Raw genomic sequence first — 72,089 nt, 5'->3', positions numbered from 1 at the left:
CAAGGCTGAAGTCCTTCCGATACTGGAATATATCTCTGGGTTGCTTGAGCTGTAGAGAGAGACTAGAAGTAGTGAGTAGACAGGGTATACTGGATTCAGGATGGTACGCTCACAATAGTAGATGTCTGCAGTGGTCTCTATGCCACAGAGCGTCGTCAGTATATTCAGGAACAGGAGCCATAGGCGAGCACTGATTCTAATAAACAGTCTGTAATAAGAACTCACAATAGTTGTAAATGAAATGGCTTCTAGTGTAGAAGAGAGTCTGTAAAAGATTCTAGGAACATGGGCCCTCATGGTAGCGGTTCCTATCTGCAATCTTGCCAAATGTAACTCTTGAACTCTGTATCTGCGATAATGTCTTGGATGGAAGGGAGTCTTCAGAGTTATAGGAATGTAGGCCCTCGTGGAGTGAGTACCGATTCCTAAGTATGATAGAACTCACTGTGTTCATGTCCGCGATCACTTCCAGGAAATGAGGAGTCTTCCGAGTAGTCAGGGACGTAGGCCTTCGAGGAGCGAGTACCGGATCCCATCTTGGCAATCTGAAATCAAGAAGAGAGAGCAGAGCTCCCGTGGAGCGGGTACTCCTGGTAAGTTTGAAAATGCCGAGAGTGGAGAAGGATTCCCCTTACTAACTTGGATCGTTGTTGCAAGCATCGTGGACTGCCGAAGCAAGTCTTGTTGGAGTTCTGATTGCAAGTAGCGTGGACTGCCGAAGCAAGTCCAAGGAGAGTTCCTTGCTAACTCGTTAAAGGTTAGCAAACAAAGTCCTTTTAAAGTGCAAATGGATGATGTCACTAAGGGGGACGCCCCCGAGGTTTGCGCCCTTGCTGGTACAAAGTCTGGAGCATGCGCGCGCCCTTACGTCAGCGGGGACATGGCGGATCCGTAGCATCAAGCCAGCCTGGGGAAACCGGAACCAAGAGGCAGGGAAAAGCCTTGGCTGCATCTGTCCATCAGAGCCAAACGGAGTCGCTTCCAAGGTAAAGAGGGTGGAGTGAGGGGCGAGAAGAGGCACGAACACAACAATAGAGCAGATGGAACAAAGTCAGCATGGCTTTACCCAAGGCAAGTCTTGCCTCACAAATCTGCTTCACTTTTTTGAAGGTATTAATAAAAATATAGATAAAGTTGAACTAGTAGATGTAGTATATTTGGATTTTCAGAAGGCATTTGACAAAGTTCCTCACGAGAGGCTTCTAGGAAAAGTAAAAAGGCATGGGATAGGTGGCGATGTCCTTTCATGGATTACAAACTGGCTAAAAGACAGAGAGTAGGATTAAATGGACAATTTTCTCAGTGGAAGGGAGTGGGCAGTGAGTGCCTCAGGGATCTGTATTGGGACCCGTACTTTTCAATATATTTATAAATGATCTGGAAAGAAATACGACAAGTGAGGTAATCAAATTTGCAGACGATACAAAATTGTTCAGAATAGTTAAATCACAAGCAGATTGGGATAAATTGCAGGAAGACCTTCTGAGACTGGAAAATTGGGCATCAGAATGGCAGATGAAATTTAATGTGAATAAGTGCAAGGTGATGCATATAGGGAAAAATCACCCATGCTATAGTTACACAATGTCAGGTTCCATATAAGGCGCTACCACCTAAGAAAGAGATCTAGGCATCATAGTGGATAACACATTGAAATCATAGGTTCAGTGTGCTACGGCAGTGAAAAAAGCAAACAGAATGTTGGGAATTATTAGAAAGGGAATGGTGAATAAAATGGAAAATGTCATAATGCCTCTGTATTGCTCCATGATGAGACCGCACCTTGAATACTGTGTACAATTCTGGTCACCACATCTCAAAAAAGATATAGTTGCGATGGATAAGGTATAGAGAAGGGTGACCAAAATGATAAAGGGAATGGAACAGCTCCCCTATGAGGAAAGACTAAAGAGTTTAGGACTTTTCACCTTAGAGAAGAGACAGCTGAGGGGGGATATGATAGAGATGTTTAAAATCATGAGAGGTCTAGAACGGGTTAATGTGAATTAGTTATTTACTCTTTTGGATAATAGAAAGACTAGGGGGCACTCCATGAAGTTAGCAGGTGGCACATTTAAAACTAATCAGAGAACGTTCTTTTTCATTCAACGCACAATTAAACTCTGGAAGTTGTTTCCAGAGTATGTGGTTAGTGCAATTAGTGTAGTTGTGTTTAAAAAAGGATTGGATAAGTTCTTGGTGGAGAAGTCCATTACCTGCTATTAATCAAGATGGCTTAGAAAATAGCCACTGCTATTACTAGCAACAGTAGCATGGAATAGACTTAGGGGTAGATTTTAAAAAACGGCGCGTTCGTGTACTTTTGTTGGCACTCCAGGCGCAAACAAAAGTACGCGGGATTTTAGTAGATACGCGCGTAGCTGTGCGTATCCGCTAAAATCCTGGATCGGCGCGCGCAAGGCTGCCTATTCCTTGTAGCCGGTGCGCGCCGAGCCGCGCAGCCTGCTGCCGTTCCCTCCAAGGCAGCTCCGAAATCGGAGCTGCCTCGGAGGGAATTCGCTAACGCCCTCCCCTCAACTTCCCCTCCCTTCCTCTACCTAACCCACCCCCCCGGCCCTGTCTAACCCCCCCCTACCTTTGTCTATGTCCGCCGCCATTTTGCGTCGCCATTTTGCAAAATGGCGGCGCAGAATGGCGCCGGCTGAAGACAACACGATTCAATTGCAGGAGACCGTTCCGGACCGCCGCTGGACCCCCAGGTAATTTAAGGCATTTGGGGGGGGGTTCGGGAGGGTGGGGGATTTAATTTAAAGGGTCGGGGTGGGTTTTAGGGTGTTTTAGTGTGCCGGTTTTCCTGCCCTCCCCCTTCCCCCGATTTAGCTACGGACCGCCGCTGGACCCCCAGGTAATTTAAGGCATTTGGGGGGGGGGGGGTTCGGGAGGGTGGGGGATTTAATTTAAAGGGTCGGGGTGGGTTTTAGGGTGTTTTAGTGTGCCGGTTTTCCTGCCCTCCCCCTTCCCCCGATTTAGCTACGGACCGCCGCTGGACCCCCAGGTAATTTAAGGCATTTGGGGGGGGGGGTTTGGGAGGGTGGGGGATTTAATTTAAAGGGTCGGGGGTGGGTTTTAGGGGGTTTTAGTGTGCCGGTTCACGATTTTAACGATTTTCACGATACTCTAAACACCCAAACGGCGACGATACGATTCCCTCCCCCTCCCAGCCGAAATCGATCGTTAAGACGATCAAGGACATGATTCACATCTCTATAGGACAGTATTTTACTGCTTGTAGATGTCATCTGCATTGGGAATTGGGTTCATGGGAGAGGAAGTGGAGGCTCCTCATGGAGAACAAAGGCCCCCAGCAGTAAAGGCTCTACCTGTGGCTCAGGGGAGAGTGCTGGTGACAGGAGGCTGCTGGCAGCGTTGAATTGCAGTGTCACATCTGCTATGGGAGCAAGAAAGCTCTCAGCAACACTGGAGAGTCAGTGCTTTGAACAGTATAATGCTGCTGGTCCTGCTGAGTTTCTGGGCCATAGCGGTGAAAGAGGGAGTCGTGTGCCATCACAGTTTTGTTGATGGAGGCTATGTGAGACATCAGAGACACTGGGGAAGCCCCCAGCATAATGTTGAAATGACGGCTGCGGTCCTGCTGATGCCATTGGCAATGTCAGCAGGAAGCCATGGGTCTGGTATGAAGACATTTTAAAATTAATAATAAAAATGAAAACAAGCAAAATTAAATAAAATAAGCATAGGGAGTCAGGCGAGCAGTGCTTAGAGGTACTGAAAAGACTTGCCATGATGTCAAAGTCAATTTTAAAAATGAAAATAGCTCCAATTTTTTCTCCAGCATTTTTGAGTGTAAAAACATATAAAACACACAAAAGAAACAAAGCTTGAGGACACCAGAGGAGGCACTGAGTATTCCTAATGAATTTTTATTTTAGTTACAAATATCATGGACTTTAAAATTTGGGCATCAGTGTCCACAGGTAGTTCTATGGGATTTGTGGGTGTTTATTTTATCACAAAGTGGTGTTTGATGTCACTGGATAGTTTTTTGTCATTTAAGATACATACCAGGAATCTTTTTTGAAAACTAAAATTCAAATTTATTGTCAAATTAATTCCAGTCTAGTCAATTTCAAATGATCTCATTTGGATTTTCCCTAGACAAATTAGTGCTATTTACCACAGCACAGGCAGCATTCTGAAGTCATCACCTTGGAAATGTAGATACAGTTTAGGAAACAACTTGTAAACAGGCTGGCATAATTTTACTAACTGTGGTCAAAGCACAGCTTTTCACAAAATATTAAGAACATTATAAGAAATTTTTAATGCTACCAAAATTTTTCCAACATGCTAAACATCTGTAGCAAAATATAGGAAAGCCATAAGTTCTCTAAAAGGTTATTTTAGAGAACTTATCCAGTGAAAGAACTATTTTGGTGAGTGACATCATCAGAGTAGGGATTTTATAATACAGAAAACAATGGCAGTTTAGAATCTCTAGAGAGCAGCGCTGGATTTTAGACTGAGAGGAAGTGCTGTATCAATACTCCTCTCAGTGGCTGAGAAAAGGTAACAAAAGCACATATTAACTGGCTTGAACAGTAGCAAATCAAATTGGTGTGAGAGTGTGAATATACCTTTTTTTTAATTAATCCTCGCTACGACCGCTTCAGGTGTTGCAGAATGCTGCGGCTAGGGTATTAACGAACCACAACAAACAGGATCATATCACTCCAATATTGATTAGCCTCCATTGGCTCCCAATTGCTCAAAGAATTCTATATAAAACTTGTTGCATCATTCATAAGACCATCTATGGACATAAAACTGACTGGCTAAATTTTTCTATTCACATGCACACTCCTCATAGAGCATTAAGATCTGCCAATAAAGGGCTTCTTTATGCCCCTTCAATAAATACCGCACATTTGGCCTTAGTCTAAGACAGAGTAATATCTATCGTAGGCCCAAGCAACTGGAACACCTTGCCAGCTGAGTTGCGACTTGAACCTGAGCTAAAGAAATTCAAGAAAGGGTTGAAAGTGTGGCTCTTTGAGCAAGCCTTTATAGATAAGCCACAAGCATAGCTTTAAATTAAGAAGTAATTACCTCTGATTACTGTATATTTTAAGTTTTTTAATTGTGTTATATTTTGTACTGTATTTGATTATTGTTCCTTGACTGAAGTATTTTAATGTTTCTTAAGGGCTTTGTACACCATTGTGATGTGATTATGAATGATGGTATATAAATTCTTTTAAATATATAAAATAAACAAATAAATAAATAAATCAGCAAGGTATAGTTAGAGTTAATTGTAAAAAGCAGGTGACCTGTGGGCAATATTGTCAGCTTTTATAGGTTAGAGAGAATTTGAATGAACTCAAAGTGTGAAGAAAAGACAAAGAGTACAGTAAATGAGCTTTAAAACTGTTTGCCTTACTTTCCATGCTCTTCATACTGGACTTCCTGAGGATCTTTCAAAGCCCCTGATCCTTGCACACCTTCCCGAACCCTACGGTCTTCCCAGTAGGATCTTCCCCTCCTTCCTTCTCTTTGAGCTATCAGATTGGCTGTCACTAAAGACTGTTCTTACTCCTATCAAGCTCCATGCCTTTAGAATGCCTTAAGTTGTGAAATCCATGCAGAATTTAATTTCATGAAATTTTGTAAAGCAGCGAAAACCTGGTTGTTCTCTCAGGCTTACGATTGTTAATATCTTTCAGCAGAAGTCCTTGCTAGAGTCCTACTTTATGTGTTGCAATAGTGCTCCTATTGCTCTATAGCATTTGGCTGTTAGTATTTTTATTGTGTAGTGTGCTTGTTTTGTATATTTAAATGATTTAATGTAAATTTTATTGTGAATCCCTTGAATAAATTGCCTTATGAGCGGCATATTAAGGTCAATAAATCAAAAATAGAGGCAGTTGACAACCCTACTATTGATTGCTCCGGTCTCTCCCCCACCTATGGCTGGCTTAGCTAAAACAGTGCTACAAAAACAACAGAGATCTGAAAACTAAAAATGAAACTGCTCTGGAACAAAATGACATAATAGCATGTCATTAATGTTTGTGTCATTTTAGATGGACAATGTCACAAAATGAAAACATAGCATATGACAGCTCATCCCTAATGTATGATTCTGAAATGCTACAAACATATTGTAATCCTGTTCGTGGGTATATATGTATATATTTATATCTATGTCTATAACTCTATATCTACATCTATCTATGTAGTTATAATTAGGGCTTCTGATTTTAGATTTTGTCTGATAAACCCAGATAAAACACTCCGAATGTACAAAAATAAAAAAGGGGGATTTATTAGATAAACACCAGAAAAACACCATTTCTCTTAGTAATCTCTCACCCTTCCTTTGTCTACCCCAAATCATCTGCTTTATTTTTCTGCCTTTTCTATGCTAACAACTCCTCAGCTGCACCAATGTATCTATTTGATTCAACCGGCATAGGTACCCAGCAATAGTACCTGCACTGCAAAAACCACGATAAAACACTGATTTTTGGTTCCTCTAATTGGCTGGAAAATTAAAAACCTAAATTTACAATTTATAAACACCTAAAATTAGAAACTTTAATTCTAATCTTTTGAAGTTTGTGAGAGATAATTTTAATGTTAAGGTATCAACTTTGTGATATTTCTTTCACTTGTCCCTTAGTAGCTTGCAATCTACAGAATCCAGAGAAAGAAAACTGAAGGACAATATTAAAACAATAAATAAAATCTGTAAAGCAAATCCATCTCTCCATGAGGGAGACGGGATGGCTGTAGTTTGTCCAGCACAACTCAGTGCTTTACCATCTATCTTTATTACTGTTGAGCAATTCTCTACATTTCGTGATCAGATCATGCAGAATGAATGCTGATTAAAAACAGAAGGGGTGAGGCGTGAAACGGTCAACACATTTTAAGCTAGAATCATTTGATTATATAACAAACAGAATAATAGAAAACTATTCTAACACATATTCACAGAGGTTCAACCAGAGCATATGATCAAAACGTAGAAGAAAGCCAATGTAACTGATTATTCTAAAAATTTAGGGACGACCATCTTTTAAATAATAACAATATTTAGAAACCTACAGCCTTAAAAATTCAAGAACAATATCTTACATTTGTATCTGATAAACCTGAGTTGTCTCTTCCTTCAAAATATTGAATACAATGCTTACCATTCTTGGGGTGTGCTCACAAAGCTGCAGTGCTGGGCCAAAGGAGAGCTCAAGGTCAGTTGGCACCATTTTGGAATGGCAGTTTGGGCTGATTATGGCTACTGCATAGAATGTGGGCCCCCAGACACACTGGCAACCTTGGTTCACAAGCTTGTGACTCAAGATTCCCTACTGTGGGCAAATGCTATGTTGCATTTGTATAATCCTCCACCAGCTTTGCGCTCCTATCAAAGAGGTCTCCTTATTTTATCTATGTGCCTGATTGACACGATAAAGAACACGATAAAGACACGATAAAGAACATTTTGGGTAGTAGCTCCTATTTGATGGAATTCCCTGCAAATTGATTTGTGCCTTACAACCTGTGCAAAATCTTTTATGACCATGTTAAAAACTTTTCTCTATTGGCAGGTGATTTGGGAATGACACTGTTTTAAGATTATTTAAATCTGTATAAGGATATGCTATCTTTAATGTGTTTTTATTGTCTTTTATAACTGTTTTGTTATTTTATTTTTGATTTATGTATTTATTATGAATGTTTGCATTGTAAGCTACCAAGAGTTTGTCACCACATGGCTAATAAATAAATAAATAAATAAATAAACTGGTGCATGCCAGCGCTGCCTGCCCATTCTTGGTTTTTTTTGTAAATTTTCTAGTGGAGCCATTTCCTGCTGTGGAGTGCACAGTTTGTGATTCCTTGAGCTTTTGAAGCCATGCACTCCCTGCTTGTTGGTTGTTTGGCTTGCAGGCATGGGGATCAAGGGAGGAGAAGGTCCCAAGAGAGAACAAAAAAAAAATATTCAGCTCCAGTGGCAGTTTTGCTACATCTAAGCTTCACCCACACTCTCCAGTAAATATTTCTAATACATTTTGTACACTCAGCTTGTTAGTTATGTGGTTGCTTTGTTGTAGCATGGCATCCAAGTACCTGAGCTTGTTGATATGTGTCAAACTTTTAGAGCTGTATAAGCAGAGTTTATATTAGTAAGGTGACTGGATGCATCTACACTGGTTATGGGCTTTTTACTGGCTGTGGCAAGAAAGAGCCTTGTTCCTATAGTGGCTTTTAGGTGACCTGGAGGGAGGTTTCTTCCTAGAAATGTGACAGATATTCTCCCGGGTCAAACTACTTGTGTGTGTGTGTGTTGTTTGGTGGTGTCAGTTGGGGGGGGGGGGGGGGGGTGTGGCTAGGAAGTTTGTATAACATTGTTTCAGGTACAGTTTGATAATAAATCTTTGGCCATTGACCTCCATTAACGTGTCTGTTGTTTTTTCTGAGATGTGAGTGTACAGGGAGAGGCTGCTGCAGCTGGATCCAGGTGGTCAATCTTGTGAAAGATAGTGCCAGCAGAGCAAGAGCAAGTGGGAATCACAATTGACCACGGTAAACGCCCCAGGCTTAAGAGGTAAGCTAGGGAGAGGGTCTGAGTGTGTGTGTGTGTGCGCTTCTCTTTGCAAAAATGGCGGAGTTCAAAGACTAGAACTGGACTTAAGCCCTGAAATACTTTTTTAAATTTATGTGCTGGTAGGGGTGTGGGGGGGGGGGGGGCAAGGGGAGGGAAGCTGAGCACTAGATATTGCTCCCACAGTTCACTAAGAAGTTTGGCATAGGGTGAAGGGGATTTATAGACTCTTGTAGCCCCTTTAAGATGGTTCCCAAAGAGCATCACCAGGCATCTTAGTCTGGCAATGATCCATTGGAAGGAGGGAGTTAGCTTCAATTCTTGATTATAGCTAATTTTTTTTTTTAATAATGCAACACAGATTTTTTTTTTCTGAGCTGAGCTACTTTGCATGCATTTACCTGTGACATGGCTCAAGCTCATTAGCAAGCCCCTGCCTGATTTTTGGCATGGCAAATGCATGTGAATGTTAATGATAAATGCAATTATTGCATGTTATTAGCAACCTTCAATAACGTATTTTACTATTTGTAAACAGTATTTACCATGCACAAATACATTTTTGCAGATTAGTAAATATAGGACCCATAGTAAGAAAATTATATACTACAGATTTATATATATATATATATATAATATATATATAATGATATACTATAGATTTATATATTTGAAAATAGTCATACATTTCTGTATATAGTTTATTTTGACAGAAGAAATAAACACAAATATTTTGAATTAGAAGATCTAATAATTATTTTTGCTTCAAGGATCCTACTAAATTGCATTTTGAAGTTAAAATTATTGGTCCTATACTCAGTTTCGCAAATGATGATTGCTATTACATTTTAAAAATTTTTATCAGAATATATTTAGTGCTTTAAAGAGAAAAGCAACCTCTCTTGACTTTGTAGAATACTTTGGCATTTCCAAAGGCATTCAGTATCTTAAAAATACAAATTATTCTCTTTTATTCCTCATGAATAGAGAAATTATGTTCTTCCAATTAACATTCTACAAGAATGACCTGTCTCCAAATGTGTCTTTACCTATCTTTCATTCACTTCCCAATCAATGCATCTAATCAATCACCGTCTTATCTCTGTGTTTCTTTGCAAGGAGGACAAAGAAAATCACTGATGAGATGTCTAAACATGCATATATTTTCCAGTGTAGATAACATGGTTATCAAAGCTGCCATTTTAAAAAATTGTTTCTGAAAGACCAACATTTGCAACATATATATAGCCCTCTATGTCTTTTGGTCACTAAAATCCCCTTTTATACATTTTTTAATAAACAGTTCACCATAAAATAAGTAATAAACATGAAAATCAACATACATTTCTTGTTTAAAAAAAGCCTGATTTTCACAGTTTAATATTGTTGCCCACAAGTTGTTTGCAGTTTTAAGGAGTTAAAATAAACTGAAGGCAAACAGTGTGGGAATTGATCCATTTTACTGTAGTTGTGTGCTCAGTCCTCCTGCTTTGTCGACATGTGATACATCAGGAGTAGTTTATCATATTTGGTGTCCTTGTTTGCTGATGTATGTGGCCAAGACTAAATGTAAGGTGCGAACTCGTATTAGAACATTTGAGCTTTATACGATGTAATTGCCTTGAAGTTCAGCTTGTATCCCATTGAAAAGCAAAACAACATGAACTGTTGAGCTTAAGGTTTGCTATTTTGGATGTGCCTACTGCCAATATTTCTAGTAGCACCATGATTTGAAATGGCTAAGAGCAGCAATAGTTCTATCATTTGAGGATTGTAATTCCAGCAGGTTTGAATAAAGATATAGAATGACAATTGCTTTCTTGATAGTCTTTCTTCAAATGTATTGGACCAACTATGATCCAATGACATTTTTTTTCATGCCTATATGGGGCCTCTCCATTGGATGATATTTCTGTATGAGCCAATCAGTTTTGATGGGGGTCCAAGCTGTCACTAATATTGCCCTTATAATTTGAATATTCAGTATCTATAGGAGGGGGTTTTGTATTTTTGATTCCTCCCTATGTGATAACTCCACCTTTTTGGAGGTATGGCATCTGGGGTATATATGTCTAGGAGCATGCCCAGAAATCCAGAGGGAAGGAAGTACAGGAAGAGAGAGCAGATAGAAATTCCCCTAGGATTTCAGAGCAAAGGAGTTAGTATTTTGATATTCCCCCCATGATTTCAAATACTTTTTGGAGAGCTTTGGATCCTCTCAGGATCTAGAAGGAGAAAGACGTTTTGGGACTTCTCAGAAGGAAGAACACTGAGTTTTTGGATGGGCCTCTGCTTATCAAGGTTTTCAATTGAAAAGTAAAAGTCTTTGGATTAAAGGATTTTTTTGGAATTTGGCTTGATCAGTTTGAAGGGAAGACCATTTCCCTAGTACCCCTGAGAACTTGGTACAAGAGTGAGGATTTGACGCAAGAGTCTGATTGACGAAACACCTGAAGAAGCAGAGGTGAGAAGCTTTGATATTTTTTGATACAAGGACTCAAAACTCTAAACCTATTGGGACAGTGATACAGTTTTCTCCAGTTGACAAAAAGTTAAAACTTGGACCAATTGAAGTTAGATGTTTTTGTGTGTCGGGACAGTTGTCCTGCAGTTATTGTCCTTGGGGATTTTCTTCTATTTGCTGAGTGACTTTATGCTGGAAGACCTTTCCACTTTTTCCACATTGCAAGGGGGGGGGGTGTGTGTGCAGTTTTTTTCACCATGGACAATGGTGCAAGAGAAATGAGAAAGTAGGTTACACTTAAAATGGACAAATTAACAATCATCTTCATTGCAATTGTATTTTTTATGCTATTCTGTATTTTTGTCATTGTGGCTTGGATTATTTTATTTACGTTGCAGTAAAGACTATTTTATTTGAATACCATTTTTAGACTTCTGAGAGTATTTTTTTCTGAGTTTCCTACCCATACTGTTGTTATTGCCTTCATTCTCCTTCTCTGAACTGTTTGGCACCTGTTGGATGTCCCCCACCTTCAGTGTGAGCATTGAGAGTAGAGTGGATAAACATGCCAGGGGCCCCAGAAGATTCTTCTTCTTTCCATCTGGACTGAACCTGGATCTGTACCACCCCTAGTGTGTTACCAACAACAGCTGGCATCTTGTTTCCAGATTTGTATATGCGAATTGAACTTTAAGCTAGGTACACCTTATTATTTTTATGCTCAGAGATAAAAAGAACACAAATTTCTGGACACTGTTCAATTTTGGTAAATGATTTATTTATTACCCTTAAAATCACTTTTTGCTGAAAAGTGCAAAGGTTTTGCCATTCTTTAACTATAAAGTTGGGCAGAGTTTCTAATACCATTATTGTTTCATCACTAAGTTTTCCATTAGTACCTCCAGTCTTTTGGGGTTTTAATTACTATCCATCAGGCTTCTATCATCCCCACTATTTCTGAAGCAAAGTATGGCTCTGGTCCATCACCTGGGTAAACTGCACAGGCAACTTCTACCCTCATGATTTACCCACACTAGAACTGCTGCCTGACTCTGCCTCATCTAACTGCCAGAGGTAGGCGTGCATACTAGTATTCTGGATGGTTCAAATGTCAATGATGAAATTGATGCTCCTCTCTCCACATAGGTGTGTTTTGCCTGCATCTGACCAAAGGTAATGTATTGAGTGTACAGGGTGGGGACTCCCACCTACTAAATGCTGTCCTGTAGGTCATTTTGTAATTGGGGCTTAAGGACAGCAACTGCTTAAATCCCAAGTTCTAAACTACTTGTAGGGGCTGATCATTCAGGACAATAATTTATCCTATGCACTGTGTCACAAACTTCAGTGTTGCCTGCATCTTGCCCAGGACAATGAGGTGGAACACCACTCCATCTGCTCTATGGAGGCTTGCCACTGACATGGGATGGGGCTGCTCGTCTTCCACTTTACTGGGGAAACATGACTGGGAGGGGAAAAAGTTTGGGAAATGGACATCCCCTTTTGCTATGGTTCACTGCTGCTGCTGCTGCTGCTACTGCTTTGAGTGGAAGATGGGGTCCGAAGTCTCGTACTAGCCTCCCTTGAAACCAACTCTAATAGGTTTTGGTTTTGCAAATGGTCCTGCATGCCACTGTTTCTAATATGACTCAGTACCTTTCTTCTACTGATGGCTTCCCAACAGTAAATCATTCTGTAAAATGCTGATCGTCCATAACTGTAGAGCCTCCGCACCTTTAATGTCTTGCAAGATGCCCTCTCTGAGTGTTGCTGCTGAATGAAGTTGGTGTTCAGAGCGAACCAGGAAATAAAAGTCCTGGGGAATCTCTCATGTTGTCTGTTTCTGTCAACCTGGTCGAGTTATTATACTACTGTAACCATTTTTTTTTTTTTTTTTGGGATTGGTATGTGTTTCCAAGGGCACACAAAATAAATTTATATCTAGAAACCTCTCCCCTCTCACTTTTCCCCAAGGTGTGGGTTCTTTTTGTGAGGGTGAAGGTAAACCTTCCTGGCCCAGACACTTCCCTCACTGTGTATGTCTCACTGGCTTTCTCTTGATTTCTGTGATTTTGTATTGCAGGGACAGAGAAGTTGGACACAGATTAGGTATTCAAAATACATTTTTATTGATTCTTTGAAAGTTAAATTAATGTCCAGTAATCAATCCAAAAGGGTGAGATTACAGCTGTCATTCTTACAGGTGTTTCTCTTTCTCTGGGTAGGTGTCCCTTTTCTCAGACTCCTGGGATGAGGCTTTTCTGAGTATATAAACTGTCCCATTGGGTTAGGGAAATCCTATAGATGAGGGGATCCTCTTATTCCCGGAAGAATCCTATCTGAGTCGAAATGTCCAGTCTCTTTCACCCAGCCTGTGTCCTGGTCCCTTGGGGCAGAGATCCTGTTCAGGGTCCCCAGATCTTGCTCCTTCTTCCCGAACTTCTGATGGATGAAGGAAAAATCCGTTGTGAGCAGGAAATTGACTATCATAGCTCAGCTTCCTTGTGAGGAGGGGTGGATCACAAAACCTCCTTACAACCAAAAAAGGAGAAAAACTACTTAAGTCTAAAAATTCTCACTCTGTGGTGATGCTGTCACTGCTGTTCCTTCTCTGGGATAGAAGGATGGCTCATGGGTCTTCAGCTCCCTGACCTCTGGATCTGGGGGTCTGTCCTTCACCAAAAGAGATTCAGGGTTCACCCCAGTCAACCCACACTAAATTAGAAAAAAATCTCACAAAAGAGAGGCCTATCCTCAAAGGCACTGTTGGGAATCTCCTCTAACACAGAAAAAATACCAAGTCAAGGTGATAGGCCCTAACTCAGAAGAGTACTCAAAACAGCTCCTCTCTCCTCAAAATTTAACTCAAATTGACCACACTAGTCCTACTCCTAACACCCCCCCCCCCACACACACATACAAGTGGACTAAAGAGATACCATCTCCAGTCTGCCTGAAGGGGAGGTGCTACAAAGAAATGATCTATCCCACTAAGCTGGAGAATCGCTGCAGAATCTCTGGCAGGGATCTAGGGCCATCTAGTGGGTGACCAAAAGGTCCCGACACAGCATACATAAAACATAAAAATATACATGACTGAAAACAGATAACCATGCATAACGTGCTATTCCTGTGGGGTGCTCTTGGCCCTGACAATAACACTAACTACTTCTATGGCTATGCGTTCTCCTGCAAAAGCCCACCAGATATCTCACTAGTAACTAGGTTTTCCAAACCCTCCACTGTTACTAAACTTTCAATATTCTCTCTTTCTCTAATTCTTTGAAATCCTCATATGATTCATCTGCTTTACTTCATTTTTAAAATATTGGCCACTGAAAGGTGTGGGAGGGAAGGTGGGACAGGGGATTCCATTAGTCTCCCAGGGATTTCTTGACTTGGGTTCTGGGACTGGGTGGCCCCTTTAATTGAAGAGTCCAGAAGAAACAGAATGGGGCAGATTTTCAAAGGGGAACACGCATAAGATACGCGTGTACCCCCCCGAAAACCTGCCCCAAGCTCCCCCTGCGCGTGCGCCGAGCCTATGTTGTATAGGCTGCCGGCGCGCGCAAAGCCCTGGGATTCACATAAGTCCCGGAGCTTTCCCGGGGGAGGCGTGTCGGGGGGGGGGGGGGGCATGTTGCGGCCGGCGCATCATTGGGGGTGTTCCGGGGGCTGGGCCGTGGCCATGGTTCTGGCGCAGGGGCGTTCCGGGGGCATGGTCGCGGCCTCCGGACCAGCCCCCGGACCGGAACATGGTGCGCCGGCAGCCGGCCCGGCGTGGGCAAGTTACGCCTGCCTTGGGCAGGCGTAACATTTGAAATAAAGGTGGGGGGGGGGGGAAGTAGTTAGGGCTGGGGGGGCGGGTTAGTTAGGGGAAGGAAAGGGAAGGTGGGGGGGGGGGGGGCGCCGGAAAGAAAGTTCCCTCCAAGGCCGCTTCGATAGCGGCCTTGGAGGGAACGGAGGCAGGCTGCATGGCTCGGCGCGCGCAGGCTGCCGATTTTGCGCAGCCTTGCGCGCCGACCCCGGATTTTAAAATATAAGCGCGGCTTCGCACTTATCTATTAAAATCCAGCGTACTCTTGTTTGCGCCAAGTGCGCGAACAAAAGTACCCGTGCTTGTACTTTTTTAAAATCTGCCCCAATGCGTGTTTGTGTTCTGATATTCCCATGCTGCGCTACTCATTGAATTCCTGCATTGTGCATTGATTTAGGGGCCAGAAATAATGCGTAGAACTTGCAGGTTCTGCGCATTATTTGCATTTTTCCTGCACTAACACGTTTTCACACATAGTAAATACTGCTTACCACTTGTTAACGCATTAGTATAGCTGAGTAAATGGCGCTCACAGAGATGTCTGTTTTTTCTAAGGAACTTTTCACCTGCTTAGAATGATTAAAGAATGACCAATGTGCCTAACAATCAAAAAAGTGTATGACATGCTTACCCTAGCTCTTTAGGACAGAAGTTATATTATTGTTAAATAATCCCTATCAAAGGTAATGGGAATTTCTTTTTTCTGAAATAGATTCCTGTTCATAGTCTACCTAATTTATACCATTCATATATTAAACTATTTGTCCAGTATTTCATTCTAATTATACTGTTTTATACGTTGATATAATGTTTTATATATTTCCAAATATTATTACTTGGAAAAATAGAATGTTCTTCTAAAATGATACAGTTTTTGGGGGATCTACAAAATAGCACTCTGTTGACCAGAAAGTTATATGTTGTATGCTGTCAGTCTCTCTCCCCCCCCCCCCCCCCCACACACTTAAAAAAAAAAAGATGTTACAGTAAACAGTAAAATTAGCAGAAGAGACTAATGTTACAACACTGGCAGGAACAATTTATGCCCAGGAAGGATTTTTGTGTTAGAATAATATAACACTTGTGAAAACTGTAAGGGAGACTAGATAACTAATAAGGAATTACAGAAAATAAGTGGTAAAGAGAAAAGTTTAGCATCAAAATGAAAATATACCCTTAAAAACTATATCTCAATACAAAGCAAAAAATGCCAAGAATCTTTTAAAATGAAATTAAAAATAGACTATCCCTGTACCATCATAAACCTGTTTACTAAAACATTTTTGGGGGCCATGTTTTCACAGATATATGCAATCTACTCCTCGCTGAGGTTTTGGTAACCCCCCTCATAAAGAACCTGGCTGAGAATCCTATGTTGCAATATCATCATAACCTAGATATGTTGTGAGAGTTGATATTGAGCTCTTTTGAATGAAATATTTGTCTCATGTATCATGCATGCATTGTCAATTTCTTTAGAATTGTGAGGAACAGATGAGCATGAGCACTTAGACATCTAGCCATAAGGCGGATAATTTTAAAAAGCATTTCCGTGTATTCACAGATAAATGTGCACTTAGGATATGCATGTACACACTTTTACCCACATTCAGGACAGGCGTTCCAGGGAGTAGATCTGGAAGGAGTTTTTATTTCTGTGCATACTTTTCAAGTGAACCCATATGCTTAAGATTGTTTTAAAAATTCATGGAACTTATGCATATATTTGCTGACTTTTTTATACAAGCTTTTATAAAATGACCCCAAAGATATTATTAGAGGAATTTTAAGAGACTTGAGTAATGGCATTCATGAGGGGTGGCTAACTCTGGACATCAAAACTTTCAAACAAAACCTTAAAACAACAAACCAACTTTCAAACAAAACCTTAAAACATGGTTGTTTGAACAAGCATTCACTCTATGAATCATATCTAACCTATAATTCAGCTATCTAATATTATCACTTACCTTCACCAGGTTCTTATCCTAGCCAGTTTTATTTATCATACTGCTAATCCATACCCCCCCTCTGTTATTCAATCCTGGCTATTGACGTTAATGAGACTTTGGTCCTTCCATGGACAGTTAATTTACTCCTGCGTAATACTTGATTATTAATATTTTATGGTTATTATAGTTAATGATGTTAACATATTACCCATGAACCCAATGTTTCTGTAAAGCCTGTTGCGGTTAAATGTTTTTTACTGTTTTTTTACTGTTTAAACTGTTATATGTAAAGCCTGTTGCTAATTTATTGTTTCACTGTAAACCGAGGTGATGTATACCTATACGTACCGCGGTATAAAAGAATCTATAAATAAATAAATAAATAAATAAATCAAGAACGGCTAACATGCTTCATTTTCAGGATTTCCATAATGAATATGCCTGAGATAGATTTGCATGCACTGTCTCCATTCTCTGCAAATATATCTCTTGTTTAATCTTTGTGGATATCCTGAAAACTAGTCCTGTTTGTGGCTCTTGAGGGTTAGAGTTGACCACCCCAGCATAAAACATGTAGTTCAGACCATAGTACAGTGTCCTTTTTATAGTCATTATATAAAAAAAAAATTGTGTAAGCCATTATTAAATAGAAATATAAGGAATATAGCTAATCACTGGAAACCTCATAACAACATAAGTTGCCATGTTGGGTCAGACCAAGGGTCCATCAAGCCCAGCATCCTGTTTCCAACAGTGGCCAATCCAGGCTCCAAGTACCAGGCAAGAACCCAAACACTAAGAAGATCCCATGCTACTGATGCCAGTAATAGCAGAGGCCATTCCCTAAGTCAACGATTAATAGCAGTTAATGGACTTGCCCAAGAACTTATCCAAACCTTTTTTAAACCCAGCCACAATGTTTAACCCACAGTTTGACGCGGGTTGTGTAGGTGCAACCTAATCCCCTTAGGGGATTAGCACCACTAGAGCCTAGAGCCTCCTAGAGCAGGTATTAATTTATGAACACTCCCAAAATATCTACAGAAAAACAGAAAATACTGCTTTTCTATATCCTCCAACGTAATATCATTATTAAGTAGGAGGAACTAAAGATTAAAAAAAAAGTTTTAAGACAAGTGCCAGTGGTCAGGTTTGGGAAACGGTCGCTCAGTTAACAAGCATCCATTTCCCAAACCCATGGCTGTGCACCGATTAGGAAAACAGACACCGATAAATTCAGGGTCTGTTTTCTTAACCAGCGGACGGCCACTGACAGCAGACCGCTTGAGGGCTCCCACAGCGCTCTTTTCTTGCATCAGCCCCTAACTGCACTAACCACATCCTCTGGCAATAAATTCCAGAGCTTAATTGTATGTTGAGTGAAAAATAATTTTCTCCAATTAGTTTTAAATGGGCTACTTGCTAACTTCATGGAGTGCCCCCTAGTCCTTCTATTATCAGAAAGAGTAAATAAAAAATTCACATTTATCTGTTCTAGACCTCTCATGATTTTAAAGACCTCTATCATATCCAGGGGCGGCTTGGCCTATCGGGGGATCGCGCATCCCCCGGTGGGCCGATCGCTCCAGTCACGTGGTCTGCCGTGTGCAGCCGTGACAGAGCCGCGCTTGGCAGACCACGTGATGTGTCCTGGGCCGGCCTGGGCAGCAAATACCCGGGCCGGTCCGACATCGTGAATCCACCGCTGATCATATTCCCCCCCCCCCCCTTCAGCTTTCTCTTCTCCAAGCTGAACTGCTTGAATCTCTTTTGCCTTTCCTGTAGGGAAGTCATACCATCCCCTTCATCATTTTAGTTACCCTTCTCTGTATCTTCTTCAGTGCAACTTTATCTTTTTTGAGATGCGCTGACCAGAATTGTACACAATACTCAAGATGCAGTCTCACCATGGAGGGTTCAGAGACATTATGACATTTTCTGTTTTATTCACCATTCCTTTTCTAATAACTCTTAACATTGGGGGTTATTTTCCAACTTGCATTATGGGAAGCAAAAATCACAATAATGCTAATAACTACACCTTTTTTGATTGTGATTTTTTTTCACAAATCCTGTTTTGAGAGAGAGAGAGAGAGAGAGAGAGATTATTGATAAGGCCCTTGTAGTAGTTAGCTATTTATGTTTTTTATTTTTATTTATTTATTTATTTATTTATTTAAGGTTTTTATATACCGGCAATCATGAGAACATATCTTGCTGGTTACTATTAACTATTAACTATATTGTTACTATAGGAGGTCCACCTAGTAACTCGAGGTGAGGTTTAGGTAGTAGTGTAGGGGTTAGGGGCCACTTTGACATGCAGAGTGAGACGTACGAACAGAACAGTGCACTCTTGTGAAGATTTGATGTCTTTCAGATGTGAAAACTTACACAATGATGTTACCCAGGTAGAGCGTCCATCAATTTATCACAATCCGCTTATAATTTAACTACTCTGAATAATTTTGATCATCTGCAAATTTGATTACCTCATTCATTGTATTCCTTTCTAGATTATTTATAAATATATTGAAAAGCACTGGTCCAAGTATAGTTCCTGAGGCACTCCACTGTTTATCCTTATCCACTGAGACATTTACTATTTAATTCTACTCTGTTTACTGTTTTTTAACCAGTTTATAATCCACGAAAAGACATCGCCTCCTGTCCCATGACTTTTTACTTTTCTTAGATGCCTTTCATGAGGGACTTTGTCAAATGCCTTCTGAAAATCGAAATATACTACATTTACCGGTTCACCTTTATCCACATGTTTATTAACCCCTTCAAAAAAATGAAACACATTTGTGAGGCAAGACTTCCCTTGGGTAAATCCAAGGACACTGTGTTCCATTAAACCATGTCTTTCTATATGCTCTGTGATTTTGATCTTTAGAATAGTTTCCACTATTTTTCCCAGCACTGAAGTCAGGCTCACTGGTCTATAGTTTCCCACATCACCCATGGAGCCCTTTTTAAATATTAGAGTTATATTGGCTACCCTCTAGTCTTCAGGTACAATTAATGATTTTAATGATAGGTTACAAATTTTAACTAATAGATCTGAAATTTCATTTTTGTGTTCCTTCAGAACCCTGGCGTGCATACCAACCAATCCAGGTGATTTGTTGTTCTTTAGTTTGTGTCAGTCTGGTCTACTACATCTTCCAGGTTCACCGTGATATGGTTCAGTTCATCTGACTCATCACCCTTGAAGCCATCTCTGGAACTGGTATCTCTCCAACATCCTCATTAGTAAACACAGAAGCAAAGAATTCATTTACTCTTTCTGCAATGACCTTATCTTCCCTAAGAGACCCTTTAACCTGTCGGTCATCTAACGGTCCAACCAACTCCCTCGCAGTTTTCCTGCTTCAGATATATTTTAAAATGTTTTTATTATGAGTTTTTGTCTCTTTGGCCAACTTCATTTCAAATTCTCACTTAGCCTGTCTTCTCAATGTTAATCACTTAACTTGACAAAGATTATGCTTTTTGCTATTTTCTTCAGATGGATGCTTCTTCCTATTTTTGAAGATTTTTTTTTTGATAAAATAGCCTCTTTCACCTCACCTTTTAACCATGCCAGTAATCGTTTTCCTTCCTTCCACCTTTCTTAATGCGTGGAATACATCTGGACTGTGCTTCTAAGATGGTATTTTTAAACAATGTCCATGCCCGTTGTACACTTTTAACCTTTGCAGCTGCACCTTTCAGTTTTTCTCTATTTTCCTCATTTTATGAAAGTTTCCCTTTGGAAAATTTAGTGATAGAGCTGTGGATTTACATAATTGCACCCCTTCCAGTCATTAGTTTAAATTTATTTATTTAATTTATTTATTTAAAATTTTTATATACCGACATTCATCCAGGATATCATATCGGTTCACATTGTAACATAAACTGGCGCTAGGCATGGCGCTTTACATTGAACGATTAAAACATGCGAACAAGGTATTAAAAGGGGGTGTTATGATCACTATTGCCAAGCAGCCCCACCACCATTACTTATCTCACTCAGGCCTGGATTTTCCATTCTCACAGAGAATGGAGAATCCCGGCAGTAACGGGAGGTGGGGGGCGGGCCTGTGAAAGATGGCAGCAATCGCACCACTGTGGTGTTATCACTGCCGGCTTTCACTCTCAATAGTGCCACCGTGAAAGTTGGTGCTATTGGACGTGCTACTGGCGGCGATAACGGGTCTTATCTTATCGCCACCAGTGAAGTTACCGCCGCGTCCACTTCCTCGCCACCTGACTCCTCCCCTCCACTTTCCGACTCCGCCCCCGGCAACCTATCGCACGCGAAAAGTCCCTTTTCGCGTGCAATAGGCTTACAAAATAACCCCTAAATCCTTCATTCCACTAAGAATTAGATCTAAAATATCTCCCTCTCTCATTCGTTCCTGAACTAATTGCTCCATGAAGCAGTAGTTTATTCCATCCAGGAGCTTTACATCTCTAGCATGTCCTGATGTTACATTTACCCAGTCAATATTGAGGTAATTGAAATCTGACCTAATAAAGAAAAAAACATACACTGACTGAATATCAGATTTCCCCAAATTAACAATATATCCAAATAATAGGGGTAAGCATATATTGAATTTTAAATGACCTAACACATATCTTTAAAATAACACTGCTGATAATGTAAACCGTTGTGATCTTCCTTTGGAATGATGCTATATAAAACGCTTAAATAAATAAATAAATAAATGCATTTTATTCATAAAGAATATGCATCAGTTTTAATATAGTTCAATGTACATATGTCTTGCATATACCCTTTACATAATACATACAAATTAACTTGTACCTATCTTATATATGAGCTTCACATAGTAAATGCTCATATGCAACAATATTTTAACAATGAATATCATTCAAACAAATTAAAAAAATCACAAACATACATGCACACTAGAGTACTCACCCATCCATATTCACAATCACCTATAAAAACACATGTGACAAAAATGATGCTCAAAAAACATAACTTTCCAATTATATTTGTAGTTCATAAGCACTCCTTATTTGAAAATGGTGCTACTTCCAACTTAGGCTTCCTGATGGACACCAAATAATCTCCAAGAGATGATACCATTTTCAATCAAAATCTCAATCTTCAACTGATAGAGAATCCTGACTGGGGCTCAAGTTTCACCTCAAAAACGAGCCTGCTTCGGGGGAATTAAAAACAAAAAAACCAAGAAAAGAAATATTTCATACACAAAAGCATTTTCTTTCAAAAAATCAAAGAAAATTATATATAATTAAGCAATTGCTTACCAACTTCAAATCTAATCTAATTAAAATGTAATCAAATGGGAGGAGTTTAGGTGGAGTTTATGAAAATGAGGGGCGTTTAATGTTGTGTGTGATAGTGTAACATATGCTATTGCATAATTTAATGCTGGAAATAACTACACCATTTCTCCTGCTGTTATGCCTGAAATGGGACGTGTAATAAATACTACCTGTCCTATTTTGAGCAGAGAGGGAAAGGAGAGAAGAGTGAGCTTCTACCACTGTAAGAGGGGCCATTCTGAACTTGGGGTGAGGTTTTGGTGGTGGCCTAGATTTTGAGGGGCAGTTTTACATGCACAGTCAAATGTATGAACAGCATATGTGTGTGTGAGAAAGAGCTTGTACGTGTGTAAGAAAAAGTGAGAGCAAACAGGTGAATGTGTTAGAATACGTATGTATGAAAGAGGAGAAAGTTAGTGCCATACTGCCCGGATCCGTCCCCCCGCTCCCCGATAATCGACAAAAATCTCAGGCTGACTCGACATTAAAAGTTCCCAGTTTATTGATGTCCTAAGATTGGTCCAGGTAGACCAGCTAGAGCAAGGATGACTGATAAATGTAGCATCCAAGGTATATATGTGGGTCCTGGTAGAAAAAAACCCCACAATGTGAATCGGAACCGGAATCAGAACCAATTCCGGTTCCGATTCACATCTCTAATAACTGGCTAACCTTAAGATAGCCGGGTATATTCAGCAGTGTGGCTGAACCACTGAATATACACTGTTAGTCAGTCAGTTATATATAACCAGTTAACTAGCACAGTCACATAGCGGCTGATTATGGACCCAGTGAAGTTCAGTTGTCAGAGGTCATCATGGTTTGAATTTTGCTAAGCCTTTGCTATTTCCTTTGAGTAATAAAAAAAGTTATTTCTTAGCGAGCTGGCAAGTGTTTGAGAGAATATTTAAATTGTGTGGACGTGTTTTTAGCTTCTTGTCCATACTTCACAAGACATGACTCCCTGGGCATGCTCAGTGTGCTTTCTTCACTCATTTCCAGATGTACATCTCTGCATTGTTTTTAATATTTTTATGGTTTATGTATGTAATAATTTTGTAAGCAGCCATGTGTGGTAAATAAACGATTTTAGATAAATAAATAAATAAATGCTGCTGATATCAGAGGGACCATTTTGCATATCTGAAAAGAAATAATGAGCTTTATACATATTTGAAAAGGGAGCTCAGAAAGTGCATGTTCAAAAACATTCCATGCCCAATGACTACCTTTTTGCTATTAGTCTATCTCCTAGTTAGCCATGTTTTGAACACAAACCATATATTATATTTGGCATTTCTGTATGTTGGGAGTTGTATTATGTTATTTCATGTATGTATGTTTTAGGTTATTGACTGTATGTTGTTCTTATGTGAAATGACTTGATTATTGTATGAAGGCAGTATATCAAATTAACTAAACTAAACTGAATTTGTCTGATCCTCCTGAATAAATGTTTGCCAAAGCCTCCATTCTGGCCTCTAAAAGGGTGAATTAAGTTCTATGACTTTTTGGATTTTGATTACAGCCATTCCAATGTAGCACATTAGTTTACAGAACTCCATAGTCCTAGCTGAAAAAAAAAAAAAAGAAAATGATTCACACGAAGTTGAGGATCTTTATTTTTCAGATATTTTACTTCTGAAAATTTGCAAATTCCTCCTCCACTTTAAAAATAGAGCAAAGCAAAATGGTTACTTTTTGTTACAAACTGGAATCTTCATTAGATTCTTGATTCACACCATTATAAAAGATTATTGGTCTGCACTAACAGAATGTTTTTACTGTCTGAAAAATGTTAGTGGAACCCTATTTGTTCTGTGAGTTTCGCATACAAATATTCACTGATACAGTATGTTACATTCTTCAGATGAATGAAACATGCATCAGCTTGCAGACCGCTAATGATAATATTGAACAATTCTTCACAATGTAGTCTTTGCTGCATTCATTGGCTATGCACAAAATAGTAACTGAGTCCAGGCTTTTTACATAAACAGAATTATAATCAGTTCTCTCCTACTCCCATTTATCATAACTCTGTCTCTGTGCGATTTATAGATGCCATTAAAAATGAATTTCATCGATTCAATGCAGTTGTTGTTTTTTAAAGACAAAGTGATTGAGAGGGCAATGGGAAACATCCTGAAATTCCCTCTTCTCTTGAGGAAGCTGCATTTTATATTCAATCTCATTTGCAATTAGAAGCAGAGGATAACAATAAAAGAAGTCAGTGGACAATGAAAATGTGCTGATAACAAGAGGCAGTTTTGATTCCAGTGCTTAATCTTTTGTTTAAACTAACCAAACTGGACAGCCATGCAAATTCCTCGTGTGCGGGACAAGTGGGAGCGGAAAGCAATAGCTCAAAGGCGGCTTGACATGCGGCTTTCAAATGTATTTTAATTTTCTGATCCTCACCAGAAGCAAGGCTGGGTCATTAGCTTGCTGCTGCTGTTGTACCAGCTAGACAATTTATTGTCAAGTGCTTGTCAGTAGGAAAAAAAATCAGCTTTTTCTAGGCACTCTCTACGGCATTGACATTTACTCAGTGTAAATCTAACATGGATTGGCTCAGCATAGCTCAGGCTGACAGACATGACATTTACTGCAGCCATGTTTTAACCAATAGTTTGATGATAAGGTCTTGAATGTCCATGGAATTGGTGAAATATAATTTCAAACTTAATGGAGAGTCTATTTACCTTTCCACTAAGGTCTAAAAAGAAATAAATTACAGATATGTCTGTTGCTTCTTGGTGTAGATAGAATAAGATGAATTCAATTCTTTCCCTCTCCCAGTTTCCCCAGACACATGAATTTGAAGGTAGCTTTCTTTTCCTAGAGTTTTCAAATCTCTTTTCTTCAAATGAGGTATATTCTTAGCACCAAAGGGATATACTAAAAAAACCCAAACCAAAACGAAACAAAACAAAAAAAAAAAAAACAAAACAAGACTTGATATACAGCACCAATCATAAAATATAATGTGCACAGCTTACTGAGAGGGGTAGAATAATCAAAAGATTTGCTGCAGTGCAACAGTTGCTCCAGATTTATTGATAGAAAAATATCCCAATATTTTCCATGAATGAACTGGAGAAAATCTTTAATAAATCTAAACCATCTAGGTTAGGATCATTTAAAGATTAAGAAAAAAAAATCCATCGTTTTCCCCCTTTAGAAAATTATGAGATGGATATATATATCATTTTTCCTATGTACCAATTTTAAAGTTTATTGAAAAAAAAATTCCTGCATTTCTGGGAAAATAATGCCAGTATAAATAGTAAAATGATGAAGTGTTAATGTTTTGAGCAAAACTGCTAGAATTCATGTGCATCATTGTCTAGGAGTATAGTTCATTTTTTAAATAGCTCTGAAACTCTTTTTATCTCTGACTATATGTTTTATTATTATGGCTATTTTGATAGAGATTGCTTTATGTGGGATGCAAGCTTGTTACTTGGAATTTTGAAATCTGTATCAGTGGCAATGTTTGATTCTCGCTATATTTTTATGATTTTAGCTTAAGATGATTGAATTATTAATGTATAGTATATGAAATATGCATACATGGGACTATGTTGAAGCCTTGACAATTGGCACTACTGCTCCAAGTTTCAAACTTGTGCTAATTCAGCCTCTTTTTGTGTCTGAAACTGCTGGAAACTTTCACTACTACCATTCTTTGAAAACCACTAAAAGCAAATTTCCTCATTTAAATTTTGAACTGCTTCTAATCCCATCTCTCATATTTGTATTGAAATTTTCTTTTTAACCAAAGAATCATGTATTGAATTATATATTGGAGCCTTTCTCCTTTCTTCTGAGATGTATGATATATGAAAAAAAGTTAAAAAGACATTGATTTGCCTGACAATACATCTATGACTGACAGCAGTAGAGCATGCTAACAGTATCATTAGTCAAGAGGAAGGAGGGATTTCTGTAATCATCAATCTTACACTTTATTGTCTTGGCGACAGGGATAATAAAAAAGTTAATGAAGTAAGATGACTAGATAGCTCCATGTCAAAAGGGACAGTCTGAGCCAGCCTTGAATTTATTCCCACTGAATCTTTGAGTTTTGGGTTCCAGTTTCTCAAGAAAAAGGTAGTGTGGAGCTCTGGTAGCCATATTGGTCCTGGTGAAAACTGGAATCTTTGTTGGTTGTGATACTTTTTATTAGACCAACAAAATAGATGGTATAGTTTATGAACTTTTGAGTCCAGATATGTTTTCAGCTGTGACTACAAGTCCATAATGAGGGTGGTGGTGGTAGGGGAGTTAAATACCAGGATTAGGTCATCCTGCCCCTCATGTAAGGTTGCCTCTTGACTTCTGTTGACCTAGAACCATCTGATAACCCTACCTTTATGCCAGTAGCATTCAATCCAGTCCTCAGGCACAGCCAGCCAATGTGGTTTTCAGGATATCCACAATGAATATGTATGAGATATAGTCACGTGTATACTGCCTTCACTGGCCATCTGGTACCCGACTTCCTGGAGACCAGGTTAAGAACAACTGCGTTATGCCATGGAGCTATTTAGGTACCTTAGACTAAAATCAGTATTTTAGCAGGGTAACTGAATGGAGATCTATAAATCACACATTAAATAGGGAATGACGATGACAAAGCTGACTGGCTAAACACCGCACTGTGCGTACATGTCCTGCAAAGAAACCTGAGATCTGCTAATAAGGCTCTACTAACTGTCCCCTCTGTCAAAACAGCACGCCTCATGCAAGTAAGGGTAAGAGCACTGTCACTGGCTGGCCCCATACTATGGAACACCATGCCACTCGAAATAAGGCTGCAGAGAAATTTGAAAATATTCAAAACAAATCTGAAAACCTGGCTCTTTAAACAAGCTTTTTATAAAGATAAAGAGAAGGAGAAAAACAGTTGATTGATAAGGATGCACCAAACTAGAAGTTGCTACTTGTAACATACAAATGCTTATTAATGTTAAATTCAAACTGCCTAATATGTTCCTAACATACAAACTTAACTTACACACATAGTTTATTGTATCAAATTGTTACCATACTATGATGGCACATGATTAAGTTGTAAGCTATACCATTCATTTTCTCATTATTGTGCTTTACTGTAAACCATTGTGATGGTTATCTAACTTAACGACGGTATAGAAGAGTTTTCAAATAAAAATAAATAAATAAATAAATTCACCCCAAGGACACAGAGAGTAGGATTAAATTGACAATTTTCTCAGTGGAAGGGTGTGGGCAGTGGAGTGCCTCAGGGATCTGTATTGGGACCCTTACTTTTCAATCTACCTTATAAATGGCCTGTGACCGACGGCCCGCAAATGCGCAGTAGAGCGCAGCTCTACTGCGCATGTGCGGGCAAGGATGTCGATCAGAAAAAAAAAATGGCGGTGGGGCCGCAGGAGCGGGAGGAGAAGCAGCGGCGCCGCGCGCATGCGCGCGGTGCCGCTGCTTCTCCTCCCCAGATCTGCCGGCAGATCTCGGGGGGGGGGGGGGTGTCACTCCCGCGCCCCCCCCACCGAGATCTGCCGGCAGATCTCGGGGGGGGGGGGTGTCACTCCCGCGCCCCCCCCCCCGAGATCTGCCGGCAGGAGCGGGAGGAGAAGTAGCGGCACCGCGCACGCGCGGTGCCGCTACTTCTCCTCCCCAGATCTGCCGGCAGATCTCGGGGGAGTCACTGCCGCGCGTGCGGGAGTGACCCCCCCCGAGATCTGCCGGCAGGAGCGGGAGGAGTTAATGGAGCCGGGTGAGGGTTGCGGGAAGTCGCGCTTACGGCGCCGGGAGGAAATGGAGGTGGGTGAAGGGAGGGAGAGGGGGACTGAGTGAGTGGGAGGGAGGGAGGGAGAGGGGGACTGAGTGAGTGGGAGGGAGGGAGAGGGGGGACTGAGTGGGAGGGAGTGAGGGAGAGGGGGGACTGAGTGAGAGGAGAGGGAGGGTGGAGAGGAGTGGGTGGGGGAGGGGGGTGGTGAAGAGTGAGGGGAGAGAGAATGAGGGGGAGGTGAGAGACAGAGGGATGTAGCCCGTTTTAACGGGCTTTACGGCTTGTATATTTATAAATGATCTGGAAAGAAATACGACAAGTGAGGTAATCAAATTTGCAGATGATACAAAATTGTTCAGAGTAGTTAAATCACAAGCAGATTGTGATAAATTGCAGGAAGACCTTGTGAGGCTGGAAAATTGGGCATCAAAATGGCAGATGAAATTTAATGTGGACAATGCAAGGTGATGCATATAAGGAAAAATAATCCATGCTATAGTTACACAATGTTAGGTTCCATATTAGGTGCTACTACCCAAGAAAGAGATCTAGGTGTCATAGTGGATAACACATTGAAATCGTCGGAACAGTGTGCTGCAGCAGTCAAAAAAGCAAACAGAATGTTGGGAATTATAGAAAGGGAATGGTGAATAAAACGGAAAATGTCATAATGCCTCTATATCGCTCCATGGTGAGACCGCACCTTGACTACTGTGTACAATTCTGGTCGCCACATCTCAAAAAAGATATACTAATTGCGATGGAGAAGGTTCAGAGAAGGGCGACCAAAATGATAAAGGGAATGGAACAGCTCCCCTATGAGTAAAGACTAAAGAGGTTAGGACTTTTCAGCTTGGAGAAGAGTCGGCTGAGGGGGGATATGATAGAGGTGTTTAAAATAATGAGAGGTCTAGAACGGGTAGATGTGAATCGGTTTTTTACTTTTTCAGATAATAGAAAGACTAGGCAGCACTCCATGAAGTTAGCATGTGGCACATTTAAAACTAATCAGAGAAAGTTCTTTTTCACTCAACGCCCAATTAAACTCTGGAATTTGTTGCCAGAAAATGTGGTTAGTGCAGTTAGTATAGCTGTGTTTAAAAAAGGATTGGATAAGTTCTTGGAGGAGAAGTCCATTACCTGTTATTAATTAAGTTGATTTAGATAATAATCACCACTATTACTAGCAAAGGTAACATGGAATAGACTTAGTTTTTGGGTACTTGCCAGGTTCTTATGGCCTGGATTGGCCACTGTTGGAAACAGGATGCTGGGCTAATTTCATGGAGTGCCCCCTGGTCCTTCTCTTATCTGAAAGAGTAAATAACCAATTTACATTAAACTTGTTAAATTCCTTTCATGATTTTGTAAACTTCTATCATAACCCCCCTCAGTTATCTCTTCTCCAAACTGAACAGCCCTGTCTTCTTTAGCCTTTCCTATAGGACAGCCATTCAGAGACTGAAAGTCTATTTTCTTAACAATTCTGACACTGGCAAACAATTTTAACACTGGGAAGCACATGCTATCTTTTACTAGCACAGAGATTCAAAGTCTGTTTTCTACTGCACAAACAATTCTAATACATATAAACAAATACTAGCCTTAAAATTAGCACACATTTCTAACATTGGCAAATAACTATATTTTACTAACACAGAGACTCAAAGTATATTTTTCTACTATGCAAACAATTCTAACACTGGAAAACAAATACTAACCTTAAAACTAGTAAACAAGTCTAACACTGGCAAACAATTCTAACATTGGCAAGGAATACTAATCTTAAAACTAGTAGAAAATATAAACAGAATTATTATTTTTTTTAAACTTTGTCTCAAGTGTTAAGGGCTTCTTCGCAGCAAGTCCAAACTTACTACCAGCAGATTAAAGTTCTGCTGTCAGCACGCTCTCTGAACTGAGCTTTACTCAATTCTTGCGGTCCTATATATCTTTGGTTAAAAGGCAATTTCTTCAAACAAAAATACTTCAAAATAATCTCCTGTAAGTGATTTACACCATAAGTAGATTACAATTAGCTCCTCTGCTGATACCCCTTCCTGTCTGTTTATTATATTTCTTAACAACTTTTCAGATCAAATACTAGTAATTAATTGCTCAGAAACCTGAAATCTTACATTTTCAGATCAAGTAAGTGACCTTTGCAAATTCACAGTTGTAGCACTGGCAAAGATTATCTCTTACTAGCTCAGAGACTCAAAATCTATTTTCCTACTAAATAACCAATTCTAAGATGGGCAAACAAATACTAACCTTAAAACTAGCAAACAATTCTAACACTGGCAAACCCATACTATCTTTCACTAGCACAGAGACTCAAAGTCTATTTCCCTACTACAGAAACAATCAACAGAAAAAAATTCAAGCATTAGTAAGCCAATACTAATTTTATACTAGCCAACAATTCCAACACTGGCAAACACATACTATTTTTTACTAGCACAGAGACTCAAAGTTTATTTTCCTACCACACAAGCAATTCCAACATGGAGAAACAAATACTAGCCTTAAAGCTAGCAAACATTTCTAACTGGCAAACAGATATGTTAAAACCAGCAAAGAATTCTCTAATACTGTCAAATATTGACCTTAACACTAGAAAACAATTCTAACACTGGCAAGAAATTCTAACACTGGCAAACACTTACCTTAAAACTAACAAAGAATAGAAACTGCCAATAATAGTTAACCCTCCAAGAATTATTATTTTTTTATTTTCTCTCAAGATGTAAGCACTTCTTCCAAGCAAACTTACCATCAGCAGATGAAGATTCCTCTGTCAGCATTCCCTCTGGACTGAAGTTTACTCAAGTCTTACTTTCCTATATATCTTTGCTTAAAAGACAATTATGTCAAACAAAAATACTTCAAAACATTATCCTGTGAGTGATTTACTGTATACTTCAAGAAGATTACAATTAGCCCTCTCTGCGAATCCCCCTCTGCCTCCCTCTGATTCTCTCCCGCATAGACAATCAACTGTACATTAGCATACAAGTAGTAGTCAACATGAAAACACTATCAGGAAAGTGAGAGGGGACCAGATAAAAGTTGAAAAGCAACTGTGATAATACTGACCCTTTGTTGCATGTGCCGGCCGCGGCAGACCCGCAGCCTGGCCCTCTCTCCTCTCTTTGCCAAATCCAGCATCTAGTTCGACGTCTCTGGCGGCGGTGGGCTGCTGGCTGCTGGCTCCATCCTCGGGCCACCACCGGTGTTCCAGCTTCCGTTACAGGCCTCTGTGCTCTGCGACGGGCCTCTCCACATTGTCTGTGGTAAGACGCTGCCGTTCAGCGCTGCATCCCTCCCTAGGCACTCGCTGGCGCATCACTGTCGCTTATGAAGGGCTCGCGGCGGGAGCTTGGCCACGGCCCCGGATGATGTCGTTGCCGAAGCTCCGGTACTTAAGGCCGGGCTCGGCTCCTGATAGTCGCCTTTGCAACAGGTCTCCACGCTGGTCATATACTTTGCTGCCTCCTGGTGGTTCTCCTGCATTCCTGGTTCCTGATTCCCGCAAGTTCCAGTTCTTGTTCTCCTTCATTCCTGTGTTCCTGATTCCTAGCCCTTCTTCAGATTGACTTCTTGGATATGACCTCTGCATTGCCTGACTACGCTTCTGATCCTCTCCAAGCCTGGACCTCCACATTGCCTGACTACGCTTCTGATTCTCTCCAAGCCCGGACATCTGCATTGCCTGACTATGCTATTGATTCTCTCCAAGCCCGGACCTCTGCATCGTCTGACTGTACTATTGATTCTCTCCAAGCCCAGACCTCTGTTTTGCCTGACCATGTTACTAATCTTCTCCAAGCCCAGACCTCTGCATTGCCTGACTATGTTACGGATCTTCTCCAAGCCCGGACCTCTGCATTGTCTGACTATGCTATTGATCTTCTCCTCGCTCAGACCTCAGCCTTGCTTTGCCACTGTGTTATACCCAAGTTTATCAACCAAGTCATAAGAATATAATAGCACACTGAATCAAAAGTGACAATGAAAACAAGGAAATCAAATCCATTATCAGACTGGATAACTACACTCAACAGTGTGATTTCAGTTCCTTTTGGAATCCCACTTCTCAAAGATGAAGAGCTGAATCTCATCAAGATAGTTCTGAATCTGAAAAGAGCTACTCCTTAATAACTTTTACAAAATAAGATAAATTTGACACAAGATGGTACAAGGAATCTTTAGGATCAAGGTCATATTTTTCCAAAACTGCCCAAACTACTAGTTCTTTAAGGATCAGTTCAAAAATAGCATTTGATAAAGAGTATTTTAAGCTTGTCAGCACAATTGAAATTCTTGAATTCTTAAATTCATAAACCATATATCAGCGAGACACACCAGTATCACAAGCACAAAAAGAATGGCAGCAGGGTAGAGGATCCAAGATGGCAGATCAGAGCGGTCGACGGTGAGCTTGCTCCGTCGGTCTCTCTATTAAATTTCAGTAATGCCGCATACCATGAGGAAGAGGCGAGCTAAAGAAAGGGAAGCTCTGCCTGCTTCCTCAGATTTCCTTAACCAAGGCCTGATGGATACCCATTTCATCCGACAACAGCTACTCCAGGAGTTGGCTTGCTGCAGGAGCAGCGGGAAGAAGTTGAAATTGTGTCCCTGCCAGAGCTTCATTCAACTCTGTCCCCAGAGGATCGAAGGCCTCCGGAGAACCCAGCGACTGTGAAACACTCAGAGGGGATTTTCTTACTGACCAGTGAAGAGGAGGAGATTGCTGGAGACCCAAGGGAAGCGAGTGCGGGAGACCATGGAGGCATTTTGGGGCCTTCAACACAGCCAACTGGATCTGGAGGAGCTGAGGCTGGTATTGAAATCCTGCAGCCAGGTGAGGACTTAATGCTTGGGGCTATTAAATCCAGAAAAGAACTTGTTAGACCTCAAATCATGTCCTTGGACTCAATATGAGACTCAATACAGATGATAAATGAGAATATTTTCTCACAATTAAGTCCTCTGGCGTCTGTTATAAAGCAATTGGATAGTCGTATCAAAAAAGTGGAGAAGGACATGGAGAGCAAAAAAGAATGTGTCTCTTTGGGGGAGCAAATGAAAGATACTCTTAAGATACAACAGAGTATTATTGTGGAGAATCAGCTGTTGTTAAGTAGAAGAGAACAACTAGAAAATCAGATTAGGGGGAAAAGTCTCAGATGTATTAATTTCCCTAAGGATCCACCGGTTACACAACAGGATATGTGGAAAAACTTCCTAATTCAGTCATTGAAAATTCCAGAGATGGCATTGCCAATGATGTAAAAAATCTATTATATACCCCCATATATGAAATCTCCAGACACGGGTAAAGGACTGCAAGTTCTTACTCCTGTGTTTCCTGAACTGGATCTCACAAACGTTTTGGAATCCACGCAAAAAGACACAGTAACACCTGCAACATTGATAGTATCCTTTTTGTTAGAGTCCGATAAAAACTGGATATTGCGGATGTACTTTAGATGTCGGACTGAATTATTTCTAAATTTAAAGATCAGCATGTACCCTGACCTAGCAAGGTCTACACAATCAAGAAGTTTTCTACAATTGAAACCTCAAGTAGTTAAACTTGGAGCTTGCTTTCTTCTGAAATACCCATGCAAGTGTATCGTCAAATATCAGGGTAAAACCTTTGGGCTAGATTTTAAAAGGGTGCGCTCCGGATTTACGCGCGTAACCTTTTTAAAATCCGGCCCTTTATGTTTTTTACACTGCAACAACTTTCAGATTTTTTGAAGGATAAGGAGCCGGTTATAAATGTTTCTTCCCCTCTGACTGCGGAATGAATACTTAAGACCTCAGCTTATTCGATCATAAAGCATTTTGTTTGTATTATGATCCCATTTCCTATAGTGCTAAAATCTGGTTATTTAAAGTTGTGTTTGGAATCCTCCCTGGATGAGGACTTTATAGGCATTTATTTTTTCATCCTTTGTAGTTATTCGGCATGAAATAACTACATGCGCTCATTCATTCATAACCCAGTAAGGCCCTCATTCATATACACCACTCCCGTCACCCCATTAAGGCACTCATTCATTCATTCATTTATACTCTCACATACCAGTGGGAGCCATTCTGCTGCTTCTCCTCATGTGCTAGCCCATGCACTAATCAAACCATGAGAGGCTAGCACTTCCTCTATGCTGATCTCATGCATCACGAAATCAGCATAGAAAATGTGTTAGCTGCACGTATTTTGAACAGCATATGCCAGCACCGAGAAGGAGTAGAAGAAAAGGCTCCTTCTTCTTTTTTGTTCAACCACCAGTGGGATGGGGTCCACTGGTGGCTTCGGAAGCTTCTGCTTCTTCTGGGCCGCTGGTGGGATGTGATCTACCAGTGGCTTCACAGGCTGATTCTTCTGCTACCCCCCCCTCCCCCCCGGGTGTGCCTCCCTGTGCAATTGCATGATATACATACCCGGTAACTCTGGGTACAGCACAGGAACACAACAGTACACACAGCACAGCTACAGAGATTGAGCTCTCAAGACCAGAAAGACCCAAGACTAGGTGAAATGGAGGAAGAGTCAGAGGATCCAGATCCTTAAGAAGGATTTAACAAACAACCCACAAGATTAAGTTAAGTGAAGTTCTTCTATTTTTTTTGTGGAAGGAAAGCTGGTATATTTAAGCTTTGGGACTGTGGTTTTTTAGTGAGGAATTAGTAAAATAAGAGACTTTCTAGAAGTCCTGTGGGGAACTAAATAGAGCTAAACACATGAGCATGCAGGGTACACAGCTCTGTCCTTCAGGTGGTTATGAAGTTTGTTTCTCCCCCTTTGTGCCCTCAGAATCATGAGGCTCTCCATTGTAATGTAATGTATTGCAATGCAATTTCAATTTACTCACACTTTTCTGTAGGCAAAATCCACACCCAACATATATTACAAAAAAGCCTAATAACATGCATACATAATATCACAATATGAATCATCAAATACAGCATCATAGAATTATATTTTATTCTTTTGTATTATTATCACTATTATGAGGTATTTGATTATTGTAATATTTTGTTTGCTGTAAACTGCTCTGGTTGAATGCCTGTTTGAGGAAGGCAATAGATAAGTATAACATAACATAACATCATAAAAATATAAATAAAATATACATCAATATAAAAATCCCTACTACAACTGATTCTTCCTCCATTCTTACTAGAGAGCTAGAACAGACTATATCGCATTCGATTTCAGAATTCTGTCCTTCTGATACAATGTAATATAAGTATAAAATCCATCTCTATTCACATTCCACAAGGCTATACCACAATCACCTCCCCAATCTGCCTATGTTTGGTCTATTACACAGAATCACAAAATCTCAGAATGTTTTTGTCAGACACAATACTGAACCAATGATGCCTCTACCCGCTCAGGCACCTTTTATGTCAAATCATCCAAGTTCTTATACTTCTGATGATTTTCTCAGTATAGTTCTAGTTACAAGGGCACACTATGACATACACTACATGCTATGTTTGACAATTTGTCAGATATTTCAACTTCACCTCCCGATTGCATCGCTGGACATCCCATTTCTCAAAATTCATTGACTGAGGACATGTACTGCATGAGTCACACTGGAAAAGTTCAACTTATATGGGACCTCTACTATTGATCCTAGAGACTCTGGATGGAAAAAAAATCTTTTTATGTTCCTGACCCTTTGGAGCACTATAATTCATTTACTATAAAAATTGTGTACAATTCCAATGCATCTATAGGGATATCCTCTTTCATGAAAATGCTGATACCTGAGATCAGAAAGGTCCATACTCAAAACCTAGAGTGCTAGGTAAGTTATCTGGCTAAACTTATCTGGCTAACTTACCCACATTATTCAGTAGTGTGGCTAATCAGATAACATTTGAGTAGCCAGTTAATTTATCCAGCTAACTTTAGACCTGTACAATAGCAGGTCAAACTTATCTGGCTAACTTAGGGCCTTATTTTCTAAGGCTATCACACGCTTGTGCTACCAGTGCAAGCGTGCGATAGCTGGAAAGCTTAGCGCAGGCCTGCGCTAGCTGCATCAGGGCAGAGTCGGCCCCGGAAGAGGAGGAGTCGGGGCGTCACCAGAGCTGACTCCATGAAGACGGCGCTGACAGTGAAAAGGTAAGGAGCCTTTTCGCTGCCTATTTCGTGCCGAATAACTACACCTTTTATGGTGTAGTTATTCGGCACGATGCCGGCAGCGATCGCACCGTGGCAGTGTGATCTCTGCTGGCTAGCACAGGACCGCCCCCCCGCTTCGCCCCCCGCCCCCCGTTAACGCCGGGATTCACTAAGCCTTGCGGCATTAGTGAATCCAGGCCTTAGCCAGATAAGTCTCAATATCACTACTTATCTAGCTAACTGGGTCATTTATCATTTCGCATTAGGGCCTTATCGTGTAATAACGCTGTAATGCGCGTAATAAATAACGCAACGCAAAATGCATATGCAAATTAAACATTGAGTGTTTGAATAGGAGGAGTTTGGGCAGAATAAATGGAAATGAGGGTCTGCTAGCGCAGAATGAGATAGAGTAACGCACACTATCGCTGGATTTAATAACGTGAGAAATAACTACACCTTTTTTTGTGGTACGATGAAAAAACTATTTATCACTCTTCCGCGGTCGATATCGCGTATTGCGGGTATTATCACAACGATTATCATACGCAATAAGAGGAGGAATTATAACGGACACCTACCAGGGCTTCCTGCCCCAATAAAAACTCCTGCTCTTACCTGGTCTAGCTTCCTTAAGCCATAATGTTTGTGGCAAGTTTAATTGTTGGGTGATACTGGAAGCTTCGGGAGGCTCGCGGCAGACAACAACAAGCGGAACAATAACAACTTCAAGAACAGGCAAGGGCAGTTCCAAGCCTTCCTAGGGAAGTCCTTGCACCAGAGGCAGAGCCACTGGCCCAGCAGGGTTGGGGCTTAGGGAGTGCCTGGCACATAGGCGACCACGGCGGAGGAGATGCAGGGAGCACAACTTTCCTCCATGAACATCCTTGCTGGGTATGCCAGAGGACTATCTGGTTAGTAGGTATCGCCTCAGCTCTTGGGCTATCCTGGAATTATATGAAGAAATCCAAGGGGATCTTCATCTTGTCACTGAAAGGTCCCACACTGTGCCTGGCCTCACTAAACTGTTGGCCAGCCTGCATTTCATGGCAACCGGATCCTTCCAAATGACAGTAGGGGTCATGAGGGGAATGACCCAAACCACTTTTCCTGCTGCTGGATCAGGTCATAATAGCTGTTTCTGACCTCATTAATTGCTACATAGCATTTCCTTGGGGCAGGCAGGATTTGATGGACTTGAAGAGAGGCTTTTATGCCTTTGCAAAATTTCCCAATGTTCTGGGAGCTATCAACTGCACTCCCATGGCCATAATTCCACCCCGTGACAAGGAGGAGATCTTCTGCAACAGAAAGCTCTTCTACTCCATCAACGTGCAAGTGGTTTGTGACGCTCGAATGCTCATTCTAGACATGGTGGCCAGGTACCCGGGAGCTGCACACAATTCCTTTATACTTAGGCAATTGGGCCTGTGTGAAAAGTTTGAGGATGACCTGTACAGTGATGGTTGGTTCATTGGTAAGAGAGACTCTTCTTTCTATATTCCATCTTTGGCTATGTGTTTGTGGCAAACAGCACGGACATGGGGGTGTGGGTGGAGGGGATGTAACAGCATTGCTGTCATGACAAGTGGCTTGTACAGTTACATCTGCAGGCCATTGCCCCATGCTGCAGAGGACATTTTTCTCCCCATGCTGCAGAGGCTTGCTAATCTTGTGAGAGCAAACAATGCACCTGCCCTAAAGCTTGGTGTGTGAGCAGGCACTAATCACTTTCAATGTGATCATTTTCAAACTGGCCCTGGTCCTATCGTCCCATTGGGAGCTATTTAAATCTCACTGGTTAATCAAAAGCTTGAAGTGTCCACACTGCTGGTACTGCACAATCACGTGTGGCTGGTTAGTGATGCATCATCCAGATTGTTGGCCACAGTTTGTCTTGACCCTCACACAGCTGAACCAGAAGCAGTGTCCTGTGCATCTTCACAGTCAGGCATATTCCCTATGTCAGTCTCACACATTGGTTTCTATGGAGAACATACTACAGAGCAGGCAGGGACATTCACAATTACACCATGAGGTACTGTTTTTTCAGCTAGCATAGGTATGGCAGCTCATATTTGTTGCTTCAAGGTTGGCAGACTGCTACACACCAGTAGCCTAAGCTCGGTTGCGAGGGCCTGGCATGCAATTGTTGGAACACCTAGATGTGATTTAGTAGTCCAGAAGAGCAGAGCTACTTTTTGATACTGCTATCCTGCACAACACTGGCTTAGAACAATGTGTCATGCATTTAGGCTAGGCAAATTGGCCTTTAAGACTCAGGGAAAGATACAGGCTACCTTTTACAATCTTATAGCATGCTGTGGTTTGCAGCCAGATCAGCAAGTGACAATGCTATGATTGATGGCTTAAATCTGTATTTGCTGCAGGAGATTCTGGGTACAGTTGCAGGACCTGGCTTCTCAACCGCATTGCCATTCCTAACATGCTGACAGAGACAAGATACAATGAGGCCTTATGTGCTACCCACTGTGTCATCGAACGCACCTTCGGAGTTCTCAAAAGTCAATTTCGCTGTTTGGACAAGATGAGTGAAGCTTTAATGTATACCCCACCAAACGTTGAAGATATAGTGCTGCTCTGCTGTTTATTCCATGCTCAATACCATGGACTATGAATGGATATACTTCTGGATCTCCCCCCAGATATCCAATGTGTCCCCGAATGAGCCGAAGACCCCACGCTGAATGGCAGCCAGCTTTGCAAAAACTTTATACAATGCTACTTTGCCTGATAGGCCTCACCTATCACATCCCCTTCCAGGGGATGTGATAGGTGATAGTAGAGTGTTAGCTGCTGCTCTCCTCACTATTATCTTTCTTTCTCTCACTGCTTCTCTGTCTGAGTCAGTGTGTGACAGAAAACATGTATGCCTACTCAGGATTCGTCTTAACAATGGAGCAGTACAGTGTACTGGAAAAACAGTTCTGAAAGTAAAGATATCAAATACATATGGCTGACATAATGTTTTCTGCCTGATAGTGACACTAAAAGAGGCATGTGTGGCACGCAAGTTTGTGAATGACTGACAACACAGTGTTCATAGTTTGGCCTAGCTAGCGCTGTGTGGCTTGCCAGCCCTCTCCAGTGGACTCCATACTAGTGCTCACATGTGGATGAGATAGTGCTGCAAGTGTGATGCCACCCCAGCTGGCCCTTGAGCAGGGAGAGCAACAGCTCTAGAAATTCTGTAAATATCAAACAACCCTGAAGCTTAAAGGCACAGCTTAAAGGTACAGGTAGACAGTTAAAGTTTTCAATGCCTCATTATGTAGTTGAGAAATGTGTGCAAGTGAAGTTATATATTACATTCAACACATGCTGCACCCCAAAAAGCCACAATTCCCAGGAGACAAACTTTTTACTAGCTTTAAGCAGGAAGGATTAGGACAATGGAACAAAAGCATTAAGATTCCTCTTTCTTCGTGATTTAATTTGTATTAGAAATAAGTGTTCAACTGACACAAAGGCAAAAATGTGCTTCCAAAACTCAGAAAATAAAATTATTTGAGCTCCAAAAATTGTTTTTTTTCTCTTTCTTTAAAATGTTATGTCTAGAAATAGAGGGGCCCTTGTCAGTACCTCAGACAAAGTAGAAAAGAAGACACGCCCCCCTGACTGATGACAGCGCCGGTCCGTTAAACGGTGCCAGAACACCAGGCGTCACGCAATGCGTCGCGTGCCAAAGGGGCACCCCCCTTTGTGCACCCCTTCGTGCAATCCGTAGTGATAATTCTAGTTAATATCTTTGTAATCGGAGGTCTCTCATGTTTGTTTAATATGCATCCTGCTATACTTTTGCTCAATTGTTAAAAGTATTTCAAGTTGAACCTTGTAAACCGTTATGATGGCTTTACCGAATGACGATATATAAAACTCAATAAATAAATAAATAAATAAATAAATAAATTTATATGCCTTTGACAGATGTGTTTTATGTGGCCAGGAATAGATAATCAATGCCAAGGAAGGACCTCAGACTACCTCATTAGCAGTTATGGACAACCAGCCACAGACATCGATGTTGTTTGATGATAAACATTCCAGGAGCATATGCATTCCCCGTGTGTAGGTACACGAAGTTCTACAGGTAGTCCATACTCATAAGTTAAGTGTGTCAGTGTGCGACTTGGTGAGTATCGTGCTGTGTTACCCTCTGTCAATCTTTGTCTCTGGGGGTGCTGCAGCACTTAGAGGTTCCTCTCTTATGACAGCAATCCACACACAGTACTCAGAGCAGGTAGTGTGTGTGCATTCATTTTGCACAAACTGCTTTTGGACAGCAGCAGTGATCGAGTGCTTCCACTCTTGAGAAGGGGCGATTCTGAGAGTTGACCGTATAAGCTGCAGTATGCATGGCTTAAGGCCTTGTAATTTAAAATTTCCCCTAGTCCACTCACTGTTTCTACCTGGCATTGAGAGAGGGGTGGAGATGTGAAAGTTGCCAGTGTGACACATCAAATATGCAGTCTTAAAAGTGTGTGAATTAGTTGATATTTGCCTGTAATGCACATCATGCAACACCATCATGGAGGATTTTTCACCTAGTACTTGGAGTGGGCCTAATAGTTCAGTTATTTGGGGCTGTGCAGGCTACCCAGAGCTTAAACTGAGGCTTGCCACTTTAGGGTGAAAGATAGTGGGTATTAAGAAGCTCTCCACTGAATGCGGGAATGCTGGGATGGCTGGAACGTGGAGTGGCAAGGACACCTAATGGCATCAATGTTGGGCTGATTCAGATGAATGAAACATAAAAACATAACATAGAAGTGACGGCAGAATCCAGCCTGCCCAGCAAGCTCCCATAGTTACCAGTTTCCCATACTTATCAGTTACTCAGACTGCCAAGGTCAGGGCTCTTGTTAGTTACTGTTTGAGTCTAATTTCCTTCCCCCCCTGCTGTTGAAGCAGAGAGCAATGTTGGAGTTGCATCAGAAGTGTAGTATCAGGCTTATCAGGTTAAGGGTAGTAACCGCCGCATCAAGCAAGTTACCCCCATGCTTATTTGTTTTCCCAGCCTGTACAGTTAGTTCAATGTCCTTGTTGGTTGTTGCCTGAATCCAATTCCTCTTTTCCCCCTGCCATGGAAGCATTGAGCAATGATGGAGTTGCATCAACAGTATGAAGGCTTATTTGTTAAGGGTAGTTGCCACTACACCAGCAAGCTACCCCCATGCCTCTAACTTCATTCCCCTCCCCCTTCTTTTTAGGGATCCACAGTGTTTATCCCATGCCCTTTTGAAATCCCGCACTGTTTTTGTCTTCACCACCTCCTCCGGCAGGGCATTCCAGGTGTCCACCACCCTCTCCATGAAGAAATATTTCCTGACATTGATTCTGAGTCATTCTCCCTGAAGTTTCATTTCGTGACCCCTAGTTCTATTGGATTCTTTCCAGCAGAAAAGGTTTGTTGTTGATCATGCATCATTAAATCTTTCACGTATGTGAAGGTCTGTATCATATCTCCTCTGCTCCTCCTCTCCTCCAGGGTATACATATTTAGGTCCTTCAACCTCTCCTCATAAGTCATTTGATGGAGACCTCCCACCATTTTGGTCGCCCTTCTATGGACTTCCTCCAACCTGTCTCTGTCTCTAGAACTGAATGCAGTACCCCAGGTGAGGCCTCAGCAAGGACTAGAACAAGGGGATTATCACTTCTTTTTCTTAATATATATTTCTCTCTCTATGCAGCCCAACATTTTTCTAGCTTTAACTATTGCTTTGTCACATTCCTTTGCCATCTTTAGATCTCTAGACACTATCACCCTAAAGTTTCCCTCCTGTTCCGTGCACAGCAGCGCTTCAGCCCCATTGCATACAGTTCCTTCAGATTATCATATCCCAGATGCATGACTCTATACTTCTTGGCATTAAATCCCAATTGCCATATCTTTGACCACTCTTCAAGCTTCCTTATATCATGTCTCATTCTCTCTACTCCTTCCGGTGTACCCACTGTGTTGCAGATCTCAGTATCATCTGCAAATAAACAAACTTTACCTTCTATCCCTTCTGTATGTCGCTCCCAAAGACGTTGAACAGAACCAATCCCAACACTGATCCCTGCAGCACTCCACTTAACACCATTCTCTCTTCAGAGTAGGTTCCATTTACCATCATTTGCTGTCTTCTATCTGTCAATCAGTTTGTAATCCATGCCACTACCTTGGCACTCACTCCCAAGCTTCTCATTTTGTTTATGAGTCTTCTATGCAGGACTGTATCAAAGACTTTACTAAAATCCAAGTAAATCATATTGAACACTCTTCCCTGATCCAATTCTCTAGTCACCCTATCAAAGCAATCAGATTCATTTGACAGGACCTTCCCCTGGTGAATCCGTGCTGTTGCGGATCAAGCAAGCCAGCAGATTGTAGGTAGTTCACTATCCTTTTTTTCAGCACTCTATTAATTTTCCCACTACTGAGGTGAGGCTAACCAGCCTGTAATTTCCAGCCTCCTCTCGGGATTGGATGAAGGTTTAATGGCAGCATATAGTGAGATACCTGGTACATGGGATTGTGCATGTGGGTAGGGTTGGTTTGCTTGGCAGGTGCCAGAGGTCTGATGTCAGTCATATTTTAGATTCCCCTTTTATAGTCACTGGTCTCCTTAGCCTCCTCTCTGCTGATCATATCATGTACAGTTGACATAGAAGCTGCCACCCCAGGCGGCATCATTTGACACTCACTCTGTCCTCTGCATATGCTGGCAGGATAGGACTACATTCTTTCTACCATATGTAAGTCAATAGGTTTCTTTTGCATACATATCTGCTATAGAATCTAGGGGACAGGTTTTGCTTAGCATTTTCGGAGCTTCACTTATACACTAACCAAACTTTCCCTTCGACACCGCTGTATAGTTGCTGACTGTTGGAACAGAGTGTCAGCTGCTGTGTGACAACTAGGGAGGAGGAGTGAGGGAGTAATGTCATCCTTACCTTACACATATTATATAGATCCCAAGTCTTTCCAGTACAGGGGTGCCAGCTAGTCTGTGGAAGTATGCCTGGGCCCAAGCAGCAGCAGCTCTACAGGCCTCTGCTGTTAGCTGGTGGACATTCTCGATATGACAATACTCCCTCATTCCTCCTCCCTAGTTGTCACACAGCAGCTGACACTCTGTTCCAACAATTAGCAAGTAGACATCATATTTGGTTTAGTGTGAAAACTACAAATGGTTGAGTACAGATAGCCTTTGAGTCATGACACAAGTGAGGGGGCCAAAAATCAAGTCTTGTGTGATGATGACTCTAACTTCCCCTTAACACCACACAAGTTCTACATGTACACAATATACTGTGTTGGGCATCTAGCCACTGTCCATCTCATATTCAGGCCCATTTAAGCAGGAGTTAGCTAAGAGTATGCAGTGTAAAAATCGTTTTAACATAAGAAGGCACCAAGTGGCAATACTGAAGGTCCCCAGAAGGCAACAAGTGGCAATACTGAAGGTCCCCAGTAATAAACTTCTTCTTTAGCTCTTGCTGTCTTCCTTAGGAGCATACACTGAGCATTCAGTTGTATGGCCTAGCCAATATGGTGTTGCTTGCTAGATAAGTGGCTACTACCTAGTTGGAATGTGCAAGGGTATTCTAGCATTCAAGGTCATGTGAATGGCAAACTTTGTACATAGTGAACTGTTAACACAAAAACCACACAATGAAAGGAGTCAACTGGGAAGTGTATTTTTCAAACCAGTTACCACTTTATTAGTGAAGACATGTAGTCCACTGTTTAAAATAAAGTCAAAATCTTAGGTAATCACATTCTGTAAGGACAAGTTAGCAAATAGCACAAACCTTTGTAAATTACATGAACAGCACATACTGTGTAGACCTGTACATACATTGTTTGAAATGACATTACATATACAGGCTAGTATCTTATCCTATTGTCACAATCATGATTACAACAAAGAAAGTGGAAGTGGCGCCCCATTAACTATAGTACAGCTCTAATGTTGGAGCTGATAGCAGCCTTGCTATGTGATGGCTAGGAAAAGGCCCAAGACCATGTTGGAAGAGTGTACTCAAGAGGGTAGCCTAAGGCCCAAGGCAGCAGAGTTCAAGTGAAGGCCACAGACAATCCATGTTGAAAGAGCACTCAACGGGACAGCCTAAGGGCTAAGGCAGTAGAGCTCAAGTGAAGGCTCTAGACAGACCATGTTGAGTTTACTCAATGGGACAGACTAAAGGCCAAGGCAGCAGAGTTCAAGTGAAGGCCCCCAGACATTCCATGTTAAAAGAGTGCACTCTATAGGACAGCCTAAGAGATAAGGCAGAGAGTTCAAGTGAAGGCCCCAGACAATCCATGTTGAAAGAGTGCACTCAAGGAGACAGCCTAAGCCAGTAGTTCAAGTGAAGGCCTCATATAATCCTTGTTGAAAGAGTGCACTCAAGGGCACAGCCTAAGGGCCAAGGCAGCAGAGTTCAAGTGAAGGCCCAGACAGTCCATGTTGAAAGAGTACAGCCTAAGGGCCAAGGCAGCAGAGTTCAGCAAGAAGGCAGCAGGACCAGGACCAAAGAGCACAGCATGGAGGCAGGCAGTCCAGGAGAAGACACAGTAGGATGGAAACAGCAGCAGCTTGAGCTGAGATGAGCTGAGACACCAGCATCCAGAGCAGGAGATGAGATGTGATGAGAAGAGAAGAGGCAGCAGCTGGGCCATAACTGGAAGCAGCATCAAGGAGGATGGAATACAGGCAGAGCATCGAGGAGGGCCTTAGAGTTAGGTTGCCGGACCACAATGTCTGACAGTAGACCATCCCTTCTGCTTGTTGACACAGAAACTCTGTAGGGAGGACTGGCCCAGCAACTTCTTCCATCTAGCTGGTACAGATACTCTCTAGTGAGAAGAGAACCAGCAGGCTTCTTCCATCTAGATGGCACAGGAACTCTGTAGATGTGCCCACCCAGGATTGTTGGTACAACTTATTTGGCATTTGATGCCACCACCGTTGGTCCTTTATGGTACCTGTCCATGTCATAGCTTGCCACTTGGTGGGGCATGTCTTTTGGGGGCCTACCCCTCAGAGGCAACCTGAGTGTACTTCTCATGTAATATTACATTAAATAAAAATAGATACTTATACCATTTTAATGACTGGTCTATTTCTATTTTTGGGGTAGCATAGAGGGAAAATGTTTTTAAATTCCACAGCACCAGACATTCTATGCTTAGCTAGATGAGAGATACCCATGCAGGGTCCTTAGTTTCTTTATTCTGTTTAGGAAATACAGAACTGGGTTCACAGGGATAGAAAAAAGAGGAAGAGACAGCTAATGCTAAATAAAGCTTGGTATGAATTCTTATTGTGTTTTGTATTGTGACTCATCATGTCCTGGGTTTGGGAGTGCTCACCCTGGGATAATCCCAACATCTTCATTTGCATATGATAAGAACATAAGATTTTCCATACTGGGTCACAGCAAAGGTCCATCCAGCATAGTATTCTGTTCTTAAAGTGGCCAATCCAGGTCACAAGTACCTTCAGGATCTAAAAAGATTGATAGGGCTATTCACTGCTTATCTCTGGGATAAGCAGTATGGAATCTCAGTCCACCTTAATAGTCATTTATGGACTTTGCCTACAGGAACATGTCCAAACCTTTTTTAAACCCAGCTACACTAACATCTTTTACCCCATCCTCTGTTTACTTATGGTCATCCTTCTCTGTACTTTTCTAATTCCACTATATTTTTTTGAGATGGTGTCCAGAATTGCACACAATACTCAAGATGCAGTTGTACTATAGAGCAATAGAGTCATCATGATATTCTCTGTTCTAGTCTCCTTTCCTACTAATTCTTAGCATTCTATTTGCATTCTTGATCACTGCCGCCATACACTGAGCAGAGGATTTCAACATGTGATTCATGATGATGCCTAGATCCTTTTCCTGGGTAGTAACTCCCAATGTGGAACTTTGTATTGTGTAGCTATAATTTGGGCTGCTCTTCCCTACGTGCATCATTTACACTTGTCCATTAAATATCATCTGCCATGTGGATGCCCTGTTTCCCAGTCTCTCGTTTTACAAGTTCTCACAATACTTTTGTGATTTAGAAACTTTGGATAATTTTGTATCAGCAAATTTGATCACATCAGTAGTTGTTCCCATCTTTAGGCTATCTATAAATATTAGGGATGTGAATCATTTTTTGACGATTTAAAATATCGTCCGATATATTTTAAATCGTCAAAAAATCGTTAGGGCCACGATACAATACCAATTCCCCCGATTTATCGTTAAAAAATCGTAAATCGGGGGAAGGGGGAGGGCAGGAAAACCGGCACACTAAAACCCCCTAAAACCCACCCCGACCCTTTAAATTAAATCCCCCACCCCCAATGCTTTAAATTACCTGGGGATCCGGCGGTGGTCCAGAACGGCGGCGGTCCGGAATGGCCCCCTCAATAGAATCGTGTTGTCTTCAACCGGCGCCATTTTTCAAAATGGCCGCCGCAAAATGGCGGTGGCCATAGACAAAAACGATTCGACGCAGGAGGTCGTTCCGGACCCCCGCTGGACTTTTGGCAAGTCTTGTGGGGGTCAGGAGGCCCCCCCAAGCTGGCCAAAATTTTCCTGGGAGTCCAGCGGGGTTCCGGGAGCGATTTCTTGCCGCGAATCGTTTTCGTACGGAAAATGGCGCCGGCAGGAGATTGACTGCAGGAGGTCGTTCAGCGGGGGTTCCGGACCGCCGCTGAACGACCTCCTGCAGTCGATCTCCTGCCGGCGCCATTTTCCGTACGAAAACGATTCGCGGCAAGAAATCGCTCCCGGAACCCCGCTGGACTCCCAGGAAAATTTTGGCCAGCTTGGGGGGGCCTCCTGACCCCCACAAGACTTGCCAAAAGTCCAGCGGGGGTCTGGAACGACCTCCTGCGTCGAATCGTTTTTGTCTATGGCCGCCGCCATTTTGCGGTGGCCATTTTGAAAAATGGCGCCGGCTGAAGACAACACGATTCTATTGAGGGGGCCGTTCCGGACCGCCACCGTTCCGGACCACCGCCGGATCCCCAGGTAATTTAAAGCATTGGGGGGGGGGATTTAATTTAAAGGGTCGGGGTGGGTTTTAGGGGGGTTTAGTGTGCCGGCTCACGATTTTAATGATTTTTCATGATAGTTTACACACCCAAACGGCAACAATACGATTCCCTCCCCCTCCCAGCCGAAATCGATCGTTAAGACGATCGAGGACACGATTCACATCTCTAATAAATATGTTAAAAAGCAGTGGTCCCAGTATAGATCCCTGGGGCACTCCACTATTCACCTTTCTTCTGTTTTCTATCTTGCAACCATTTCTCAATCTACAACAGAATATTGATTCTTATCCCCTGATTTTTAAATTTACTCAAGTGTCTCATGAGTTAATTTGTCAAATGCTTTCTGAAAATCCAGATACAGTATATCAGCTAGCTTATCATTATCCACATGTTTATTCACATCTTCAAAAAAATGTAGCAGATTGGTAAGGCAAGACATCCTCTGGATACATCCATATTGGCTTTGTCCCATTAAACTATCTATTATTTCAGTAACTCTGTTCTTTATAATAGTTTTAACCATTTTTCCCCAGCACTGGCATCAGATTTATTGGTCTGTAGTTTCCTGGATCACCCACAGAACCCTTTTTAAAAAGTGGTGTTATGTTGGCCACATTCTATTCTTCAGGTACTGTAGCTGATTGATTTTCATGATAGTTTGCAGATTTCTGATAGTAGATCAGCAGTTTCATTTTTCAGTTCTTTCAGCACTCTGGGATGGATTTCATCTGACTTGCCATTCTGTGGTCTGTCAACTTGTGCTACCACATCTGCCAGATTCACTGAGATTTGCCTTAGTTCCTCCAATGATGGATTTCAAGAAGGCCTGGGATAATTGTAAGTCAGATGTATTCCATCATTTGTATGTGTGGGTTCACACATTTTTGCATGCTTATGCTGTCTTCTAGGACCACTTTTAATATGCCCTGTAAAACCTTCCTGTATAATTTTTAGCATGCACAAGCAGGCCTTATCATCTATGCTAAAGACATCCTGAAGCCTTTGAAAATGTACCCCTCCATCCGATGTAATTATAATATCATATGGAAGTAGGCTAATATAATATTTTAAATTTCTTATTTAATATCCATCTTTTTATATTTCCTTTTACGTGAGATTTCTCCATGTGAAAATGTTCTCAAACTACCTGTCATATTTTAATTTCTATCTACAAATTAGCAGTTAGACATTTATGCATAACATTATAGTAATTTTAAATCCTAACCCCCCTCCCCTCCCCCACAAAACTATATTAATGTTGATTTATACACAGAAATAACTGTATTGTTAAGTATTAGTATAGCAGTTTGGCATTTTGAGAACCAAACAAAAGAATAATTATTTTGACAGAGGCTGCATTATTAAACAATTCTATTTCTGAAACATAATTAGCTCAGTGTCTCTCATGGCTGTAATGCAACTTTTTAATTTCTAAAACAAACTTTAACAAAAACATTATTTTGAAAGTGTATTATTGTAATGTTATACCATCAGTCTGAAGATGTGCATAAATCTTTACTTACTATCCAGGCAGGTAAAAACAGAGTTATCTGCCTGGGTTCAGAGGTGATTTTAGAAACAAGAAGAATAAAATGTTTTCACTGCTGACTCCCTTCAGTTTTATGCGAGCAGCTGTTGATTAGTAGTGTCCTTTCTAAGAAGTGGAAGAAATGCAAACACTGATGAAAGCTCTTCTCGTAGCAGAAAAATAGATGCACCGAATGATCATAAGAATTTTAAATTCAAAACAGGTTTATTGGAGGTCAGCTCGGGTCTACAAAATATTGTTAGCGCATTCCTGCATTTTTCCTTGACCTGGACAATGAACTTTCCTTTATAGCCTATTGCCTTGAACCTGGCACTAGGGTGGGTAATTCTGAAAGCCGTTTCTACAGGGAAAACAGTGCTTTGCCTGCAGAAATGAGGTTTTATAAAATTACCTACCTGATATGCAGGAAAAGTATGTGCTTAGGGTCTGTATACTTTTACCAGAGGGGTGATGAGGCATTCTGGTGGGTGGGCTTTTGGAATTACAATACACACAAACCTTTGCATTTTCAAAAGTATGCTCCTGTTTTCCCCAGGAAAAACTAGGGACACACATTAATAGGTGTAAATATGTGTAGATATAGGTTGTTTTGGTGGGATAACTTTTAAAGGGAAAGCATGTGCATTGTTGTGGGAGTCTCAGTTTAGTGGACCCTTGGGCTGACCTGCTGGAGACTAGAGATGGACAATGTCTCTGATGAACAGCGGGCCGGGAGGCAGATGTTCAGGTGGGACGTAGATGCTCTTCACCCTGAAAGCTGGTGCTCCCCCGGGTGGAGCCCGTAGGAGCCCAACCGCTGGGACTTAGGTGGCTTCACCCTTGGAAGCCGAAGCCCCCCTGGGAGGAGCCCGTAGGGGCCCGGCCGCTGGGACTTAGGCGGGTTGTGGATCAGGACAGGTAACTGGAATCAGACTAGGACAGTAGTGATACTGTAACTGGGTACGGGTTCTGGAACCAGGCAGGAACTGTAGCAAGACTCGGGTACTGGAACCAGGCAGGAACTGTAGCAGGCAGGCAGGAACCAAGCAGGTACTGTAGCAAGCAGGCGGGAACCAAGCAGGTACGGAGAGACGTAGCCAAGTGGGTCACTCCGGGGCGCAACGCAACAGGAAACCAGAATGCTAACCCTTTGCAAGGCAAAGGCTGGATGGCTGCGGACGGCTTATCAAGGCCGCGGCGTCTGACGTCAGGAATTGGGCGGAGTCTGTACTGGTGGGAAACGGGCTACAAAGGTGCCCAAGTGGCGCGCACCGTGAAGGTTCCGGTGGATGCCCTGTAGGAACAGGGCATCCACCGGAACCTTCACGGCGGTGCTGCCCCAGCGGGGACGCTGCCAAACAGGCTGCAAGCCAGGACTCCGGAGGCGGGAGCAGGTCTGGAAATCAAGAGGTAAGGGCCTGGCCGCGGTTCTTGTGGCCAGGACCGCAACAGTACCTCCCCTCTTACGCCCCCTCTTAGCTGGTCCAGGTTTAATGGGGTGGTCCAAATGAAACTATCGCAATAAGTCCTTGTCAAGGATATTATGGGCCGGTTCCCAAGAGTTGTCCTCGGGTCCGCAACCCTCCCAGGCAAGAAAGTATTCTCATCGGCGTTGATGGAACCGGACATCCAAAACTTCACGTACTTGATACGTAACCTCGTCCGGTACTGAAGGGTCCGAGGGTTCAGGAGCCCTGGAGTGATATCTGGACAACACAAGAGGCTTCAACAATGACACGTGGAACACATCATGTATGCGCATGGAGGAGGGTAGGCGTAGACGGTATGAGACTGCTCCCACTCGTTCGGCAATTCGGAAAGGCCCACAGAATTTTGGGACTAGTCTTCGAGAGGGAATACGTATCTGTAGATTTCTGGTGCTAAGCCAGACATGGTCTCCTGGGAGGAAGATAGGTGCTGGTTGACGATGCCTATCAGTCCACTTCTTGGTGGACAGGACTGCTTTACGGATCTTTTCCTGGGTAGATTTCCACAAAGTACGGAGCTGGCGAGCTGAGAGTTGCACTGCACTAGGTTCAGGTGAAGGTAGGGGCGGACGAAGTTGCTTCCCATAAACAATGAGGAACGGGGAGCTTCCCGTAGCAGCATGCGTGTGATTATTATACGAGAACTCCGCCCAAGGGAGTAGCTTGGCCCAATTATCTTGTTGTTCGTTCACAAAGGCACGGAGAAACGCCTTCAGGGTTCGATTGGTTCATTCCGTTTTCCCATTGCTCTGAGGATGGAATGCAGACGAAAGACTAAGTTGCACATTAAAGTGCTTACATAGGGCTTTCCAATAGTGGGCTGTAAACTGTGGTCCTCGATCGGAGACGATATCCTGTGGAAGGCCATGAAGTTTAAAGATATGCTGAGCAAACAGACCAGCTAGGTCAGGGGTAGAAGGAAGTTTTGGCAAGGGAACAAAGTGTGCCATCTTGGAAAATCGGTCCACGGTTACCTAGATGACCGAATTACCTCCTGAGACAGGAAGATCCACGATGAAATCAGTGGAGATATGTGTTCAAGGCTCCACCGGGATGAGCAATGCTTGCAACAAGCCCCTAGGCTTCCCGAGGAACAGTTTTTGAACCACAGAAATAGGGCATAAGCCCACAAAAGCTTGGACGCCTTGTCTCACCGTTGGCCACCAGTAGAAACGGTTTAACAAATCTAACGTCCCTTTCCAAACAGCATGGCCCCCAGTGAGGGAGTCATGGGCCCAAGCGAGGACTGCTCTCCTGGAGTGACGTGGAATGACGGTCTTCCCTTGGGAGGACACCAAGGTTGCAGCAAGGCTAACTTTTTCAGGGTCCAAGATATACTGAGTTGTATCCGGGGTCTCTTCGACCTCAGAAGAGCGTGAGAGCGCGTCAGCTCGAACATTCTTAGAGCCGGGTCGATAGCGTAAGGTAAAGTCAAATCGATCAAAAAACAGCGACCATTGGCCTTGTCTTGGATTCAGGCTTTGGGTTTGCTTCAAGAATGCTAGGTTTTTGTGATTGGTGTAAATCGTGACCAGGTGGTTGGCTCCCTCCAACCACTGTCTCCATTCTTCCAGGGCAAGTTTCACGGCTAGCAACTCTTTGTCACCTACATAGTAGTTGCTCTCAGCCGGAGAGAATTTCTTTGAGAAATATGAACAGGGTAACAGCTGTCCAGAATCAGAGTACTGGCTCAGTTCGGCACCTACGGCCACATTGGAGGCATCAACCTCCACCACAAAGGGCCAGCTGGGATCCAGATGATGAAGGCAGGTATCTAGTAAGAAGGCTTCCTTGAAAGCCTCAAAAGCTTGGCAGGCAGGGGGAGGCCAATCCACCACGATAGCCCCCTTTCGGGTGAGGGCAGTTAACGGAGCCACAATACGGGAGTAGTTGGGGATAAAGTGACGGTAGAAATTAGAAAAGCCGAGGAAGCGTTGCAATGCTTTAAGACCCCTGGGCCGGGGCCAATTCTTAATAGCCGCCACTTTCTCAGGATCCATTAGAAAGCCTGCTGCAGAGACTATGTAGCCTAGGAACGGCAGGGAGGTCTTCTCAAAACTGCACTTTTCCAGTTTCACATATAGGCCATGCTCCCTAAGTATCTGGAGCACTTGGTGGACATGTTGACAATGTGACGGCAGGTCCTGGGAGTAGACTAACACGTCATCGAGGTAAACAATTACACAGGTGTTCAGAAGATCCCACAACACCTCATTCATCAGGTGCTGGAAAACCGCCGGGGCATTACATAAGCCAAAAGGCATCACCAGGTACTCATAACGCCCGTCTCGGGTATTAAACGCGGTTTTCCACTCATCTCTGGGACGGATTCTGACCAAATTGTACGCTCCTCGTAAGTCCAACTTTCTGAAAATCTTCACTCCTTGAAGCCGATCAAGGAGCTCCAGGATTAACGGGAGCGGGTAGCGGTCTCACTTGGTAATCGAATTTAGGACTCGATAGTCTATACATGGCCTCAGTGAGCCGTCTTTCTTGCTGACAAAAAAGAAGCCCGCCCCTGCAGGTGTCTTGGATGGGCGGATAAACCCCTTGGCCAAATTCTCTGCAAAGTACTCGGACATGGCCCGGGTCTCAGGTATGGATAAGGGATAAACCCTTCCTTGAGGGGGCATGGTACCAGGTAGCAAGTCAATAGCACAGTCATACGGACAATGCTGTGGAAGGATCTCCACCTTGGTCTTGGAGAATACATCGGTGAAGTCCTCATAAGGTGCAGGGGGACCCACAGCCGAGTGCATCAACGGAAGTGAGGGGGTCCTAGGCACCTTCATACAATTAGCTAGGCAGAAGGGACTCCATTTAACAATCTGTAGTGTGTCCCACTGAATCGTGGGCGAGTGTTTCTGTAACCACGGCAACCCTAGCACCACAGGGTGGACAGCCTTATCCAATACTAGGAAGGCTATCTCCTCCGAATGGATCGCCCCAGTGCGGACCGTAATGGGTGCCGTGGGCAGCTGGACAGGACCAGGAAGGAGCATTCCCTGGATCGAGGTAATTCATAATGGGACCTCCCGTCTATGCGTAGGGATTCACAACTGGGAGACTAAGTCGTGCAAGATGAAATTACCTCCGGCTCCAGAGTCCAGGAACGCTATCGTCTCAAAGGAGCCTCTGGGGTATTCCAGAGTAACAGGAACAGTGCCCACGAGCCGGACTATGGCGAGAAGAGCGCTGCTCCTTGGCCCGCTGTTGTAGGCGGCAGTCTTTGCGAGCAGCCATCTCGATCAAGGCATTCAGGTCTTCCGGCAAGTCTCGGGCCGCAATCTCATCCTTAATGCGACCGGAAAGGCCTTCCAGGAAGATGGCCTTAAGACTACCATCCTGCCAACCTACTTCCTGGGCTAAAGTCCGAAAGTCCATTGCATAGTGTGCGAAGGAGCGAGCCCCCTGATGAAGTTGAAGCAGATCAGTTGCAGCCGTGGCTACTCGGGCGGGCTCATCAAAGGCCTGCCGAAAGTTTGTGATGAACAATTGTAAATCTGTTAGTGAAGAATCGTTGTTTTCCCAAAGGGGAGAAGCCCATATCAAGGCTTTCCCATCGAGCAAGGACAGGATGTATGCCACTTTCACCGCATCCGAGGGAAACTGCCGAGGCAACAGGGAGAACTGTACAAAACATTGGTTCAGGAAGCCATGGCAGGTCCTTAAATCGCCAGCGTAGTGGGAGGGTGCTGGTAACTGAGTCACAGAAGAGCCGTGGCCCTCGGGGGCCCTGCCAGTGGAAGGCAAGGACTCCAGACGTGAGGATAGCCATTCCACCATGGCTGCCAAATTATCAATGCAGCTCTGGTGCTGTAGCATCTGCCGGGCCATCTCGGACAGATCCGAGGGAGCGGGTGCATCCGCCAAGTCCATGGCCTTGCAATCTGTTGTGGGAGTCTCAGTTTAGTGGACCCTTGGGTCGACCTGCTGGAGACTAGGAAGAGATGGACAATGTGTCTGATGAACAGCGGGCCGGGAGGCAGATGTTCAGGCGGGACGTAGATGCTCTTCACCCTGGAAGCTGGTGCTCCCCCGGGAGGAGCCCGTAGGAGCCCAACCGCTGGGACTTAGGTGGCTTCATCCTTGGAAGCCGAAGCCCCCCCCCCCCCGGGAGGAGCCCGTAGGGGCCCGGCTGCTGGGACTTAGGCGGGTTGTGGATCAGGACAGGTAACTGGAACCAGACTAGGACAGTAGTGATACTGTAACTGGGTACGGGTTCTGGAACCAGGCAGGAACTGAAGCAAGACTCGGGTAGTGGAACCAGGCAGGAACTGTAGCAGGACTTGGGTACTGGAACCAAGCAGGAACTGTAGCAGGCAGGCAGGAACCAAGCAGGTACTGTAACAGGAACGGAGCGACGTAGCCAAGCGGGTCACTCTGGAGCGCAACGCAACAGGAAACCAGAATGCTAACCCGTTGCAAGGCAAGGGCTGGATGGCTGCGGCCGGCTTATCAAGGCCACGGTGTCTGACGTCAGGAATTGGGCGGAGTCTGTACTGGCGGGAAACGGGCCACAAAGGCGCCCAAGTGGCGCGCGCGCCTAGAAACAGGGCGCCCACTGGAACCTTCACGGCGGCGCTGCCCCAGCGGGGACGCCACCAAACAGGCCGCAAGCCAGGACTCCGGAGGTGGGAGCAGGTCTGGGAATCAAGAGGTATGGGCCCGGCCGCGGTGCTCGCGGCCAGGACAGCAACTTGCATGCTATTTCTTTGAATATTGATTTAAAGTCTGCAGGTACCTGCAGACTTTACACCAATGCATGTGGTTTCAAAACTAGCCCCTTATATCTAAAACTGTTTTCATTTTTGGAGAAATACTACTATATTGCCCTCTAACCGCCCCACCAGAGCAACCAATAAAGGTGCCCTCTATGTGCCATCCCTCAAGAAGGCGGACCTAACATCCACGAGGGACCGAGCCCTCTCCATTGCAGGTCCCACCCTCTGGAACCTGCTACCTACGAACCTCTGTCTTGAGCCCTGCACCATCAAATTCAGATCCAAATTAAAGACTTGGCTCTTTAAACAGGCCTATCCCGACTAGACCTTCCGCACTTTTACTCCTTACGGCAACAAGACTCGACCGTATCCTATGTATAAAGCTAGCTCACTTTATTTACCAGGTCTTGCCACTTGTTACATTGTTCACATTGTTTTTTCTATTTATTGCACTCGTATTTTGCACCTGTTTTTGCCCTTGTATGCTAGCTTCTAGCCTTCGCTCTTGTTCCTTCTAGCCCCTTTTCCCTGTACCTGTTTAATGTAATTTCAACCTGCAGTTATGATGTAAACCGGTATGATGTACCTACTAATACTGGTATAAAAAAGTTTTTAAGTAAATAAATAAATATATATATACAAACAAACAAATTCTCTCATAAATCATGTATAGCCTTTGCAAGGGGTTCCAATATTTTTAATATTTACACCGTATGGGTTAAGTTCAAACTGAAGTTTAGTGGATGACTAAGAACTTCATTTAAGTTGGTTAATTCTCACTTTAACACCTTACAGAGCAGTTTGCACAGATAATAATTGACAGGCAGACTGATGCAAGCTCAGTATGTCCCAGCTTGTATCCTCCAGCTCACAGATGGCCAGAGATGTATGAAAATATTCACAGCTGATACTTTTGTAAAATGTGTACAACTACTGCAAGTAGGTTATCCTCGTCTGAAAAAGTTGCTAAAATACTATGATTCTTGTTAGATATATTATTTGCTTTAAGTCATTAGTTCAATATACTGAAGTTATTTTTTATTTGGCAGAGTTAAACTGATAAATGACCCTTATAATTCAAAAAATGATAATTTCGGGAATCTTTATACACGGCTACCACATACCACACAATTTGGTACCTTCATATAATCATCAGCCATCCTATGCCTGTTCTTGTCCAATACTTAATTTATATAATTTTTTAAATGCAAATAAAATGCCCAGTTATTATCATGGCTTGAAGTAACTCTTGGAAAAACGAATCAGGATTCATATGACGTCCTTGCTTGCCTATGTTTTGAAAGAATCTGCCACAGAGGTTACTTTCTGCCATTAAGCAGCTCCAATAAGGATCTTGCACAAACAGCGGCAACCATTTTATGCCACATTCATGTGAACAAAACTACGAAAGGGCAAAAAGCTTATTGCGCCTGCTGATTGGTCTAACCATCCAATGCTCATCCAATCAAAAATGAAATATCAGAATCCTGAATTTCACCACATTTATACCATTCATTTCCTCATTCAGTCCCTGAGACACCATTGTATTCAATGTAAAAATCCAATATTTGTTCTTTGCAATGAAGTTTGCACTCATGATTCCCTTCCCTCCAGTTTTCCCATACATGATCTAAAACTGACCAGTGCCACGGGCATGTTATAAAATAGATACCCGTGTGCACATGCACGCTGATTTTTATATCGGTGCGTGCATGTGCGGGCGGGAGGCGCTTTTCACGTTGAAGAGTGGGGATTTAAAAAAGCAAAAAGCAAAACATGCAGTGATGCAATCTGGCCATTCCCAGTTCCCTCCCAGTCCGCTCCTATCCCCTTCCCTACTCTGCCTCCCTTTTCTCCTCTCCTCCCTGATCCCTAAAACCCCATTTCCTACCTTTTATTTTATTTTGGATCTTATTTCATCTGAATAGATGAGGCAAGTTCCATGCGCTGGCCGGCTGGCAGGTGCACACTTCCCTGGGACAGGGTCTAATGGCCACTGTCCTGATCGGCCCCAGCCCTGCCCAAATCCTGCCTTCTGGCCCGCCCCTTTCACAAAGGTCAGCACTTCCATGCGTATCAGGAGATACGTGTGTGGCCGGGCCATTGCGAAAATGTGCTCGGCCCGCGCACAGCCCAGCCAGGCGCGTATCCCCTGGTTTTTGTGTGCGCCAGGCTTTTAAAATTTGGGCTTTAGAGTGCACCTGACAATGGATATCTAAGTCGTTTTATCATGAGTGATGTTTTAAAATATTTTAAATCTATTTCAAGCACACACCAGCATTAAAAATACCTTATTAATCTTTATTAATTTATTTCATATTTATTGCAGTTTCTAAATACACATCATGTAAAATATAAACAAAGAACACTTAACAAACATCAGATCCAATCATGTAATAAAACAAATATAAATGTATTCTTTTATGAATCCTCTTTCCAAAAATGCAGAGAATATCATAACTAAAATAAAACTGCATTAATCATAATACTCAACATAAGAGCTTAAGATTTTCAACAGGTGCAAAACAGAACTAGGACATGCAAAAAAAAATAAAATATATATATATATATATTTAGTTACAACAAAATAAACTGTCTCCAATGCCAAACATTTTGTGAAGTAAGAAAAATCCCTACAACCCCCCCCCCCCCCCCCCCCCCCCCCCCCCCCAGAATCTTGCCATACTATGCCATAACAGCAGTAACTCTCAGGAGTCAAACAGCAACAACTTTATCTACAAAAAGGCAGCCAAGGCAAGCATTACATTAAGCCCTAGAACACTAATACACAACCTAGTGGGCAAACAGAACAAACCAAACTGCTACAAATCCCTACAGAGCAACTACATGTTAGTCAAAATACTATACCTCTGTTACACATGGACAATATAGACAGACCACTATCCAATACAGAATAAGCAACTACAAATTAGAAACAAACATTCAGACAAAAATGAAATGAAAAGCCTGAGAAACCAGACTCAGTGAACACTGGAATACTGAAGAATCAGCAAAATGCAAATATATAAGAAATGCATTCCCAAAGATGGCATACTTCAATGACTGAGAGTAAAAAAAAATTGTTTACCTTTGTTGTCTGATCTTGTTTTCTAATCAGTTGGTCCCAGTGTCTTTGTTCTCCTGTCATTTTTTTCCTAATTCCTTTTTCAGAGTCTCTTTTATTCTTTCAATTCCTTCTCTCTCCTCTTGTCTTCTGTCCTTCCTCCTTCATACACACACACAGAAGCTCTCTCACATACATGCTTTCTCTCACATAGGCTTCCACTCTTGTGTGCTCCCTCTCACAAATACACAGGCTCCCACTCCCATACACTCTTTGTCACTCAGGCTCCCACTCTCATATGTTTTCTCTCATATGCAGGCTTTTATGCAGGTTCCCACTCTCCCCCCCTCCACATAGGCTCTTACTCTCACATACTGTCTTTTACACACAGGCTCCCATTCCCCCTCACAGATACACAAGCTCCCAGTCTTACATTCTGTCTCACTCACAGGTTCACATTCCCACACAAACACAGGTTCTCATATTCTATCTCTCTCACATGCAGGCTCACACAAACATAGGGTCTCACTCTCACAAGCAGGCTGCCATTCCCACACACAGAGGCTCTCACTCTCATGGTCTCTCTCACATGCAGGCTCCCACTTCAACACAGATACACTTCCTCACACACACAGGGTTTGACTCCCAAATGCTCTCTTTTTCAAACATACATGCTCTTGCTCTCTCTTACACATAGGCTCTCACACCTACATGTTCTCTCACCCACACACACACACACACTCTCACAGCATTTCTCCAAGCCCACATGTTATCTCTCATACATACACACATACCCCCCCAGGCAGGCACCCATTCACACCTCCCCCTCAGGAAACCCTCCCATTCATACCCTACCCCACTCTACTACAGGCTTTCATTCACACATACACAAAGGCAGGCTCCCATTCACACCAACAGCCCCCAGCCAGGGTCCCATTCACACACATACACACCCCCAAAATATCCCCATCGGGAGCAGAAGTGGGAGACCATTCTGTTGCTCCTCCTCGTGGGCCGGCCTCTGCACTATATAAAACTCTTGGGGCTAGCACTTCCTCTATACTGATCTTATGCATTATGAGATAAGCAAAGAGCATGCGGTAGCCACAAGAATTTTGAATTCTGTACGGCCGGTACACATGGTGGAGTAGGTGAACGGGCTCTCTCCCAGTGGTATTCTCTTCTCGACCACCGGTGGGACGGGATCCACCATTGGCCTCCTGGGCCTCTTTTTCATCTTGGATGCTGGTAGGGTGGAAGCCACCAGTAGTCTCACAGGCCGCCTCCTCTCTTTGGTCGCTAGTGGAAAAGGGTCTACCGGTGGTTCCCAGGCCACCTCTCCTCTTTGGCTGCTGCTCCACTGGCTGTGCATGTCCACCAGCGCTGAGACTGTTTATGGGGACCCTGTGACAGAGCCTCTCTTCTCAGGCCACTGGGCAATGCTAAGTGGGTGGGTCTGAGCTCACAGTGGGCGGGCCATGGTCTACCCAGGCCCACCTGAGGCTATTCCACTGTAACTGACCACTTAAATTGTGAGAAAAACTGAGAATATTACATGCAGTACTATACAGTAGGTGCTTTAATGAGATTGAATGGTGAAATGCATGATTCTGGTCACTCTTGCTTTTTAATTGGATGCGCATTGGGTAGTTAGACCAGTTACCAACTGCAGTGAGTTTTTTTCCCATTGGTAGTTTAGGTGATAGTGAAAAGGATATATGGATAAAATGGTAGAAAACTAATGTCACTTTTTGTGTGGGATCACTACTGGAAACCCATAATGGTTGAAAGTAACCTCTGAGGCAGAATCTTTCAAAACACTGATCTACTTCAGAACAAGCATGGATTTCATATGAATCATTACTCACATTTCCCAAGAGTTACATCTTGGGAATCAATGATTATTTGAAAGCACTCAAAGCATATTGTATAATGTGTGGTAACTGTGTAAGAAGTCTCCCAAATTATCAATTTTTTAAATAACGAGGATCATTTATCACAGATATAGAATTTCTTTAGGTGATTCTATGGACCTACATTGAGTGGCTTAATATTCTTTCACAATCAACCACATTTTATTAAAACAAATCCTACACAGAGGAAACAGATTTTCAATTAATCAGACAAACTTGTGGCAGATATGTTTCAAGATGTGCAAATGAAAGATAGCGCTGAGTCGTGGTCTGACCACATGAAACTCTACTAGAGGTTGTTGTGAGCAGAATTACATGGTGCAATGCTGATGGAATATGTGAAGCAGCAAACGATTCTTCAGGGGATTAGAATTAACAAAGAAGGCAAGTTAGATGATGAGATCAGGAATTCATCATGGCCATATTAAACAAATGCTCATTGGATTCAATGTTGTTGATTATACAGTATTCAAATACATAGTGACGATAACTTTCAAAGAGGCCTGTGGGCGCACATTGACATGTTTGCATTGGTGATGCTCAGGGACACGGCAATGTTATCACATATGCGCACATATGCACTTTTGTTATAAACTAGCCTTGTCTAGTGTATATATGCACCTCAATTTGTTAGTAGGTACACCCAAAGGAGCAAATCAGGTTTCAGCCGCATAAAGCAGGGAATTATATAACTGGTGAGTGTCTATGCTAAGACCAGTTTCTCCAGTTCTCCCAGTGTAGAGCTAGGTCCTCCAAACCTCCCTGGTTTAACAGCCTGCACTACCTCCAGTTACCCCAGACCCTTTAAACCCCTCAGGACTGGCTTTATTTTTTTTTTAAAACTTACACTGCCTCCTTAGCAGAAGTAAAGTTACGAAGTACTAGACTTGGGTACAGGTATTAGGGGGTGTGCATTGATTTCAAACATATTTAAAAAAAATGTGACAAATAAGGGCAAATGATTTCATTCTGGGGCCCTGAAATAAATCAGGGGTCCTCCAAATAAAACAAATCTTATTCATTGCATTCATTTGAAAGGAATCCTTCAGGCCTAGGCCTAGGCCCGAGGCTGGAGCCTCAGCTAGGGCTTAGGCCAAGGCTCAAAGCAAGGGCAATGGCCTAGGTCTGAGTGTGATGCCAGAGTCTCACACAACATATCATAATTAGTGACATATACATTAGTTAGAAATTTTTATTGTGTACAAAAATTTTTTTAAAACATTTTAAAATATTTATTCTTCATCGGATACATAGAGTGAATCTCAAATTTTCAAAAAACACAATCATTAAAACCACCACTATTCATATATACATCCATACAATTTAAAACAAATTTCTATAACAATGCAATTTTTGCATTCCCTCTTTATAACATTATTGTCCCTCAAATTGATGCTTCCTTTTACACTCCCAACATGTTTCACCATTCAGTAGGCTTCCTCAGGGGAGCATAATGTAAATCATTGCAAACACCAATCTTCAATGATCTTCTCCAACAATTCACCCAAATGTATCCTCTCTATAAAGATAATATTCCAATAACAATGATTTATCATTATTTTATAACATTTCTCAAAAAGTTACTTTTAATCAAAAAAGGGTGCATTATATATTCTGTCGGCACCAATATACAAACCTCTGTTCTCAACCTTCAATTCATCTTAATGCTTCCACATCAAAGACAGGAAACATTTCTCCACAATTTCACCTTTATTACTCCCTTTCTTCTAAAAATTCACAAGAAATCACAGAAATGCCCCTATTTCTTCAAAACTGAGTTACACTCAAGCTTTAAAATACTGAAAAAAGGACTGCAAAAAACCTACCGCCAAAACGCTCACCGTAGCGCTCCCAGTCTTTCAAAGGCTCCACACCACAATTTTACTTTTGTTTCTTACTTCCTTTCTGAAAAACAACAAAGAACATTGCCACCATATCTTAAGAGTTAATGTTAACTCTTATTCAAAAAAGCCATAAAACAATTAAAAAAAAACCTACCACCAAAAAGCTCACAAAGACGCTCCCATTCTTACATCCCGTCGCACAGCTGTTTCCAAGAGGCGGAGTTGTTTAAAGGGCTCTCCGTTGCACTTTCTGATTCCGGCCACAGCCAATCACAAAGCTCCATTTTCTCAATGTTTCTTACGCACTCTCAGCTATTTCCAAAAGGCAAAGCCATCCAAAGGGCTCTTCATTACACCTTATGAAAATGGCCACAGCCTAATCAAAAAAGTTACAATTCGGAAACAGGCTACCCAATCCACCCGATCATTCATACCCATGGGTATTAATGTTTTTAAAGAAAAAAAATCCATCTTTGTTCTGCCCTTAACAACATTTTGTTCACATCCCCACCCCTTCTACTTGTGATAGTTTGAAGTACAAAAAACATTAAATCTTCAATCGAATGTTCTTGCTCATGCAAATGACCCCCCAGAGGGGCTGTCTCAACATTATTTCAAATCCGACTGCAATTTTCCATTATCCTTATTTTCACCTTTCTAGTTGTCTTTCCTACATAAAATAAACCACATGGACATTTTATGGCATAAACCACTGATGCTGATTGACAAGTAGTCACAGATCTCAAAACAATTTTTCTTCTCGTAGCGTGTTTCCAGGTCACATGACTTTTCAGGAACTTCACCGTGATCTCCCTCCAGTTTACCCAGATTTCCATCTCAAAAATGGCAAACAACAAATGAGTCTGGTATCAATTGCACTAGTTGAATAACTGGAAAATATTGTATGAATAAGTTGCCTAATGTAAATCTCTTACAATATAAAATAGCAACTTCTGCACATACCTTTTGGTCCTACCCCAAAACGTCCCTCGTCCTCCCCTTTTTTTTGTGCAGATAAATGTGTGTACGCAATTGAAAATATGTGCATACTTTTGATGTTTCTAGAATAGCATGTACATAAATACAGGCTACTTATGCATGAATATGCTTTCTGCCCATAAGTTGTTTGAAAATTTAATTACAATTGTTTTAACATCTTTTGTGGACTGTGATACAATGTCTGTGTCTAAAAGTTTATATAGGATGTGCTAAGGGAACAATTTGAGTATGGCTCATTGAACATAGCAGCTGTCTGAGGATAGAAAAGATGCAAGCACTCATTATACATCACTGTATGGCGTTTTCCCACTCTTTTTCTCCCATCTTAAGAGGACAGTTATAGATCATGCGTGCCGACTTAATTACAAAGAACAGTATCAGATTTTTACATTGAATATAGAGGCATCTCAGGAACTGAATGAAAAAAACTGAATGGTATACAATGTGACAAAATGCAGGGTTCTGATAGTACTTTCTGATTGGATGAGCATTGGGCAGTTGGACCAATCAGCAACTGCAATGAACTTTTTTGCCTATTGATAGTTTTGGTCACATGAAAGTGGTATAAAATGGATGTCACTTTTTTGTGCAGGATGAATACTAAAGACCCATAATGATGGAAAGTAACTCCTGAGGCGGATTCTTTTGAAGCATGGATCCATGTTGGGGCAAGCATGGACTTTGTATGAATCATGAATTCCTTTTTTCAAGAGCTGCATGAAGCCATGATAAGAATTTGGCATTTTCTTTGCATTAAAAAAAAATGTATAAAAAAAAATCTTGTATTGAACAAGAACAGACTTAACCAATGATTATATAAAGGCACTCATATCACATTGTTTGATGTGTGGTAGCTGGGTAACAAGGTCCCCAAAATTATCATTTTTTTGAATTTATAAAGGTTATTTTGCACATGCAAAAAATAGCACACCAAGAGGTAAGGCCTTAATATGTACATTAAGATGGGCTCAGCACTGCGGTAACAAGTAAATGCTAAAATTAGAGCTTGTGCATATGTACATGAGGGAGCATCATGTGCATAATAGACTTTATTGGGGTCACTGCAAACCCGCTATTTTATATGAGGTTGGTATAGACCAAATAATTTAACAACTGCCTCAGACCAGGTGTTACATTTTTAATGTACATGGTAAAGCCTTTAAAGTGACTATCTCTGTATAGAAATCTCCCATGCTAACCATCTCAAATAAAATGCTTATTCAATTATTTCAAGCACTTTCCAGCATTAAAAATTCATTATCAGTCTGTATAAATTTTATATTTACTGCTGTTTATAAATACATAAGAATATCATGTAAAAAGCAAAGAACACAAAGATCAGATCCAATCATGAAATAAACCAAATATCAATGTATTCTTTCATGAATCCTCTTTCCAGAAAGGCAAATCATGATAACTACAATAAAATAGCAATAATAAACATAAAAACAGGTGCAGAGCAAAACTAGGACAGTTCACATTATAACCCAAAATGCGAGAAAAAAAAAAAAAAAGAAATTCTGGTGTCACCTCAGCAAAACATGTACATGTGTGTGTTGGTGTGAGCAGAGTCACGGCAGTTTTATAACATATGCATACATATGTGAGTGCATTACAAAATAGCCTAGGTGTGTGTATGTGTGCACCTAATTTTGAAAGTGGGCACGCACAGCCATGCAAAGTCAGGTTTGAGCCATGTAAATGGTGCTATATTATAACAAGCGCACATCCATGCCATGACTAGTTTCACCAGTTCATCCACAGTTCACCTGGTCTAGAGCTAGGTCCACCAAAACCCCCTGGTTCTTTAGCTTACACTCCCCCAGTTACTCCAGACTCCTTAAACTCCTCAGGGATGCTTGTTTTATTTTTTACACCTCCTCCATAGCAGAAGTAAACTTACATGGCACTGGATCTTAGTGTGTGCCCAGGTGTGTAGGTATTTGTGTGCACGTCTCTTGGCCACACCCTGAATACCTATGCCCCACCCACACCAAGCCCTTTTTTTCTCTGATGTGCATGCATCAGCACATGCGCAATCATCCTTCAACTTTGTAGATGTTACGCGTGCCACCCGCGGCAGTCCCACAGACGGACTCCAGCTGCTGGCTCCTCCTCGCTGGCGGCGGTGGGCCGCCAGCTCTGACCTTGGGTTCCCTCCGGTGCCTCCAGCCCTGCCATGCTACCCAGTGTTGCTAGCCAAGATGTCCCTGTTTGTTGGGCCTCTCCGCGTGGCCCACGGAGAGACGCCGCCATCAGCGCTGCGCATTACCGATTCTTTTAAAGGGCCTGCGGTGGGAACCTGGCCGCGGACCTGGATGCTGACGTTAGACTCCTCAGCGTATAAAAGCTCGAGGCCTCACTCCATAGCATTGCCTTTGCAACAGGTCTCTACTCCGAGTACTCGTTGCTATTCCTGAATCATCTCATCGTTGTGTTCCTGTCTTCCTGGTTCCCGGTTCCTGCTCTCCTAGTTCCTGTTTGTCTATGTGTTGGATTGACTTTCTGGATTTGACACCGCTACCGCTATGCCTGACTACTCTTCAGCTTCTCTCCAGGCCTGGACCTCTGCTACGCCTGACCACGCCTGCCTTCTCCATGCCTTGCCCATTGCCTTGATTGACTACGCTTGCCTCCTCCATACTTTGACTACTGCCTGGATTGACTATGCCTACTTTCTCGGCGCCATGCCCCTTGCTTTTGCACGACTACGCTATAGACTTTCTGTGTCCAGAGTTCTACGTTGCTTGCCACAACTTCCCTTCACCACTGGCTCTGAACCTAGCCTGTCAGTGACGCCTCTCCTCACCTATCCTCTGGACATGGACTTTCAAGGCTTAGGCCTTCCTTTGCTTGGGTGCCTCGAGTTTCCCATTGTTCCTTTGGTACCTGAGCCTCCGTACCGAATCCTGTCCAGGATAGAACTATGCCATCCACAAACTGCTGTCTCTTGGCTGAACTACTACTCTTCCCTAGCTAACCTTGAGGCCCACCTAAGTCCTGCCAGACCCGGCACCCAAAGGCCCAATCCGAGGTGAATGAGGGCTGGTAAAGGTGAAGCTCCAGCGGCCTCTAGCTTCATCCCACTCCACCTGCTGAAATTGCACCAAGAACCTTGCCATTCCGTACAATCACAGTACTAACTCTCCAGAATAAAACTGCACCCATATTTATGAAAAGGCAGCAGCAAATATTATACCAGACCCTAGAACACTAAAATACCACCACCTACTGGGCAAAGAGAAGCCAAACTGCTATAGATACTTACAGAAAAAAATAGAAATTCTGATCTCAGTCACACTCAGACCAAACACAGACCAACTCTTACCTAATACAGATTTAATTAGAAACAGAAGCATGCAGACAAAACTAAAATAGAAAGCCTGAGAAACCAACTCTGAAGAAAGAGCAAAATTCAAAAATATAAGAAATGAATATTCCCAAAGATAGCATATTCCATTTTTTTTTTACTTTTGTTATCTGATCTTGTTATTTTTCTAATCAGTTAGTCCCAGTTTCCTTTTTTCCACTTTCCCCTACTGGATCTTTTCTTTAATTCTTTTTTCAATGTCTCTTTTATCATTATATTTCTTCTTTCTCCTATCTTCTTCCCTTCCTTCCCCCCACACACACACAAGCTCTCACATGCACTCTCTCACAGTCTTACACATACACACACACACACACACACAACTCGTTTTGCAGGCTCTCACACACAAACTGGCTTTCACTCTTGCATGCTCCCCCTTTTCTCACACACAGGCTCTCATGCTCACATGCTCTCTCTTCTCCCATACAGAGGGCCCCACTCTCACCTCTCTTCTCTCAAACACATACAGAGGATTTCTCTCTCACCACCCACCCACCACACACACACACACACACACACACAAGTTCTCACTTTCACATGCTTTCCCTTACAAGTTCCCTCACTCAAACACACACACACACACACACACACACACACACACAGGATCTCATGCTTAGGCTCCCCCCACATACATACATGCCCCCCAGTCTCTCTCTCACACATAAATATACATACACACATGTGCTCTCATACACACACACACACACACAAGAGAGATGAGAGTCTCACATTCACCCCACACTGCCCTCGTTCCCAGCAGTTGCATCTCCCCATATTTCCCCCATAACCCAGCAGTTTCACAGTTATCTCCCACTATCAACATTGTTCCTAATCCTTCCTTCAGTCACTCCCCTTCGCTTTATCTCTTCTCTCTCATTAATCCCTTTCCTTCTCTCTCACTTACTCCTCCTATCTTCCTGTTTGTTCCCTTCCCTTCCCTTCCCATCTCCCCTCTCCCTGTTCCCTCTCACTCTTCCTCTGGTCCCTTTCCTTTCCTTCCCTCCCTCATTCTGTTCTGTTCCCTTTACTCATGCCTCCTCACTTCCCTTCCCTCTCTTTTCACTAATCCCCTTCCTCCCCTGACTCACAACTCCATCCTTTTCCTTTCACTTATTCAGCTTAGCTCCTCTTTCCTCCCTTTCCTTCTCAGTAAAGAGGAAGGGAAAGAAAGAGGGCAGCTGAGCAAGTGAGGCAGACATGAAGAGAGGATGGGGAGAGGGAGCAAGGGGAGTGAGATTTTCTCCCTCCTTTCTCCACTTCCTTTTCACTACCTGCCTTCCTCCCTCATCTCCTGCAGCTTGTTGGGCATGGTCTTCTTCAGCTTGCATGGGTAGGGACCCTCACAAGCAGCTCATCACAATGGCATTATGATTCTGCTCTTGGGCCTCACAGGCACAGCATCCCTGAGCTGTGGCACTCCCCTTCAACCCACAGGAGGGGGTGGAACCATTGTAAGCAAGTCATCACCGCGGTTCTGTTCATATGCTCATGAGGGGTGTGATTCCTCGTGGGCATATCATCACTGTGCCGCTGCAATGTTGGGCAACCTGATTGGGTGGGCATGAGCCCAAATTTGCTACACCAATGGTTAGCATAGGAGATTTGTTTCTCCCTCGCCGCCCCGGAAACCCTGATCATGAGAAAACCCTTCTCTGAGACAACCCTCTACTGCCAACATTCAACGCCCCCCCCTTGATAAAGACACCTCTAAAGGCTAATCCGAGCCCATTTATCCACCCTTCAAAAATGTATGTCTAGCATTCCAGAGGTGCAGGAATTCTTCACTGGTAGGAGGAATTGCAAGGCTCTCCTGCCACCCCAGCCACTAATCTCTGAATGCATAAGCTGAGAAGCTGTTAGGTGGCATTATTCAGAGTTCAGAAGCTGGAATGGCAGAGGAGTTATGCAGTCTCTCCTGCCACTGAAGAATGTCAAAATCTCCAAAGTGCTAAGTGTCCATTCCAGCAGGGTGGGTGATCTGAGCTATCCTGCAGAGGGGTATTTTTTCAGTTATGGGATGGAGAGTGAGTGAGAACTACCCAACACAACAGGGGGATTTTTCATTCTTTGGATAGGGGCGAACAGATGTGGCCTGGAGGGAGTCTTTTCATTTGACATTGAGAAATGAGGCAATAGGGTGTGTGTGTGTGTGGGGGTGGGGGGGGGGGTGTTTGCCCTGGAAGGGTCTCTTTCTTTTCACATCATAAGATAGGGACTTTGACAAGAGGAAGTGGGGATATCCACCAGACTGGGAATTCAGGAATCAGACTTGTAATGAAAAAGAAGTTCCCAGTGATTACTAGCTCTTTCCCTTTGGGCTGGATAGCATGGGGGATTTCTAGTTTGGATGGCATACTCTTTATTAGTTTCCATGCACAATACCACCATGGTCACACTAATGTGGCAAAAATGTCTATGTACACATTACAATATTTTGCATACCATTTTACAATGCATAATTAATTGTTACCAGCTCTCAGGGTAAATTATTTTTATCATGACTTTTACTGCGTAGAACCCCTTCGTCTTTTAATATGTAATTTTTAATCACTTAAGGGTAGTACACTGTATTAATGGTATTGTAATGTGCAGCACAGAACAGTATAGCAATGCAATGTCAGTTGAACATAGTTAAAAATATTTAGTTATGCTCAACTGATATTTTTCCTATTAATTCAGAAATAGTGACATTTATTACACAGGGATGTGAGCTTTTTCTTAAGTACTTGAGGGCCTTTTCAACATAAAACTTTTAAATTCCTTCATTAAATTTGTCTGAAAGACATCTCACGTTTAGATTATCGACACTTTTAGGATGCAGAATGATATAGCAGTGTTTTCTGGCTAATGCATATTCAGCATCTCTTATACACATGAGATCTTCGGAGGTAGCAACATATAAGATTAAAAATGCATGTATTTTGTAAGTGAACTCTCTAATTGGCTCAGATCATAAACATTTTACAGGATTTCTACAGCACAACTGAAATCCCAAATTTCAGATAAATTAAAATAGTATATATTATTACAGTGCATTTTGAATATGTATTCAATAAGTTGTCATTCTGCCCATGAAAAGACTTCTAACAAAACCCATCTCAGTAGAAAAAAATAGTTGGCAATTATTATTAAAGACAGTAAAATAATTTGCTTTTGTAAATGTAATTTACTGAACTCTTCAGAGCTATAATTAATTTTTTTCCATGGTATGAGAACATTTGTGCTTATTGAAATATTTACACCAAGAAAGCTTTAAAAACATTTGCTACAAAAATTGCTTAGGTTAATTGTTTACTCAGTGCATATAACGATGCAATATGCTGACGATTTTCTAGCATTGTGGGACAATGAAAACAGTTTTCCATAATAGAATGGACCTATCAAATCTCTAAAACTCATGCATGTCATCATCTTTAGCTAATTCTTAAATTTTAATTCTGAGAAAAACTATCACTACCTGGAAAGAGTCCAGTTTTCACATTTGAAGAAGAGGACAAACAGACTTTCACACAGACTTACAGTTACCATGCATCCCAAAAACTTAGACCTGAAGTGGAAACTTATAGGTCAACTACAATATTTTCAGAAAAATTCTCTTGAGGTAGAGGAGGGATGAGGGACAGAGGCCAGTGGGGAGGGGATGGAAGAGGAGTGGGTTCATTTCATATCCGAGTTGGCTACAGCTCAAAAAACATGGGGCTAGCTATGTGTAATTATCTACCCCAAAATTTTAATCTAATATTTATAAAAATATTCAAGCACAGTCTAAACCACAGAAAAAAATTTAAAAAAATGAAATATCACCCAGCACAAGGCAGTCTTTTACATTCAGTGGCACCACTGCACTGCTTAATATTCCAAGAAAGTTAGCCAGATTTATGTTCGTGGACCCTTGGGCCGGCTGAGACGCGGATGTTATACTGTGGGAACTCACAGGGAACGTCACAGCCGGGAGGCAGCGCTGAAGAGACTATGGAGAAGACTTCACCACTGGGAGTCCGAGGTCACCCCAGGAGGAGCCCGTAGGAACCCGGACCTCGTGGACTTAGGCGGGTCCCTATGCTACCAAGGATCCAGGCAGGGTCCGGAGAGGTGGACGATGAGGACGGCTGGGGCCCAGGAGGCTGGAAGAATCTTCACCCTCAGAAGCCCGCGGCTCCCCCGGGAGGAGCCCGTGAGAGCCCGAGCCGCTGGGACTTAGGAGAATCCTCTGGCCAGCAAGTACCAGATACCTGAGGTGGTGGAAGAGGCTGAAGTCGGAATCCAAGAATGAAGCCGGGTCAGAAGCCAGAAGTCAGAGGTCCGAAGCCAGAGCCAGGGGCGGAAGCTGGAATCAGTCTTGGGACGGAGCCGGGTCAGAAGACAGAAGTCAGAAGTCAAAACCAAAACCAGGGGCGGAAGCTGAAGACATAGGCAGGAGACGAAGCCGGGTCAGAAGCCAGAAGACAGAAGAGAAGATCCAAGATCCAAACGCAGCAACTAGTAACTCAGGGGATCTGAGTGAACCTCGTTACAAGGCGAGGTACAGCTGCAGCTGCCAGGTTTAAATAACCCGGCAGCATCTGACATCATCAGGAGGGCTGTCCTAAGTTTCCCGCACTGGCTCCTTTAAATCTGAAGCCACAGCGCGCGCGCGCCTAGGGGGCAGGGCCAGTTGTGGATTGGCGGCGTCTCCCTCGCAGGGAGAATGCCGCGGAGGGCCGCGTCTCGGGCCTGGGAGACCGAAGAGAAGGAGTTCTTGCGGCCAGACTGGGCCGCGTGGTGAGTGCAGGTCCCGGGGCACGGCCCGGGACCATAACAGCCAGATATGTTTATCCAGCTAACTTTGCTGGCTTGACAAGAGCTGAAAATGGTTCTCACAGTTATTAGTTACAATTCAGGCATCCAAAAGTAATATCCCTTTCTCATAAACGTGTATTCAGTTCAACGATCAATGCTACAAGGAGATCATCATCCTTACTTATTATCAGCACTGTTTTGTTTTCTGCTTATCAAAAACTATGGAAGCTTTGCAACTTTCAAAACTACCCCAGGCCCACAATTTCAATTAAAATGTAATATTGTAACTAAAAAAACATATCTTATTTATTTTTCAAAGCAATTCTCATGAGGCTACATAAAACTGCAGTGCAGATGAAGATTTTATATTGAAATTTCAGATACATCTTACAAGCTGTCTAGGTTATAAAACAGCATCTCAATGTATTAATAAAACATCTAAATGAAAATGCACAGCATTGAAAACTTTCTTCTCACAGTCTAATTAGTGCTTGAAGTAAAGTTCAGTTACATTACATCTCTGGGGCATCATATCTTTTTTGTTTCATCGGTGGCCCTGGATAAAACTGAATCACACAAGAAATGATAAACAAATGCATTAGCTTTCAAGATCATCTTAACTGCATTTATCAGTCTACCAGAGACATAAGGGTTGATATTGAAAGGCTAGCGAGCTAGCTAAGGCCTAGAATCATAAAGCAGAAATATGGCATGTTAGCATCCACGATAAGAAAATATAGGCCTGGTTAGGTAAATTTCCGCTATACAGCATTGCGTAGGTAAGTTGCACAACTCACGATACTTTATCACGTTGCATGATGCAGTATCACATCATGTGATGCATTAGGGTGTCACATGCATTTTTATTTTATTATTTATTTTATTTAATAGTTTTTCTCTACCGTCATTAAGTTATTTACCATCACAACGGTTTATATCAAGGCACATAAAATAGCATTAAACATCTAAAATGGATAAAAAATTATAAAAGTGCCAATAATTTAAAATCCGGTTACAAAATACAGTATCATAAGAATCTATTTGATGTATTTAATTTCTCTTGGCTCTTAAATACATGTACCATAATTAATCTACATGTAAATACATAAATCTTTCTTACAATTAATATTATATATAAAAACTATCATTCTAAAATGTACCAAATACTAAAACTAAGCTGAGTTATTTTACGTCTGGCATGTTATTTTCTTTGTTTATATATACCGGCTTCCT

This window comes from Rhinatrema bivittatum, chromosome 6 (genome assembly GCF_901001135.1).
Source record: "Rhinatrema bivittatum chromosome 6, aRhiBiv1.1, whole genome shotgun sequence".
In the NCBI taxonomy this organism is placed as follows: domain Eukaryota; kingdom Metazoa; phylum Chordata; class Amphibia; order Gymnophiona; family Rhinatrematidae; genus Rhinatrema; species Rhinatrema bivittatum.
The sequence above is the reverse complement of the archived record's forward strand: the minus strand, read 5'-3'. Positions refer to the sequence as shown.